Below are 72089 nucleotides of genomic sequence, written 5' to 3' on the forward strand. Positions count from 1 at the left end.
GGAGGAGCCGGAAGAGGGATTACCAGACCCACCATGTATTTTGATTCGACCATCTGTTGCCTTTGTTTCCTTCAGATGCTCGAGGAGGAGGAGAACGCTGTAATCCTTGTGCACCGTAGAGGTCAAGTCCATGTCATCGCAGTGGCTGCAGAAGCCAAACAGCTCATTCACAAAAGCAGCAGCATCCTCAGTGTATCCCTTTGAAATGCGCTGTGCACACGATTGCAAGCTCCAGGGAAACTCACTCCCGGCTCACTGTGAGACCTCGGATTTTGTATTATTTTTTATTAAACGTGTGATATACGTTTGGTTGTGCTGTTGCTGGGACATAAAACACATTAGCTTCTGTGCTCTGCAGCTCTGACTGATTTTTTCATTAAGGGAAACAAATGAGAACTCTGGGCATGCAGTGTCCTCTGAGGTATGCTGTCTGTGGGGCTGGAGGAGAAGTTTTCTTCCCCAGACTCTGCACGCTGAAACCTTTCCTTCACTCAGCATCCCCCCCCCCCCCCCCTTTTTTTTTTTCCCCTTTTTTTAATAGACATCTGCTGGCACTTTAAGCCATAACGTTTTTACCATGTGCCCCTGCAGCACCACTCTGGACCTTACAGAGGTCCAATCTTTTCCCAATGATGAGCCAAGCGAGCTGCTTTGGGATTTTTAAGAGAAAGAAGAAAAAAAAACAACAACGTATGAGCCGCAATGTAAAGGTGACTTGATGATTCCAAAAGCATGTACCTGTAGAAACAGGTATGTGAAAAATGAAACACTGCTATGTTTGCAACCATTTTAAGATTTTTATGATAAAAAAAAAAAAAAGCTGGATCTACTTCGAATGTTTCCTTCTCCTTGGAAAGAGGTGGTTAGCTCATCCAGGCTTCATCCAGGCTTCAGCTGCATCTGACGGAAAAAACCTCAAAGAGAGCAAAGTTGAATTTGTTTTCACCCCCTCCTCTCTCCTTCACCCCACTTCCTAACTCACATAAACTGAGTCACGTTGGAGAAGTGCACTGTTAGCACTGCTCTGGCAATAGGGTTTGGAACTTTTTCCACGGTGTCATTTTACTGCCATTGAGGCCTTTTTGCTTCGCTAATGCGTTGCGGTAACCATCAGGAGTGTGGAAGATGCACTCAACTGTTCTGAAGATGCTTTTACTTTCACGACTTGAATTATAGAGCAGTGATTAATGCCTCGCGCTTAGGTTTTCATCCTTCTGTCAGTCTTAGGTTTCTCAGTGAACCTGGATGATGTCTATTCCTGGTACGTATCATGACGGTGACATCATCCCACAAGCCTGAAACACTAGCCTCCAAGCCATGCGCTGGGTTTAACATCTGGATGTTTTTTTTCTGCTTTTGACAGCCAGAGGTGTATCTGCAATCTGTTAGCATCACTCTGCAGGATGTCATCACGGAGGAACTTAAAGGTTAACAAAGTAGTGTCATTAAGACACTATTAAGACACCTGCCGTTGGGGTTAAAACAGAAGAGGGCGCTTACGATTGTTAAGATTAATGCCAACAACTCCTTCACTTTAACAACCCAACATGTTGATTTGAGCTGTCCAAATGAAATGCTCGCTTCCGAAACATCTGGAACACATTAAAGAGAAAAGCCTGGGTTCACTTGAACATATTGTAATACTTCTTTAGGCGATAGTTTGGCATTTACTATGTCTCAGAGAATCAACTCCACGGGACAGCCTCATTCTTTAAAGAAAACTTTCCATAAAATGTTCATCAGAATGTGTGTAAATGCAAAAGGTTAAGGGGATCCCCACCGTAAGTAGACCTTCAGCAGCTGTTGAATCAAAAGATTCCCCAACCCCAGTTTTTCACATGGTTAGCCAGGATGTTCATACATTTCTTTGAGTCTTATTTATTTTGTTATCATCTCACTGTCTATGTATGTTTACGCAAACTGGAAAATTGGGATAACAGCTCCCGGCAGTGCTTGTTTTGGTTACTTTAGGGGGGAAAACTGTTTGCATGTGTTATAATATCCTGTTATCACCAATATCCTGACGCACAGAGTGGACACAATAAAAAAAGAGCCTATAAAAATATGGAAAAAATCCCAACAATCAAAACACACCCTATGAGCAAGCACTTGGCAACAGTGGGAAAGAAAAACACCCTTTTAACAGGAAGAAGCCTCCAGCAGAACCAGGCTCAGGGAGGGGCGGCCATCCGGTTGGGGGCTGAGAGGAGGAAGACAGGACAAGCAATGCAGGCTTTAGTTATCAGCTTCTTTAAAAAGGAGGTCATTGTGAATAAATAGAAACACAACAGCTAAATAGTGGAGATGAAATACGTGCAGAATAATGTTAATGCAGGGCGTGACTTCTGAATGGACGACAAAAACAAGACAGCAATTACCATCATGACTTTTTATTAAGATTTATACGTCCTCTTCCCCTTAATCAAGTGACACATTCCTTACTGAAAAATCACCATCTGGTATTTCAGAGGAAGAAGCTAAAGCACAGAGCTCCTACAACTCACAAAGTCAAACATCCGTATTAAGAAACAGTCATCTGTGCGAAATGTCTTTCACTTAACTTATCGTGCAGCTTTGGAACATAAAGAGGTCTTCTTTTTTTTTTGCCTTACATGTCTTTGTATTCCCCAAATCCTGCACCAACCTTTTGGTGTCCACGATCATTTCTTTGTGGAATGTTTCTCTTTTGCTTTGTTTTTTTTTTTTTTTGTTTTTTTGGTCTTTCCAAATATTTGAAACAGACTGAATAAGAAAACCAGAGAGCATTTATCATTTCACAACAAAACCGAGTGCCCCAGTAGAAAAATCTAACACATCTTTGGTCTGTCATGAGTGTAGATTCTGACAGAAATTTAAAAAAAAATAATAATAAAGAAGAGAAAATACAATTTACGTATGAAACGCAAAAATTTGTTCAAAATTAGACAACAACAGGCAGTCGAAGGCTGCAGTTGTGGACTGAAAAGTACCGGTATCTGAGTCACACACACACAGACACACACACACACACACACCAGAGCATTCGTTTGCCGGGAAACCTGCATGCCGAGTCAGCATGTTTTTTTGTTTTTGTTACAGGACACTCATAAGATTCTAAAAGACTGAAATTTGCAGCAGATTTTCACGAAAAATGAATTCATTCCACTTGTCACCCAAACACACCACCGCTAGATCGACCCCTGTTCAATCCCAAAGCAGAGTCAGAAAACATTCCCTCGAGGTAATGCTAAAGATAGTCTCGTCTAAACCGCAAGTTGCCATGAAAATGTTCTCTTGTTAAACCAGATGAGTAAGTGGACCTCTAGCCCTCACAGCCACTTGCTGTTGAAGTAACGGTTTTATGTTGGGAAAATAAGAAACACGTATTTGATTTGTAGGTCGAATGAGAGGATCAGTTCCACTCTCTGGTCAAGTCAGTTACGTGAGAAGCTCTAGCTGGCACCTGGTTTAGCTTAGCACAAAGACTGGAAAAGAAGGAAAACAGCTAGCCTAGCTATTACTAAAGAAAAGAAAATCTGCCAGCACTGCAATAATCTATATTCAGCACATTGCATCTGGTTTGCTTAATAAGTACAAAAACAAGGGTTAAGGACAAGTTGGTTTTACAGGAGGCAATTTGATGGGCTACCTGTTCAAGAGGTAACAACAAAACAACTAATAAAATCAGTAACTAGAATGTTTCCACATCAGTTTTTCAACAGTTTTAATTTATGGGAATGTATACATCCATTTTAATCATCAATGGGACAGAACCAGGCTACCAGGCTCCCGATTATTTTATTTATAGCCTAAAGCACATTTAAACAACAGATGTTGACCCGAAAGCGCTTTAGAGACAGGAACATTAACATTTCAGGTCTCAAAAAAAAGTTTCAAAATACATGAAAGGATGAGGGATGTGTTTTGTTGTATCAAGTAATTACTGTGGAAAGTAGTTACAATCACAGTAATCAGAGTAGTGGTAGTGGTAATTAAAATGTATTCAAAATTTGCAAATTCATGCCTTTATGGGTTAAAGGTATTTGGTATCGGAAATATATTGGCCCTGTATTTTGATTGACACCAAAAAAGTATCACACTACTAATCGTCTATGAGTGTAGAAGCCCCGCCCACTTGCTGGTAAAATCTTGTTTATTAGGGACAGCCAATCAGCTGGAAGTTTGCTTAGAAGCTAAAACTGCATATTTCTTAACTGAGGGAGTGCAGTAAGGCCCAGTGTGCTAATAATCTCCTCATCCAACTAATGCCAAGGAAGTGAATTAATGCATTTCTTTGCTATGGCTTTAGGAAAGAGACTAAGTATCATTTTGTGAGCATTCAGTGTTGTAAAATGCTTAATATGAACACAAAACTCGGGTAATACACGGGAGGAATGTGGTCTCGTTTTAACTATATGATTACAAGTTGCTCCACTTAAACTACCTGAACACTTTTCATATGAAACTTACAGATACACCTGCTGCTACATATAAAGAAACATTGTTTTGTCCATCAAGGACCAGGGAATTGATCTGCACAGCGTTACATTCCTTAACCCACACAACACATACACACCCAGGATGACCTAACAGTATAATAAAAAAAAGGAACATGTGCAAACTCGTCTCGTAACTGAGCTCATTCCAACAATTCGCCCCGTAAAACACAAGCCACACTGCAGACGACAGACAACGGTCCCCCTTAAAGGCACAAACGTCACGGAGAAAACAAAAAAAGGACTCACAAAATTACACGTTATCAGTACATTTTTCACATGGTGCAAAGTTTAGACAGCCATTTGTCTTTTTCGTTAAAGTAACTAACGTGAAGTATGAAACGCCTGAGCCACGCGAGCAATCGACAGGGCTAATTCCTCTTGAGCGTACAGTGCACTTCTTTGGCCAGGAAGTACTGATGAGGACATTCTGGATAGTTTAATGAAAGTTGTTGAAAGTTCAGCTAAAAGTTTAAACATTTTACACTGGATGTGACTTCAATCAATCACTGGTGGAGGCCACGCTACACAACACTCAAGAGAAAAGGGACGACTTTAAAAACAGAACCCGTTTCTACTATAGATCCACTATGAATATGAAACCTATACTCTTACTTTAATGTAACCAACACCTTAAATTATGTCAAATAAACAATATGCTGTGTGCTGTGTATTTCAGAAATAAAAGATACAGTAGGTCTTAAAAAGAAAACACACAAAAAATAATAATAAAACATAAACTTTGAATCTATCAAAGTGAAAGAGTGACTGGCTTTGCATGTCTTTCCAGTAAACCCACGCTTCATTCATCTGCAAATGTTTTGTTTTGTTTTTTTTTAACTGAACCATTGATGAAAGAGTCAAGACTTGAATCTCCCTTTCCTTTTTCCACTCTGTGTGTGCGCATTCCCTTTTCTCTCTTGACATCCTGACCCAGAAAGCAGTCCGGTGTCTTTACAGACAGTCGTACATGCGCAGGGTGCGCTCCAGTTGCTGGACAACACGCTGGTAAAAGGCTATCTGCTCCCTGAGGTAGGCCTGCATCATGTCTTTGAAGTCCACCTCTCGTCGCTGATGGAAGTGGCTCATTTCCGCTTGGAGGGCAAAGCCCACAGTCCGGCAGCGTTTCCTAATGCCGTCAGCCTCATCCTGGTCCATTTTCCCTTCATCACTCATCCGCTGGCTCTCCTTCACCTTGGCAAAGGCACCTGTGTCAAGAAAAAAAAAATGCCAATAGGTTCTCATTAACTCGGTGGCATGTGGGGCAATGCACGTTTGTTTTGATTTTACTCTCCGAGCTTCTGAGAACTGCATTTTTTATTCAGACGTAATAGCGAATGACACAAAAACCTCAAAGATGATGCCCTGTGGGCATTTTTTTTGCCAGGCTTGCAACACTTTTTCAAATGTTTTACTCTGTATTTAATAGCGTCTCCAACAAAACTCCATTAAAGAGAGAAATTTTGGTGACCGCCACATAACAAGCTTTCATTACGCTGAACTTGACATTCAATTTAGAGCGATGATCAATATGACTGATCAATCAAAATGGGGATTTATAATAAATCTTATTTTAAATGGAAAAAAAAACCACCACACAAACACACACACAGATATTAATAATTGCTGTATGTGTGACGATGTCTGAAAAAAAGAAAAAAAAAACTGACTTTAACTGAATTAGTTACATGTAAATTTGTAATTTTGTTGCACAAGTACAATGTAAAATGTTACCTTGAGTTGGATAAGCAGAGGAGTTGGATAAAATAAACCTTTTGGCTTTTGTTTTGTTTTTTATTTTAGTTGTGTTCTACTCAAAATGATTGCTTTATGTATATTGAGGGTGAAGAATTACCATTTTTGGTGCACAACATGCAGACATATATACACACATATACACTAAAATCATTATAGTAACTCTGCTCTGGAGAGTCTGCAGAAAACAGCTCAATAGTTTCTTAGGAATCACTTTATTGCTCTGGGTGAAACGTGAAAGTGCTAGCAGAATTATACAGAGTGACTTATTTAAAACAAGAAACATATTTCCCAGTACCTCTATTGTTTTTGGGAGGATGCAGAAATCTAAAATGATAAACCAAGCAAATAAAAGAACACTACTGCATGCTAAACACCATGTTTTTGTCTAATTTGCTAAATCTAATCCTTAAATGCCAACCCCTTTCACCTCCCAATTAAATTGTCTGTGGTCTTTTTTTTTAAACCAAAAAAATCCCCATATGCTGTAATAAAAGATAAATACAGCACAGAAACAGTCACAGACTTTTATTACTCACCATTATAGTACAACATGCTATATCGCTATGCTGATTTTAATATCTCAAGATAAACATTGGAACCTTCTCCCCAGACATTAACTACTGTAAGCTATACACTTTACAGGGTAGCACACCGAGGAAACCACACAATCACTTCTTGTTTCACTGCATACCAAACGTCTACTTTCAGTGTGCCTACTGCTAGTCGGGACCACATTCACCCAGACTGCTATGAAGTAACTTTCCAATTGCCGAACATGGCAGTCGGATGGCACGTCGCCATTGCTGCATTTCCCATCAGACCGTCAGCCTCAAAAAGCCTGAGCTCAAAATCAGGAAGCAGGACTAGTCTGGACAAGCTAGGTGTTCTGCTTTGTAAGTACTTGCCTGACACTCATCCATTAACTGTAAATCTGAGGTCATGCTACACGGCATTTCATTCGAAACTCCTGGCAGAAGTGTGGGAAAGCATGAATAGCAGCTGGAGCCGGTTCCAGCAGAAGAGGCATGTGGACTGCAGTCTGTAGCTCTGACCTACATTTATGTATTCTGTTTTCCACATGAGAGGAAAATGTGCAGCACAAGAAAGCATGTCTGCGGGACATAAAGGAAAGGCACTCATAGCTCTGTGTGTGTGAGTGAGACTGAAATCATAAAGAATCCCACAACAGCTTGACGTGCTCTTCCATGCAGCTAAACGTCCTCTCTGACTTCATGCAAAACTATATAGTAAAATGCTGCTGCTTAGCTTTCCAAAGCAACAAAAAACAATTCCTCTCTTGAAATTCTTGGCACAGCTGATGCACAATCTTGCCACAAAGAGAATCTTGCTTACAGCTAAACACAAGAATATTTAAAGCCACGAAATCCACGAACAAAATGAAGAAGAAGTGCATCAGGCTAGAAGTAAAACTGAATTAGTTTCCAAGTGTCGTACCGTTTCCCTGTTTTACATATGCTCACTGATACACAATCAGTGGTCTGGAAAGTTGCTAGATTTGTTTATCTTGCCTAACCAGACCAGCTACCACAGTGTTTCACATGTGACAGATTAATGGGCATGTGTTGGAGAGATATTAGAGCTCTACAAGAGGTTGGAGAAGGCTTTGGACACAGAGTGAGTGAAAGAAAGGAGGAGGAAACAAAAACGAGAGGCAGCGGACAACAAGAAAACTTAAATTCAGCAGCATAAAAATCATTCTTCCTTAGCAAAAGGACTTGGGTGAATAGAATAACTAGCTGAAGATGGTTGGTTTGTTTGCGTTCATGTAAGCGATTAAATGCTTGTAGTCCATATTGTAGCAGCACTTCCAACAGCTTTGACTGAATCACCACAAGTAAAAAGGATTATGCAACCTCCTGTGATCCACTGCTGCTGCCATCACGCTACTTCTATTGTCTTGGAAAATATTTTATAGCGTGAATGCATGTGCGGTCAGGTCGCACAGTTTTTGATAAATGCAATTATACATTTGAGGTTTAAAATGAAGAGGAAATGAGTGAAGACAGTTGAGATAATAGACATTGCTACATTCCTCATTCCCACAGCCTCTCACTTAGCCTGGGGTCACTGCAGGGCAAATTCGGGAAACGCACGTCTTCACTGAGAGCGGAAAGTCCGTGTTTACAGCATGTTTTGATTGTATACTTCACTATTACTGTGTCCTTATTAAGCACTGTCATTGGTATTTTTCTCCAGAGACTGCAGATTTCTTTATGATCCAGACATTATAACGCAGCACTTTTTAGGCAAGTGTGTCTAATTTTAACTCTGTGTCATCTGGATTCCGGTCACATTAGATTTAAATCAGCCCTACTGTTAAATCCTGAAGTGTAGTCATCTTTAAACTGAAGTGGAGCCTCTTCAGATATGGATAGTGTGTATAAATCTAAAGACAAAGTTTATTGGTTTGCTGCACAGCTGCACTACGTGTTGTCATATATAGAATGAATCAGCTTGTCTGGGTAGCGAGAAATGTAGAACTATACTATGTAAATTGTTGCACATGAATCGTAACTGTGATCTCTAAATACTATGTGAATGGCTTTTATAAAATTCTAACAGATGCATTAAACACATTTTAAAGAAAGCATGAGAAACCAGCGACTTACACCCTCTTTGGTTAGGGTTCGGTTTATGCATCAAAACAACTTGTTTTGATTTGGGAAGAGATTTTGGTTTGGGATAAAATACAAGTAGGGATGCATCAGTCTGATAATGGATCAGATATCGTTCCAATACTGACCCAAAAAGGTCGATCAGACACAATAAGCGATGCAATCGGTGACAATAAGCTGATTCATTCAGTTCAGTTCTATGCTGCTCCGTGTTTACTTAGCCACACCACAGCAACAACCTCAGCACTGGGAGATACTTACCCACAGCCAGGGTAATGGTGTTGGATTGGAAGTGGAAATAGCTGAGTTGGTGTATCCCTAGTTAGGAATGAAGTCATTCTCACTACTGCCACAAACACACATCACAGGACCGACACTAGACCTGAGAATTCGTTATCTTTAGGGTGTAGCTCAGTACCTCAGGTCATGTAGCAATTGAAAGGCTGGTGTTTTGATCACTAGCTGCTCCAGTCTCCATACCAAACTATTCTTGAACTACATACTGAATCCCAAGTTGCTCCCGACGCATTCACCAGAGTGTCAATGCATGTAAATATCAGACAGAAAGAACTTTGACCAGGAAAAAGTGTTTGTGTGAACGTGTGCATGAATGGGTGAATGAGGCTTGTTGTATAAAGCGCTTTGAGTGCTCAAGTTGAGTAGAAAAGCTTTATATAAAAGGTATGTGACTCTTGGAATAGTATAGAAAGCTTTATATTATTAACATTCGACTGCACAATAGTGATGAAAGGGGCCCATCCCTATGTCACAGAGCAAAAGGCAGGGTGCACCCTGGACACGTTGCTATATCACAGGGATAACACATAGAGATAAGCAGCCATTCACATTTATATTCAAACCTATAGCTGGGTAACCTGACATGCATGTCTTTGGACTGTGAGAGGAATCCAGAGTGACACAGAGGTGACACTTGGCCTGTCAAAGCAGTGCACTAACGTGTGACCCATGTTAGGGCTGTGCGATATGACCAAAATCTCACATCCCAATATAAGAATTCTATCGTCCCGATAACGATATAAATCACAAAAATGTAACATCTTCTGTAAATTCTGTGAATCTCGACTTGCAGGAAGTGTTTTCAGCTGCGCATCATAGCTGGAGTCGAGTGTTTTAACCGATGTATGAAACGATACAACTTACTGTATGTCTAAAAATGTAACGGCTGCCGTTTTCTTTGTGAGTATTTATTACACGGCGTGCTGCGGGGAAAAGCCTGTTCTAACGTTTGAGTCTAAGGTTTATTTATTAGCACCTGGCGGCTCTTTTGCACTTCTCATCCGTAAATAATCTGCTCTTTCACGTGATTCAGTTTATTTTGAAAAGTCTCAACAGGATCTTGAGCTTTATTGTGAAAGGTTTATTTGGAACATAAACAAGCGGTCACGCAAGGGTTTTACCGTCGTTGTTGCTAACCACAACGCATAAAAACAGGCGCTTGTCCGTCCGTAGTGTGGTTATATAAAATATAAGAGAAAGAGAGAACTTTTAAGAAATTAATATAACCACTACAGTGACCATCAAAACGATGAAAAAATATTGTCGTAAACAGTTTATTTTGCGACACCACGAAACAAGCGATAGCGTAAACTGAACCGATAGACGTTTTTATATCGTCATCCGATATATATATCATTATATCGAATATATGTTGGATGACCATGATTTTCAAACACTTGAATAGTCACCAAGTAACAAACTGTCAGTCACAGATGTACCACAACTATGCAGTCACTGGAGAGGAATAAGAGGTGGGGTGTGAAAACCAGTGGAATAGCCAGCTTTTGCAGCTAATTGATGGAGTTGTGAACACTTTTCTAAAACAATAATTAGCTTTTTTCCCCCCACCCTACCAGCACTAAGTTGAGCGGCAGTGAGCTGAACAAAAATGACCCTGTTATTACAAAATCAACACTTCCTCAAGAACTATTAAAAGTAAGGTTTAATTTGACCTCGCCTTTTTAAAGAAATTCTTTGCAGTTCTCTAGAGCTGTGTGCATGTGTGCGTGTGTGTTAGTTAAACTGTACTGGGCTAATATGTGAAATGTGCAGTCTCCAGTATGTAATGACATCACTACTGCAATGAAAACCACAAAACACATACCCCCACTTTCCCTTTAGGACTCAGAATTGGCAAATTACTCTCTCTCTCTGAAAAGCAAAAGGAAAAATATCTTGCAGGTGACGACATGACATTTTAAAATCCATAAAAATGTGCTGCAGTCGCTGAACTGACGGACTTGTATAATACTGTATGTGATACTAGAGTAGTCGTCTATAAGCCTTAAAAGTTTAAATACCAACAAGAAAGCCATTCTGAGTCTGCGTAATCAAAATGAATCTTCGGCGAACAGTAAAACAAACAAATCTGGAAATACTGTTTCAAAGATTTCAAACACCGGAAGGACTAACGTGCCTGAATAAGATTAGTCTGTGTTATTCATACTGGACAGAGGTAAACAGAAATATTTCTAAACTGAGGACAAGTGAGGCTTGTCGCCACAAAACACTGACCATTAATAATGGGCTCTGTGTGTGTGTGTGTGTGTGTGTGTGTGTGTGTGTGTGTGTGTGTGTGTGTGTGTGTGTGTGTGTGTGTGTGTGTAAAAGGGCTGACGTCTGTGTCAAGCACCGCAGTGAACTCATGACATATTTGTTCTTTGTTGGCCTCTCAGCTTTGAGAATGTAAACGGCAAAAAAAGAAAAAACAAAGTGCACTGTGGAACTTGTGTAATTACACAAACAGTGTCATCACATGCTTGTGACGAGGAACGGCCACAGATGTTAGAATAGAAGGATGGGGCCTTTCTTTTATATAATCATGCCACCTTTCATTTCTAAAGTTGCGTTGTGGTTGCCACCCATGGGTTTTGAAACCACATGTGACAAGTGACTCTTGGCCTTTTTTTAAAAATATACTCAATAAATCAATAAAGTCATCAGGAGCCGAGGACACCAGAAGTCTCTTTACAAGCGCAAAGATCAGCCCTCTGGTGGCCATTAACTAGAATGCAGATGTTAAGACGTTCCCTCACTGATCTCACTTTTCAGAACTGGAAGCTACACATGTCCGTCTTCATACTGCCTGGAAAAAAAGAAAATATACCAGTAGTACTGTGTACTATGTTTTAGTTTCTTTAATGTTTATGTGTTCTACTAGTTGCTGCGAGCTATACTAGCCTCCACCATCTCTATCAATACAGTTGCTCTTTGTTAGCTTTGTTTGTTAGTTAGTCGTTAGCCTTGAGAGATTAGCATTTTTACCATCGCCATCTTGTTTTAAAAAACAACAACAACAACAAAAACGCAATATAATGCTGTACTGTGAAATCACATATTCATTGGCTAACAAATGCCTTCACCAATCAGCATACCACAGGTAATCCTCCATTTTGAAATATATGACCAAAGTTTATAAAATAAAACTGAACCCATTAAGTGTTTACAAAGTTCAAAACAGAAAGCTATTTCCCCATAGACTTCTATATATGTGGAAGCCTTTTTGTCACCATAGCTATCGCCATCTGGAGGTCAAAAGGCACTTTCACATTAGCTTTTCTTTCTAACCAGGAATCTACGTCCATGTTTTATACCATCTATAGTTACACCTGAAAGTGTCTAGTTGATTAACTGCTCAGCAGCCTAAAACCTAGCGCGCTAGCAAGTCTTCAATATGCTAGGGCCACTTCCTGTATACTGTGCCATTTTCTTTTCCCCCCCTACCCCTAATACTTTGTTATCAGGGCTGTATTTTGTTTCATCATGGATGCATTACAGAAAACTGGATACAGACTCAAATTACTACTAATACTTATGCTCATGTGTTTTACCATAACTCTATATTTCAATGACATCACAAAAAACAACTATTATCTATTCAGCTCCAAGTCTGTTGCTATTAAAAGCCTTTAAGCTGATTCAGTCCAGAACATGCCTGTAGAAGCACTTATGATTTTTATTCAAACAAGGTAATAAAGCACAGAAATCTGAAGACAAAGATAAACACTGACATTTAATCTTAATGGAGGAGAGTACAGGAACAGAGGGGGAGGGGGAAAAAAACAGGAAAGGAAGGGAACATCATGTGCAGAAAAGCTGAAAATAGAGAAGAAAAAGAGAAGAGACATTTCTTCAAGAATGTATGACGGGGTCAAAAGGACTCCGCGATATCTGCCGGCGTTTAAAGTTGGCCTTAAAAGCCTCGAGGATAGACAAACATGAAGAAAAAACCTCTGCTGAGTTAGCAGAAAATGTAATAGTGTTTACAGCAGCCAATCAGATACACAGATAAAACGGAGCTGGAGTTAATGACCTGAGCTGGAATGCGCTCACAACCAACTTTTATCCATCTCAGAAATGTTATCTTTAAAGTCAATGCAATGCATGGACACACACACAAAAAGCAAACGTCTCGAATTTTTCAGTACTTTGAGGATGAGGAACAATTTTAAAATAAAACAGAATGAGTAATAGTCCAAAATTCCTCTGCACCCTGGATAAGTTTTCAACCATGACAACAACGCTTACACTCGCAGAACTACAACAAAAGACTTCCAACAGCTCCAAAGCACAAACTGAATCTCTTAATTGAAGCCATGCCCTGATGTGTTCAACAGCTGTTCTTCTTTTTAATGTTTAGAGAGACTCTAATCTTAAACTACTATATATTTCATATTTACACAGACAGAGTTATAAATTTACCCTCGTGCCAAACATTTATGCTAGCATGATGTACTCATTTATTAAGAAAGATATGTACACTTATGCTTCTCGCTGGGTGGGGGTGGGGTGTTAAGTCACAACGCTCCCCTTCAAAGGGATTTATTTCAATTCTTTTCAAGTCGGGTTTCCGACATCTGTATGTCGACATGAAATCAAAAGTTGGACTGGACGAGGATGAAAATATTTGGCATTTCCAGTTGCCAACTGGAGCAAAATGTCTGGCCTTGTTACAACTTAGCTGTTCAAACTACCTCACAAAAGTTCAGACAACAACAGCATCAGTGCTGTCATCGCATATCATGCAAAACTAATGAGCATTTAGCATTAACTGTGACATCACGGCTCCTTTGTATAACTATTTATTACTAAGATTTGTGAGACAAGAGTCGGGTTGCCTTGAAATCCCTCTGGGTTTTAAGGCATTCTGTTGTGTTTCTGGTTGTGACATCAAATTCATATATAATAGTGTCAGCTCTTCTTCTGTGGAATAAATGGAGTGTTTACTTTTGTCTAATTGGAAGTGTTGCAATGGCTGAAATTTACAAGAAAGAAAGAAAAAGTAAGACATGCAGTTCTGATAAAGAATGTCTGGCCAGTATGACTTTAAGGTTGTTCCCGTGGTCAAAATAAATTCATCCCTGCTTTGTGGACTGCCTACCTTAGTCAGCACCAATTAAAGCTTAGACATAGTAACAAAACAAAAACCTGGAAACCACCACAGTCCATTGTTAACTTTGGAAATGTCTTAAAACTAAATTCTTTTTAAAGGATAGTAGGGGTCAGCTCCTCAGGCTTCAAATGGCCCTCAAACTTTGGCATCTTTGGGACCTTAGTGAACACTTTCTTGATGACTTCAGGGGCTCAGTTGATAGTTTTAGGTCACACTAAGTAAAATATCAACTAGCAGATTATGGTAGTTATTGGGTGAGAATCATCAGACAGCCCACGATACAATGATATTGCAATACTTTTTGTTAATTTTACATTTTGTGACATGTTGAGTATTGTAATATCATATAAATCATATATTGCATTTTATCACCTCAAAAGCAAATTATGTGCTCAAAGTTAAAAGCTGTCAACAGCTGTTCAGTCCTTTTATCCAATAAGACAAAGTTATCTTACTTCAGTTATTTATTCTCCTGCAAAATGAGATAAGATGGAGTCAGTCTGCAATCTGCCATCTGTTTCTTATAATTGAGCAATTAACTGTGATAAATGGTCAAAAATCACATATCTGTTGCTCTTAAACATAAATTCATACTTAATTATCACATTACTGCTCATCAACCCCCCAGCTCTATAGAGTTATAACCAGCATACTGTTCAAGTTGAGTCAAACCCCCTCAGGTTTTGCTCGACATTGATACAGACTCATTCAGACTGACGGCAACATGCTGACAAGCTGTCTGCGCTTTACACCATTCCTCATTCACCCAGTCATACAAGCACTTTTTTCTATGCTTAAGTTTTCTGTGTTTCCGGCTAGGGCTGCCACAAACGATTATCTTGATAGTCGACTAGTCACCGATTATTTTTGCGATTAGTCGACTAATCAGATCACGCATCCATTGGACGTAAAACGTACAGCTTATTGCACCAGCAGCATCTGCTCTTATATAACTATCATTAGCTTACAGCTTTAAGGTGTTTAAGGTCTGTGCTAACTAAAAATAAAGACAAGATGATAGTTTATTAAATTTTAATGAAATTTGCAGATTGCTTCGGTGGAGTTTAATAAACTGAGCCGTCTGCTCCTTGCTATCTAAAATATAACAGGACACTGGAGTATATTCTCAAGCATCTCACACTTCTGATAATCAGTTGTCTGCTTGACGTTTATTCAGTTGTGTAAAAACTATAACTTTAATCTCAGCCAAACCGATTTACTCAGGAACAAATAAAATACTGAAAAAAGCCAAACAATAACATTTTTAAGTTATCTAAGTGACTTATGTATGTTTAACCTGAGTAGCGAAAGACGGCGGTGGGTTTGAAAACGATTTGTCGGGAGTCCGGTGCTCTCACGGGTTCTAGTGAGCCTTGAACCCCGGCTCGCTATTGAGCAAGTTTACACAGCAACATTCTCGCCTGAAAATATGTTAAACGTTTATTTTGTGACCCAGAAAGAATAATAAGAGTAATATTAAAACTAACTAGCTGCCGCCATTGTTGGAAACAGAGCAGAGCTGCGCCATGAATTCTGGGATGGGTTGGGCCACGAAGTATACACCCGACCCATCCTTCAAATCTGGGGAAATGAAGGACGCATTTGTGGGCCGCATTTGTCGGAGTCTACAAATGCGGACACAGGAGGATGCGTTTCCTGAATTTGGACACAGCTACGATACCGGACACTGTTCCTTCTTCTTCGGGGTTTAACGGCAGCTGGCATCCTTGTACATGCAGTGCTGCCATCTTCTGTTTCAGTCCGTTATTACACTCTTAAATCCTGCTACTTATTCCTGTGTGTTTTGGGATCTTACAAAGCTTCAAACGATTTTGATAGTCGACGTAATCGTGACTAGTCGACTAATCGTGGCAGCCCTATTTATGGCAAACATTCACGCATGTTCACACTCTGATAGATGTATCTACATCCACACTAGCCTGGATAGATTTGAAAACGGCATTTTAGTCTGAAAACCCTCTGCGTCCACCACACTAGCGTTTTCAGTCGTTTTCACAGAGTTGTACGTCCACATTGAATCGGCCAAAATTTACTTTATTTACTTTACTCATTGAAACGCGGCGGCAAAAGGTCGAAGAAAAGCACCGAGTTTTTTTAAATGGACTAACAATGAGGTGGAGTTGTTGCTGCGAGTAACACAAAAGTACAAAGTTGCAAAAGCAAGTGAGAATTAAATAATTTGAAGAAAAGCTATCTGGAGCATGTACAAAACTGATATTAATCTGTAATATGGCTGTCAAAATTGAGAGCAAACAAAACAACTGCTGTATAATGCCCCCAGCTATCTTTAATTGGTCACATGACTGCATCACATGACTAAAATGCGTTTTCGAAAGTCTGCGTTTTCGAGTGTCCACACTGCGACGGGAAAGCTCCGTTTTGAAATGTATGCATTTTCGAGAGTGTTTTCAAAACACTGCGTTTTCCCTTGGGAAAAACGCCATCTCAGTGTGGACGGGAGGCCAAAACGGAGAGAAAACGATGCGTTTTCAAACAAAAACGCATTAGTGTGGACATAGGCTGAACCACCAACCTGCTCTACCTCCTGAGCTGCAGCCACCCCAGCACCCGAAGTTGTAATCAGTTGCAGAATGTGAAAAAGAAATCAATATAATAAGCCACAGATTGTATACTTTTGTTGTCATACATGCAGTAGTAGATTTCACACATGAACTTTGGCTGATATTTGGAGAATGAGGTCAAAGCAGGTGTCTGTTGTGAAATGTAACGAACAGCAAGACTGTGCACTCAAGACGTGTTAGCGCCATAGATGTGCGTTGGCCTAGGTGTGTCTCTGCAAACACAACGAGCCACAACAGAGAAATAGACAGACAAAGGGAGTTTATCTCCCACTTGACAGCCTGTAAGAGAATGACCAAATCATCAAAGAATGAAGCCTACTGTCATCCATAATTAGTGCACATAAGTAGAAGGATATCAGGTAAAACAGTATAAAGCTATAACATTTGTCAATCATTTTTCCTTTCGTTTTTCTCCCAAGTGGAGTATACTGAAACAGTAACAATAGGCTAATAAAATACATTGGCAAACCAATACCTAGATCTAGACGAGTTAACTTGGGCTGACGGAATTTCCGATCTCTATTAGTGGAGCAGAAAATTAAGAGACTTATATGAAGAATGACACCTTTGAACTAAAAACTTGTATAAAAGACAGAAAGATAAAGAAGAAAAAGAGGATTACATGTTAGTTAGTGGCACGTCAGCTGTACTTTAGCTGGATTGGATGTAGATATTGTAATGCAGCTTTATAGACGGGGCAAAAACACCATTCTCCAAGCTAACTGATGTATCTTATTCCAAGAACAGCCAAACTATGAACAAATACAGATGGCAATGGCTTTTAGTTTCCATTTATTCATGACAATGCAAGCAAAATAAAGGCAAGAAAGCAGAATGCAACCTACACTGAGTAAGAGTTTGTTGCGAACACATAGAGACCCTAAAACATCACATTTATTATTTCAGATTAATTTTACATACCGAGATAGAGACACAGACAGACCAGAGCTTTTAGAGGGCAAGGTGAGCCACCCAAGCAGCCAGGACAGGCAGGCAGAGGCAGAGCTGGCCATCTAATCCGCATTTCAATCCCCAGCTCCTAAGGTCTCCATGTCAAAGTGACCTTGGGCAAGATACTGAACCCTAAAATGTCTCTGAGACATCCATCATAGTGGAATGTGTTCATAACAGTTAGGAAGTTCACAAAGTCAAAGAATGAAGCACCGTATGAATGTGTGTGTGACTGGGAGAATGACTTTTATTAAAAAGTGCCTTAAGTGCTCGCTTAGAGTAGTGAGCACTCAAGGCTTTGATTAAAGGATCGTTGCTACCAAGTAGCTCTAATTTTCAGGAGTTTTTGGAAAAAAGTTACAATTTGGAAAAAGATACAGTATAATTTAGATTTTTGTACAGTTGCATGTTCCACTCGAGTTGTAGCGTGCTCTCTCCTCTGTAATGTAACCACTGGTTAGGCAGTGGTACAAACAGAATAGCAGTGCTTGATAAATTCATAAATGGGTAACTCTGCAAAAAGAAAGGGAGAGGAAGGAGACACAGAGAGTCATTGGGCACTTCCAGCATGAAGAGAAAGTATTGGTTATATTTGCCAGTGGGAGCACCGAATCATGTTTAGCCTGCTTCAGATACAGCAGTGCAAACAATGACTCAGCCTAACTAGATTTATGGACATAGGTGATATCAGATGAACAGGTAAAAACAGCACCGGGTAGAAGCCTAAAAAAAATATCACAGAAATGTGTGATAATGATATTTCTGACACCCAATATTACACATTAAATATTAAACAATATTACACACAATACTCTATTTGCTCTTCTATTTGGAGAGCAACTAGCTAGTGCTCTAGCTAGTCTTTCAGCCAAGCTTGGTTGTGTGCTTTTGGGTCATATATCATTAGCTGCTAGCAACAGTACTAGCTAGAGTACTAGCTAGTCTTTCAGCCAATGTCGGTTGAGTTACTTGTGTGCTTTTGGGTCATACATCTTAACTGCTAGCAACTCTTCCATCAAAGCCTCATTGTACTTTACAATATGTTTATGACTCAAGCGGTTAAACATGTTTGGAATTTCCACCTTTAGCAGGGACAGTTTTCTTGCATATTTTGGAAAGCATTGCGATGTGCTGGAGATTGTTGAAGTAGTTCCAGTTTTACTAAATCATTATTGGAGGATGACACACAGCTCTCAATGTCAAACATTTCTGGGCTTGCATAATTTTTTGTATTTTTTTAATTAAAAAAAAAAAAGCTATACAGTGACATCACAGTAAAATGTATACCAGTTATCCTTGACAATATGCTATGGAAAAGCCCCAGTATTAAATAAAAACCTTCGTCTTGTTCTTAGTTTATTAAAAATAGTAAATGGGAACAGTAAGCCAATTTCACACTAGCCAACATAACAGTGGGCCACCCCTTCCCATATGGAAAAGATATATATAAATCTTATAAAGTTTGTATCTGTCTTGTGTGAAACTTGAATGAAAAGCATACAAGAGTGAAAACACATATAAGATCCCTTGAAAAATTATATAATGAAACTTTGGATACTTACTAAAACAATATATGAAAGTAATGAGAAAGTGGCCACTTTCATGAGTAAATCATATAAGTTTTTACTATTTCTTTTCCATATGGGTTGTTTCCAGTTTGAAACCCTATAAAGAACACTGTCATCCTATTTTCAAGTTTAAGCTGTTGCAATAATAAAACATTTATTTATCTCTCTCTGATATGGCAGAGCAGCAGTAAGTTATAAACAACACAGGCTAATAGTGAGGCTACCACCAATGTGCACACTCTGGCTAAGCAACGGGAACTAAATTCACTTAACTAAAATTAAGTGAAGTAGACATGAGGAAGTTTTTCTGCCTGTCAGGTCTAAAGGGTGGAAGTTTGACTAAAAGTTGACTCCGCTTGTGGGGTAAATTATTACTCCAGTGAAGTGGAACTGGTCATAAAAAGAGCAATAAGCAAATATTAAAACTTACGACTAAGGAGGGGGGGGAAGTATTGTTACAGTTCCTGTGCAACTTGCCCAGCACCATCAACAGTTTACCAGACTTTAAAATAAATAAATAAATTAAAACAGAAAACACTGCACATATGTTATAGCTCTACAATTCAATCGGCTCTTACCCATGCTTCACAGTGTGACCAGTTGTGTCGTTTTCCATGTGCCACAGCAGGAAAAGTACAGATGCCAATAAAATGGTTGCATCTAGGTGAGCTTTTCAGTGTCTTGGTAGAGTGCACGCTGGGACACTGGCCAGTCTTACTGGGATATTCGACTGGTGCAATTTCTAGATCAGTCGTAATTAACATTTACTCTAAATTTATAACTCTAACACTAGTGTCTGCCTGCCAAGTTGAAACTTGATTATGGCACATTTGCAGTAAACTTATGCTGATCAATGTGCCGAAGCAGAAGACTCAGCCTTTGTAGCTACACACTAACACGCCAAGTTTAAACTTGAGAAGCCAGCCTCGCTAGCACACCCTCTTTGGTATTCTGAATTATGGAATATCTTTAAAGCATAATTATCACTTTTTGACAGAGAGGTCTCAAACTTTATTGCCATTACGCTCACGGTTAGCGGTCACGCTGTGTACTGTTAAACACTGTGCCAATTTTTTCCATATAAGCTCATTTTACTTGTAACTCGTGCCTTTTTTTTTTTTTAGACTAAGGCTACAGAATTTGTGCTTCTCTGAGAGAAGAAAGGAGGCGGCACTGGTAAAAACTGAGGACTCTGAGACATCTGTGATCTCCTTTAGTGTGAAACAACATTGCACTGGGCCAGCACAGACAGGAATGCAGAAGCATGTGGATAAGCTGTGTGTGAAGCCAAGGCGCTAGCCTTTGTCAAGATTTATGAGTGAGCCAACAGCAGCAAAACACCTTTGCTCTCCAGAGTCACTACAGTCAGAAAAGGGAACTATAATCGGCCAAATTACAACTGCCATAACTTGTCCACTCTATGCTAACGAAATGCAAGGCTAATTGCACAGACTGCTGTTTGTGCACCTGCAGAAAACGCTGCCTTTGGCTTTGGACTTTCACCAACATATGGAACGTTAATCCTCGACAGATTTGTCAGATCATATTAACGCCATACGCGCTCCTGGTCAAGTCTTTGGAAATTAACCAAAGAGCTGTGTGGTTGTCTTATAAGTACTAGAACTAAAAGTTAGATGGCTGTGTGTTATCTGCTCAAATCAACAGGGCATTTGGCACACACATTTCCCCGGAGCTGGAAAGCAAAATATCTTTTTATTCAAAAATGTACATGCAAGAGCCTGCATGTGGTTTTGTTATGCGTTGCCATATGGAGGACAACTAACCTCTTGTCCATATTAAAAGTCTGGCCTGCTAAAGGTGTCCCAGGGTAGCTAGTTCATTCTCAAACTGCATAATGATGTGGTGTGGATCACAGGTTTTATCCAACTACAAGCAGCTGCTAAAGTAGCAAAAAGACAAAAAGTCCACTCCTTTAAAAAATAAATAAATAAATAAAAATACAAACTGAACAGCTTAGTTTTACAACTAAACGGTGATCGTGGCCTTACTTTGCTCTACATGTCATTCTCGGATGATGCAGATCCCGATTTCATGCAGAGCCAACACCCCTGATCTCATCTTACACAACATGTGACCAGATCATCTGGTCCGATACCCTCGCTGTGGAGCGCGTTGGTTTCACTCTATTGTGTTTTCTTTTTATACGTATTCAACCCCTGAAGAGCTGGCTTTTGTGTAAGATCAGTGCAGTGATTGTCGCCAGGTACAGAATCTACAGAACATGATCTCTACCCAAATTCTCACAGACACTGGACAAAAAAATAAATAAATAAATCACACATGTAATATTTAAGACCTGATGAACGCTGAGGGAGCGCAATGACTCCAATCATTCAAAGTGAAGGAGCGAAGTGAATTTCAGAGGCCAGGATGACTAACAAACAAGTGATTGTAAAAGGCATCCCAACTGTAGCTGGGAGTGCTTAGATCCGCCTCACACAAAACCCTCAGAAGGTCTTTATTGTCCAACAATGCAATGTTATTTACTCTTCACATCAAGACTTTCAATTGTATTCAAATGAGATCAAGGTCTAACTAAGGGATTTGTTTTGGCAGATGTTCAAAGCACAGCGTATGCACCGTTAGGAGATCAAGCATTTGAAACCAGGATAGATTTACCTTCTCTTGTATCTAAGCCAAGGAAACTTCCCAGTCAAAGAGTTCTGATATGGGCAGATGTGGGACAAGGAGAAAAAGATGTAAAGAGAATAGCGAAACATAGTTGAAGCATGTGCGGCAGCTTTGGCTGCAGACTGATTTCAAGGCAGAAACCAAAAGTGAATGTCTGTTCAATTTGGATGAAAACACAAATGGAGCACACCCTCAGATTTTCCTGACACTGCCCAAAACCTCACACAACCTGCGTGGCTCGCTTGCCCACCACCAGTTAAAATTCCTGGAGTTCACATCCTGACATGGATCACAGTTAAAAATCAGCTCCTGTAGACCTCAGCGAAGGCAGGCAGGGAATAAAGAAAAAGCCATAAGGGATGAAGGAGGAGTGTACCGGAAAAGGTCGACCTCAGATCTCTGTGTTCCGACTGTTGCCACAGCTGTATCTGGTTCAGCAGAACACAAGTCATATCAAGGGGAGTTATGTGGACCGACAGGGAAGACTCAGCAGAGGGGGGGAAAGGGTCTCTGCCTGAACAAAATACAGTTTCCTACAGTATTTATCACCTCCTGGTTGGGGTGAGAACTATTTGTAGACACTGCTGCCAAATCAAATTTTTTATGTAGATTCCAACATCATGCTTTTATTACATCAGTGTTTCCTCACACGCAGACTTTACTGGGGTGGGCAGCCCAGTTATATCAGCAGCAGCAGCCCAAGGATACAAGGCAAATAATTTTAACATATAATTTTGTTTGTCAGCGACACCTACCCACAATCCATTTGCGAGTTGACAGGCTCCTCGCTTTTATTTTGAAAGGTTAGTCGCTGCTGACCAGCTAGCCCCGGCCTACAGGCAAGCTGGTTGCCAGGTTTCTGTTGTAGTGGTCATGTTATAAATTAGCTTCTTCTACAGAGAGGATCCTATCCCCTGAGTGTGCATACTCAGATGTCTGGTAGTCGAAGGTCTGCTGAAAGCTGGAGAGGAACTTTACCCATTAGGGAACTGGCACATGTGCTGCTACACGAGCTCAATGATCCTGCAAAAGAGTAGAGGAACTACTGTACTACTTACTACTGCATCTACAGCTGTAGAACAGGATGGTAACACTGGCATTTGTTCCGCAAGAGTCTCACTAAAGAAGCAGCATTATATTGTTTCATTATTGTCATGTAGCATTTAGTGATATTATTTGCCTTTTCAAAAGGTATTATTTAAAAACTTAGGCAAGCCTTCACCCTGCAGGAGCTGTACATACGTAGATGAACACACATGGGTATGCACGGATGCCACAAACACAAATAAAATCTGAATCTGTTGGAAACAGTGTGGTTTAAATAATCCAGGCTTAATGTTGAGTGCTAAACAAAAACATCTTACCTGAAATGGTCAATCACCCCCATTCAGGTATTACACATGAACTTATAGAATCAAAAGAGCAAATGAACGCCAGGCCTAACAACTTTGATTCTTTGGGGTAAACACTATTTATTCTGTTTACTATAATGTCATATAGTGGAGGTGAATGGATTATACATTTCAATATCAGAGTCCGACCAATCTCGATACATAACACTGAAACCATCTGCATGAGCTGATACTCTGAGGTTGAAAGATTCCCCGTGGTTTTTTTGTTTGTTTGTTTGTTTGTTTGTTTTTGGGGGGGGGGTCTTGGTGGACTGGCCCTTTAATTTCATTCAGATGGCTCACATTTTCTCTTTTGTTCCTGGGTGGAGTGCTTTCGTGTAACTAGCTGTATTGTAACACGAATGACCTCTGCGATAATACGCACCAGCTGTTTGAAGGGAGATAATAACATTTACCAACAGCGTTCCTCCTTCCTCACTGGCAGCAGCCCCTTCCTTCCTCCTGAACAAACTCCAATCGGTTGATGTGTTGTTTATTTGAGAGCTGACACAGAATGCTGATTTATCTGTGCTCTGCTCGAGCGTAAAACTTTACAAGCTCCAAGTTTACCAGAACTCCATGTAGGATTAAGAAAATTGGGCATCTCAAACAGAAAATTGCATATGCAAATAAGGAGCAGCACAGTTACAAAACAATGGTGCGTTTCATGATTTCAGGTCAATAAATGTACTCGTTGCACATTTCTATGCTAATATCCAACTGCATCGTTTTTGAAAACTTGTGCAAAGGGTAATGTGTATTTCACATTTTCAAACAGAAGCAATAATATACTAAAAACTATATACTAGTGCATACAGTACTGTGAAAAAATAGTATGTGCACCAACCATTTTTAAGGAAGGAACACATTGAGAAAAAGCAAAGGTATGCCAAATTAGAACTGAACTGAAAGTCCGTGGGAACAGGTTTTATGGAGGGATGAAACCAGATTTGAAATCTCTGATTAAAGAGAGAGACATAATAGAGAGCCATCTGTAAAACACGGCAGAGGCTCTGTAATGGTTTGTAGCCGTGTTTTAGCCAGTGGTGTTAGGTATCTTGTCAAAACCAAAGGAAATGCAAACACACCAAAGGACCATTAGAGTTTGAGTCGCCATTTAAAAGCATCTAATTAGCAATTAATTCATTTTTCAGCATGTCAACAATCCCAAACACACTAAACACACTTCAGCTATACTGAAGTAGTTTGAGAGCAAAAGGTAGGAAACATGCAAAGAACTGTTTTGAATATGCTTCAAGAAGTCTGGAGAACTATTCCTGAAGACTGGTAAATTACAACGACGGTTGAGGGTTAGGCGTTCATTTTTGATGGTTAGGGTAGGCTAGGGAAAGCGTTATATCAATTCAATGTCTTAACTAAGAGATTAAAAAAAAGTGTGTGTGTGTCAGCACTAATTTGTTAGTTAAAACCTGGAGAACGAACCAAAATACTGTAATACTAGCTTGACAACCTACCATAAACATGCCTCTTATAGTGACTACACTGACTACAAAGACCACTTCTTGTCAATGACAACCAAGTAAACATGGCTGACTGTTGTACCATTAAAGTATTACACGAATCTGTTTTTATTTTTTCACTGATGAAAAAAAAGCAGTAAATCATCTCAATTAAGAAACTCAAACTGAAGAATATCTGGCATTTTTCCACATAAAATTACTAAAATGATTCTTATTACTGCATCCGTCAAAAAAGTGAAAAATATAACAGGCTAACACTATGATTTAATCTTGGGCTCAGGTATTGTGTATCTATGTGTCTGTGTCTGTCATGAGGGGAGGGGAGCTATGGAAGGCCTGCCCTCGTCTGCCATCCATAACAAAATAAACTGCACGGCTTGAGCAACAAAACATGATTGTGAGCTATCAGCTCACCATGTTCCTATTAGCAGACACTTTGTTTATTATTCCTAACAGTTAGCAAAATGAAACGCTTTCTTGTTGCAGCTGATGCAGGCTCTCTGATTACTGATGGATAAGTCACAAAATTTAGGTTAACAAAATGACATCTTGAACCAATTAATCCTTTACCCTTCAGCACAGCTTTCTGATGAATTCAAATTGTAAATGACATGTCAGAAAAGCTGATTATGTGGCCCAGTGTGTGGCTTTGTTTGTTTGAACAACCGTATTAATAATTGCATCCAGCATATGGATGCAATTATCGTTACGATTTCTGACTCCTGTGGCATTTGTTTTGCTTTTTTTTTCGTGCACAGATTCATCAGAAAATTCTCTGACACGTTTAAATTTCTCAGGCTCACCTTTCTGTAGATGAATGATGTCGGGGAAGTTGGCGAGCAGGCCTTGATAGAGCGACAACTTATCCAGCATGTGGAAGAGGTCATACTTAGGTTGCTCTGCAAACAACTCTCCAATGTTCTCATAGGTGCGGCCAGTATGGGAGATGGCATTGTTGAGTCCATCTGACCTATAGGGAGGGTCCAACGTGAATGCGTGGCTGATAGACTGGAAGGCATTTCCAAGACGCTGGAACTCTTTCCTGAATCCACCCAGGTGTTTGCGCACCAGCTCCGAGGCGACGTGTGTCAGCTGCATAACGCTGTCGTCCATCTTCCTGGCAAAGGCCTTGAAGTTGTCGACTCGTTCCTCGACGTCCTGAAGGTCCTGGTGCTCTTTGGGGATTTGAAGGGTTAGCATGAAATGCGCGCCCACCATCTCGTCCTTCTCCGCCCTTCTCTTGCCCAATTTCCACTGCTTGTCATCAGCACACATGAGAAAGTGCTCAAAGCCTTCATATTGGGAAAGGACTGGGTGACTGGTCATGTGGTTCATCCACAGTATCAGTCGCCTCTTGCGCTTCTCAATGAAGTCTTCCTCGAATCGCCCCGTGGCCTGCTTCTCGGGCAGGTGAGGCACAGAGATCACAGTGAACTTGTGAAGCAGGCGGTTGTACAGCCAGTCAAAGTGTTTGTAACGTCTGTAGACGGGACGCCCTGTATGACTTGGTGTCACCCGGTACGAAATGTAGGTCTTGATGCCCTTGAACTTTGTCTGTTTGGTGGGATCCTCAATGGAGCAGGAGAAAGGCTTTGGATTCTCCTTCCACCGGGGCCCTAGGGGACCCATGTCAATGGAGTAAGTCTCAGCTATCTTTGCCATCATTGGGACATCACCCAACACAAATGCCTCTACCCCTGAGCGGACAAAGCTGGAAAATCTGTTCAAGTTCCTGCCCACCATACTGCCCTTCCTAGAACTGGTGATGCTATCTTGTCTGGATGCCGGCTTGGGTCGATAGTGCACATTGGGATTGTTGGTCATCGGGTTCTCAGGGGCATGTCCATTGGCTCCAGGATTCCTGGTGTGATCAGCATCATCCACAACAGTGGACCTGTCATCCCAGTCATCCCAGTCGTCATAATCGTCATCATCATAATCATTCTGCGGATAATGGAGCGAGGTGTTTGGAGTGGAGAAGTCCTTTCCTAAAGAGCCCGCTGGGCTTATGGAGCAGTCGGTAACATTAGAGTTGGAGCGACTGCGTATAATTTCCACATAAGATGCAGGGAAGATACCCCTCTCTCCTCGGCTGTTCTCTCCCTGAAACCAGCCGTCCACTGAGTTCTCGTCAAAGATAATCAGTTCCTCATTCTCCTGGATGCTAATCTCCCCATTGTTTTCGCTTAAAAAAGTATAGAGGGCTTTGGCTTTCACTGACATCTTTGATTACTCCCGTGGCTGCGAAACCAGAGAATTCTACATGCACATAGTGCTTAGATTATATCGATGCTGCTGTCTCGGTGCATGCCACATTGGAAACATTTGACACTAGCTCACTGTAATATTTAAACTCATATCAAATGGCATCGCAGCTGTTCGATCGTGTGTGCCACAGCACAATATGACCTATGTAAATTTAATGATCTGACACTAGATAAACACAGAGCTTGTCAAAAGTTACATAAAACTATTACTTCTATCTGCCAAAAATAAAAAGTCTGAAACAGGCCTAGGGTAACAATTAGTATACTCAGCCCATTGAGGCTGTTGATCTATTATTGCATTATACTAGCAGGTCTAACAAGAACTTTAACCTGCAAAAGATCTGTAACACAATAGGCCTCTCAATACAGAAGGACCCCGTGTCTCCTTTCTCATCACAAACACAACAGGTTCAAAACCAAAAGTGTTTTCACCGAAGAGCTCCTCCAAAAGCGCCGACGGTCGTTTTAAAATCCTCTCAAAGTGGGCTTCAGCCTCGCTGTTAACTTATTGTACAATTGTGTCTCATTACCGAGCTTTAAAACCATCCGTGATGGGACTACTTCCAGGATAAAGTGGCCCGGTGTGAAGGAAAAACAGATGGATGAGTAATGGTATCCCTGTGCATTTTTAAACGCCGCATTCCCTCACACTGAAACTTGCTGCGTGTTCCTTTGTAAACAGGTTCCTGCGCATCTTCAGTCGATCCTTTTTCAGCAAAAGCAGAAAACGGCCAAAAACAATCCGCGCCCACTAAGTATCAGCACACGCCACGAGCCGCTGCTATTTCTTGGAGTTTATTCCTTTGCGAGCGGCAACAAAGTAACTCTTTCCATGACGTGCGGTCAGACAATTGAAGGCAACTTCGCCTTTTTTTTTTCATCAGCTCCTTTATATTGTTTGGAAGAGGCGGAACAGGCTCGATGCCGCCCCCTCCAGGAGGGAAGGAGCATTACATACAGTGAAGATTACAACATCCAAGCACAATTTATGTCGTGGGTTACCAGGCATATTATAGTTTTGTATTTTCGAGTTTAGTTTGTTTGTTTTGTTTATTCTTGTATATTTTGTCTTGAATAATGAAAATAAATACCAGGTTTCTGAAAATAATGAAAGAAAAACTATTAACTCAGAAAGTCAACTTAAATTTTAAAAAGTATAAAAAAGAATAATAAATTATACTTTACACTATAGTTAAGCTTAATGTTGGCGATAATTACGATTTAGTGTATTATTGTTATTGCAGTGATGCTTACTACTATTAAATATAGTCTTTATAATTTAGGAAACCTACTTCCTATTGGCTACCACAATAACGTTGATATGATATATATTTCAAAGCTTCAATAAATTCTTAGACATAAGGTGTTAGACTATCCAACCGAGCAACAATGTAGCCGTAATAGTCTCATTTAAGTGCTGCGTTTAAACTGAATTTATATACAGTACATGTTTATGTGGCCTCCTTTATACTTTTTAACTCCTCTACATTTAAACGTTGTTGTTTTTACCCTACTTTATTTATTTAACACGTTTAGCACCGTCAAATTTGCTAGGATAACTTTGAGAGTGTTTTGTTTTTTGTAATAGTTCCACATAAGTGACCGATATCATTTCTATCGTGTGAAAAAACAAACTCCGGGTTAGGTTGAGCTTTTTTGTCGGCCAACTGAAAAACGCCACCCGGCAAAAATGATGACAGCGTGACGTTTCGGCAGCACCCTCCCTGAATGTCCAAGGTATCTGTTTACGCTAGCTTTGTGAAAACTAACATCTCATAAAGTTTACTGCATTGCGTTTGAGTCCAGTATTTGTGTAGTTTGTACGAAAGCACGTTTTTGTTGCAAAACCCGCTAGGGTCAAAGTTCCTAACTGGTTGCATAGTTAGCAACCAGAGCGTGCTAGCAGGTTTAGCGCGATGCAATGCTAGCAGCTAAGCTATGTGACTGGCCAGTTGTAGTAGTCCGTAATAGGAGGCTTTTCTGGCCTTTTTCCGCGAAGTACAATCTAGACAGATGCCCCACTAGACCAGGGCGTTTGGTGCTTGATTATATTGGTATTACCTGTGCAATATTAAGCTTAAATTAAAAAAACATCCCGTCAATCAGCACATGTTTGTCCTAGTTAAGTGTGTAAATGTTGTACAAGCAAAGTCACTTGTACCCGCACTTTCTATAGACTATATTTGATTTAGAGTACATACAGGATGATCCTAAGCTCTCGGTGATCGTGGGGGGCAAATTGGACTAGATGTTAACATTGCTACTAACGCTGGTTTATGAAGGTCAAATAATCGGCCATGACATACTTAATTTGTAGAAATTAGCTGATGAATTATTAAGGATGTACAGATTATGAAGAAGTATTCATAAGTAGTCACGTCATTATTAAGATCATGAATATGTAAAACGATTACCCATGGGCTTTGGAAAAATAAGAGTTTAATTTAGAAACGAAATCCTCAAACTTTAATTATAAATACGTTAAAAATATAGTGTTATGTGTGAAGTCAACTAAATCTGCCACTGTGTGGTGGGGAGTTGGACTGAGATCTGTGGTCTGGTGATATTTTTAAAAAGCAGCTACAAATTCGTCTTTACAAACTTGCTTATGGGTAACTTTATGTTGTTATATTTTTGGCATTTTGTTATGAAGCACTTTTTGATATTTGCCTTGAAAGGTGCTGTAGAAAAATGTTTTAATTTACTTTAACTTTACTTTTATGTTGAGGCCAAATAATGTGCCAAATGCAAAACAACCATGACCATAAATCGAAAGTGGGACACTAGTCATATTATTTCATATAGTTTTAATAAGTTGCTACAATCCAACATTGTAATTTAAATGAACATTCAGAGATAGGTAGATGTGTCCCTATTTCAAGGGAAATCGAGACATCGAAACTCTTTCCGCTCTTTATTACACTATCTTTGAACACATGCTGATAGGCCTGAATCATTCAATATGGCTTAAATTTAAATGCGCAACCAAACTGTCAGAAGATATCTGCAGTAAATTAAAAGCACATAAACACTGGTGCATCTCAACAAACACTGAGCATTAGAATATAATGACTACGTTGAAGTACATATTGTTAATCTTTCAAGCTAACCTGTACAAGAGCTCTAGCACACAAAAACAGATAAGCCACTGGGTTGCCTGTAGTCTTACTTCTCAGACCTATTAACCACTCTTCCTTGTAATATAAAATAAGTACTGGGGTGTTGATTTTCAGTGCCCTCATGGATGACCTGACCCAAGCCCTCTCGGCCAGCTTTGCTGTGTCCAAGGAGCCCAACAGTACAGCCTGCCCCCACCCTCGGCTGGCCCAGTACAAAAGCAAGTACAGTGTGCTGGAGCAGAGTGAGCGACGGCAGCGTTTTCTTGATTGGCAAAAAAGGTAATCATCCAGCTTATTATTTAACATCTACATAGTCTTACCTGACAGTTTATTAGGTACATATTTCCTGGACCCTCTTTGATATTCCGAACTGCTTTAATTCCTCATGGCACAGATTCAACACGGTACTGCAAACAGTCCTCGGAGATTTTGCTCTACACTAACATGATTTTGTCACACAGTCGCTCCAGATGTGTCGGCTTTGTCCAGGAGACAAATCCTCTTCACCACTGTGAAGGTCATTTGAGTACAGTGAACTCGTCATGCTCAAGAAACCAGTTTGAGATGATTCTTTATGACATGATGTGTTACCTTGCACTGTGTCATCAGAAAATGAGTAAACTGTGGCCATAAAGGGATGAACATATTCATCAAGAACACTCAGACAAGCTGTGGCATTTTACATGCATCAGTTGGCACTAAGGGGGAAGGAGCGTGTCAACAAATATCCCCCATACCATCACAGCCCCAACTCAACTCAGATTTATTTATAAAGCTTGTTTTGGTAAATGTGAAGCGTGGGACACTTCGAAGCATCTGATCAGCTCACCAGAGGGACCTGGAAGCTGAATAGGGTTGTAAGAGGTCAGAGATGTAGGAAAGAGCCAAACCATGAACGGCTTTTCTTGAACTCCATTCAAATCCTCACTGGCAACCAGTGGAGATAAGCTTAAACAGGTGTAAAACACTATATGTTTACACTGCGCCATGCAAAAGCATCTCAGTGACTCTTTTTCCATTTCTTATTTTAGTAAAAGGTTAAACTATGTCAACCATGCACGGCGTCTGGCTGATGGGGATTGGACGGGGGCAGACAGTGATGGGGAGGAAGAAATGGAGAAACAGGAGGAGGGAGAACGAGCACAAGATGGCAACACAGAAGAGGAGGAGATGGAGATCGAGAGGAGGAAGCTGCCAAAACATTATGCAAACCAGGTCAGTGTTTGATGCATGGACATTGCTGTGTGAAGTTTTGTTGAATTCCTGTCTTTTCCAGCAGAGGGCGCTTGAGTCCTAAAGTTACAACTCCGGTCTGGAGAATAGAGCAGGCAGATCCCAACAAACAAAGCATGGAACAAAGAGTTTGTTTGTGTGGGAAAGTTTTTGTTTCTGAGTCTGAAAGAAAAGTGTCTTTTTTGGTGTACTAACTTCTGAATACTAAAGCTAGCTAAAATGTGGCATGACAGTCTGTTATAAAGTGGGGCTCCTGGTCACCAAACATGAAACTCTGTAATAACTCACACTGTTGTGTTCATTGTCATTGTCATTCTTGTAGGCTTAAATAAAGTTTTGATGAAGGTGACATGTCCCTTTTCCTCCTCAGCTCATGCTATCAGAGTGGCTAGTGGATATACCATCAGAGCTGGACACTGATTGGCTGATGGTGGTCTCTCCTGTGGGCAAAAGATCTCTGATTGTTGCCTCTAAGGTAGGAGCCGTTCCTCTTTTCTTTGCCTCCACGTTGATGCCTGTTTCTGAATTTCAGAATCTAGCGAGTAACTTTAAAGTCATCTCTTTAAACATTCCTTTTTTGTAGTCACTATTCACAGCGATGACTGAAACAGAAGGCTTACTGATTTCTGAATTTTTGAATCATCAGATTGTCATCTTGCAGTCCTGATCAAAAGTCGTATCAGTCTTTGAAAAACAGCAGTCAGTATTTCCTGCAGTTTGAGTGCAGTGCTAAAGTGAGTGTGTTTGGAGAGGATTGTTGTACTTTGCATCTGTTGCTTTTTATTTCAACGCTGCCTTCGTGGTATTGCAGAGGACGATGTGGATTGTGTCTGTGTTTGAAATGAGCCACCTTGTCAGAGGTACGCTGCCCAATATCTTAATAATGTGGCAAACAGTTTGAGAGAATTTTCCTCGAGCTGCGATAAAGAGTCACAGTCAATAGATTAGAATCAGTAGATTAAATTAGAAAGATGACTGTGTGCTCCAGAAATGATTAAAAAAAGCAACACGGAGGTTTTTAATATGTGTCATGCTTATACCACTTTTCTCCATTTAGAAAGTGAAAAAATAAAGCGAAGAATTTGGTTTAAAAGCTAAAAAAAAAATACCTACAAAATAATCAGATGGGATCTTCTTGAGCGTTTTTTGGTGGTTTTCCTCTTTAAACTTGTGGCAGCGTGCTGATTTTGAGCTCAAGTAGGTCATCGGCACAGGTCATCCATCCATCATCACCAAATTTCCAAGTTGAGCTGACTGTGTTGTGTTTGCATTGCCATTCATTTAACTTGCCAACTAGGGATGGGAATCGAGAACCAATTCTTGTAGAACCCTTTCCCAGTAGTCCAATTCCTTGGAATTGTTTGTCTGCATATCGATCCTGCTTATCAGTTCTTGCACTCACAGCTGATTTCAGTTCATGTGTCAGAGGGAAATAGCAACGCAGTCCATGGCATGGATATAGACATATTATTTTTATTGCACAAAAGGACAAGATAAAGGTGCACACTGCACCAAGGATAGAAACAGCTGCATTATGCTGCTTACACAACTTCGGTTCTTTGCAAGCATCTGCACAGACAGCATGCTAACGCTAAGCTAGCCAAGAACCCAGAGTGAAAGCTGAGCGAATGCCGACCCCAGCAGCCAGACCCTGAACTTCAACAGTAACGAGCAGATGAGCAGTCAGGCTGCAGCCTCTCTTGCTACCTGTTCCCATTTCTAAAGCAAAGTCACTGTAGCGATGTCTTTTTTCTTCATCTTCACTCTGTGTGGTCAGCTTTGTATTGTGCTAAGAGAAAGATCTTAGAGATGTGTCCTCATTAGGGATTTGTGTTGGTGTGTGTGGTTGTAGCCTCAGGTTTATATTGTTAAATAATGATCATGAAACGGTGTTTCAGCTATTTTACAGAGTAGCATGAAAGTAATGCAACCTGCAGTATAATAAATTAGTTTTTCCTGGGAGTAGTTAAATGATGTACTGGACTACTTTTAAGAAAGACGTTCTGTGTTATATGTTTAATGATGACTTTTTTGAGCAATGACTCCAACACTGATCACACCAAAGAGGGGAAATATCTTTAACAAACATGCACAAACATTTGACCAACAGTATGCAATTAATTTGCATGAATGTAATTTTTTTATGCTGCTTACCGATGGTGGGGACTGCCAGAACCGAGCCAATGAGAAGCGATAAGAGAATTGGAATCACTGAGTTGTTATCAAGTCCAATCCTTATTGCCAATAACAAAAAAGCAGGGCGAGTTTGAAAGCGGGAGCTTCAGAGGTGCAGAGGAGATAAAATACCTGATATTCATTATTAATATCCAAAGTTTTTCTTTCTGTCCCTTCTTTCTTCCCTTGTGTTCTTTTGCTGCTGTGCATATAATCCTGGCTGTACCAAGGCTGTAAAAAATTGGAGAAGGAGAGCAGAAGTCATAAACAATATTAGTGTGGTATATATTGGCATCACCAATATACATTAAAACTATTGCTCAATAAGTTTAGAAAACTTGGTAACTGAACTTTAAAATGTGCCTTTTTAACCCTAAAAAGGAGCAGTGAGAAGAGCAGGTTGCAGGTTCACCTGTGGATGCCTTTTTACACCTCCTTTCTTCCTTTAGATAAGTCTTGTTGACGACCAGCATGATTTAGTCAGAGCTCAAATAAATAGTGAGTTTGAGCTTTAAAGAGGGAGCAGGAGTGCACTGCTGTACCAACAAAGGATTTTAAAACAAAAGAAAAAAATCAGGAGTGTGATTACAGCACACTAAGTGTTTCATCTTTATTATTTTGTTTTGCAAAGATCATCTGAAATAAGATGCAGTTCATTAACCAGCAGTGAGGAAAAGTATGTCGAATAGAAGGTGTTCCGAGAATGAACCGTGCTGTGACAGAACTCCAAATTGACGAGTAAAATTGGAGTCGAGTTGCGTGGAGGCAGGGGGAGCGGTGATCCTCAGGACGACTTCTGTTGATTCATGAGAAACGAGAAAGTCAAAAACCCAACCGCAGACAAACCCTTTAAGATCTTATATCCTCTGTAGAAATTTCAATATCATCACCAAGACATCAATTTAGGGAAGTGAAAGCAGCTATCGTAGCCTCTTGTGAAAAAGTGCACTTGAGGGTTGTTTTTTTTTTCCTCAGCTGTTTATGTGATTTAGCCTTAAATATGCAATTTACCTGATGATGTTGATGTTCATGAGTAATGGCAAGGCTGTCAAATGCTTGGATGAGATTCCTTGAAATTGTAGTCATGTCAAGGAAACTGAACTGCACCCATTTTCCCTCTTACTGCACCCAGAAGCTGGTGTTGTACTAGTGTTACTGAAACCACACACCCTCTGATGCAACCATGGAGGAAATCATAATGACTGTGCATCTACAGTCATCTGGTTCCTTGTTCATTATATCACGGCTCGAGCTCGCTGTCAATGAATTCCCTGAATCAGCACCAAAAACAAACAAAAAAAAAGGTTACGAGATTAAGATGAAGATGTTTTCCATGTCCTGAGGAAGAGTGAATGAGACTAAGTATTCACGCTTGATTAAGACTGTGGTCCTCATACTGTTGGTGAAACTGTGCTGTGAAAACTGAGCTCCTTCTCTATATGATTACCTCTCTGTAGGTTAAATGACTGATTACAACTACATTACAATTAAAAACTGACAACATGAGTCATAAAAGTTCTTGCTCCACTTATGTAAAGAGCTTTGCCTCATTTATTGCACAGAGGCAAGCAGTTAATTTGATCATAGGCATTTTGCAAGGAAATGCAATATTGTGACACATTTAGTGATGATACACTCGCTGCTTTTTTACGTCACCTTGCTACTTCCGCCAGACCTGCCTTTACGCTGTAGTTATAAAGGGTCAACTGTGGTGTCTCAAACAATGCTCAGATGCCACAAATATCCCCCACACTATTACACCACCATCAGCAGCCTGAGCCCTTGATACAAGGCAGGATGGATCTGTGCTTTCGTGCTTACACCATCGACTGAATGTGACAGCACAAATTGAGATTCATCACACTTCTTCTGCTGCTGTAGCCCTTCTGCTTCAAGGCTCAGCGTCATGCTGACCGGAAGAGATGCTCTTCTGCATATTTTGGTTGTAGCGAGTCATAATTTGAGCTATTGTTCCCTTCCAGTCAGATTGAAGCAGTGTAGCTGTGCTCAGTGTAAACCTAATAAAGTGGCCAGTGAATGTAAATTATCTCCTATGATTAGATTTCAATGAGCTGACCTTACATGCGGAGCTCTAAATGCACTGCACTTGTCTGATAGCTGCCTTTGATGTATGGAGAAAATAAGGACAACCATGAGGGGAAAATACATTCTAGTTATTTTTCTCCCTTTTAACAGTTGAACATAAACATTGTTAAAGCCGTTTCTAACTCCTGCTCTTTAATGCTCACATTGACAGAATTGTGGAGACATGTAAATGAAATGATAACACTGGTTTCTTCCCTCCTGTATTGTTTCTGGTTTTCTTCTAAAGGGTTCCACTGCAGCGTACACCAAAAGTGGCTATTGTGTGAACCGTTTCCCCTCCCTGCTGCCTGGTGGGAACAGACACAACTCTGCTATGGGAAAAGGTAGGTGGGCCCGACTGTGTATTTGGATCTCTATAATGGGCCACTTAGGCATTTTAACAACACGAGGAAGTGATCGGCAAACAGCAGGTTCTCCCATTCACCTATGAGTTTATTTCATTTCAGCCACATCGAAACAGCTTCCAGGCGCTTTTTTTATGTGATAATCACAAAGCTTTTTCACATCCTTTTCAACTCCACCTATATTAGTGGGACAATCGGTACAGCTCACTACATGGGATTAGGCAAGTAGTTGACAGGCTGGAGTTTTGTGTATGAAGTACAAGTGCAGATGATTTCCATTTGATTAGACGATGTTATCATTTAAGAAAAGAAAACTATGGAATGTGAGTTTCAGATATTTCCGTTAGTTTAGGCAGCACTGCATTTCTTGTGAAGAGATTTTTACTCAGATTAAAACTACCAAAGCGGAAATTACTGAGAAAACCTGATTTCAAGTGGGCATTTACAGAAAAGAGACAAGTTTAAAAACCTGACAAAGCAGTAACAAAGAGCCAGAGCAAACAGTTCAAAGGAGAAAACCACTGCTGACCAAAACATCTTTGTGATTCCCCCAAGACCTTTGGGAAAACATTCAGTGGGCTGACAGAATGAAAGTTGAAGGTTTGAGTCCTGTTACATCTGGTGTAAAACTAACACTGGATTTCATAAAGAGAACATCAGACCAACACTCAAACATGGTGGTGGTAGTGTGATCTTCTGGGGCTGCTTTGCTGCTTCAGGACCTGAACAACTTGCTGTAGTTAGTGGAGTCTAAAAAATCGTTGGATTATGCAGCTGTACAATGATCCATACACCAGCAAGTCCACCTCTGACTGGCTGAATAACAAACTGAATGAAAGTTTTGGAGTGGCCTAGACAAAGTCTGGAATGGATTTGGCATGACTTTACAGACCATTCATGCTTATGAACCCCCAATGTGACTGAATGAAAACAATTTTGAAGAGTGAGACAAAATTATTATTATGAGTTATTGCAAACAGTTGGCTGCAGTTGTTGCACAAGCTGATAGGATTAGGAGGTAATTACTGGGTCACAGATGGTCAGGTAGGTTGGATAACTTAAATCCCTTAATAAATGAAATCATTATTTAAAAGCTGCATTTTGTATTTATTCAGGTTATCTTTATCTGATATTATATTTAGTTTGATGATCTGAAGCATTTAAGTCTGTCAAATATGCAAAATAATCAACAAGAAATCAAGAAAAGAGTAACTACTTTTTCACAGCAGTGAATATCTGATCCTTTGTAATATGAAGTTATACCTTCTTCTTTGATTTTATTGATTGAGAATGAAGTTGTAATAAGAGTTTAAAGCTTCTTTTTGTAATGTGCTGCATGCAGACTACACAATCTTGGACTGCATTTACAGCGAGGTGGACAGAACTTACTACATTCTGGACGTCATGTGCTGGAGAGGCCACCCGGTCTACGACTGCCCAGTAAGATTGTCTTCTAATCTTCCAGCAATCCAGGAATGCTTGTCTAATTGCATAAGTAGCAGAGTCTGGGACACAGATGTGCCTTATGTTGGGGGGGTTGTGTTGCCATGTTGTCCAGTTCATTGGCTCAGAAGGTGAAAAGCAGTTTTTTGTTCTCACTGCTTGATTTCTCGTCAACAGACCGAGTTCCGTTTCTTTTGGCTCCAGTCCAAAGTCCAGGAGACCGACAGCCTATCAGAGATCACCAAACGCAACCCTGTGTGTACCAGCAACACAAATCAAAGCCTTTTTCCTTGTGCCTCCATTTTTTTAAAGTCCAAGTTTATTGTTTGTTAATTGGGACACTGCAACGTGTTTACACAGTCACACATTGTCTGCATTGTGTTTGTTGTGCCTTGCTCATTATTTCCACATATGGTTTTAATAAAATCCCAAACTTAAATGTGGAACTCCTCAGGCCAAGGAGAAAAAAGAAAATCAGTCCCCCAATTTTTTGTATTAAATGCGCCCTAAAGTGACACATCTTTAAGGTTATGGAAGTTTGTGGAGGCCTGAGAGAGCTTGAGTTCAAGGTCCATCTATTCATTCTTAAGTGTTTGTGTGGAACTGCCAAATCTGCTAAATCGGGTTCAGTGCTTACTGAGTAGATTCGTCACTGGAAGGCAAATTCTCACATGTGACAAGAGGGCAAATTGTGTTTTGAGCTAGCAGTGTGGTTCTCTGATTTTTGTTTGGTCCCACAGTTCCGGTTTGTGGGGCTCCAGAGCACAGACTGCACAGCAGAATCAATAAAGGCAGCCCTGGCAGCAGAGTACAGCTTCAGTGTAAGAGCAGACTGTGAATTATTTATCTCCAGTTATTCTTTAAATGCAAACAGTGTTTCATGTTTGCCTTAATTCTGGTTTTCCGGTTGCAGGTGGATGGTCTCCTCTTCTACCATCGGCAGACCCACTACACCCCTGGCAGCACCCCTCTGGTCGGCTGGCTTCGCCCTTACATGGTCACTGACATCCTGGGTATAGAAGTTCCTGCAGGACCTCTCACCAAGAAGCCAGAATATGCCAGCCATCAGCTACAGCAGATCCTGGAACATAAGAAAACATCAAGTGAAGTCCGCCCGGTCAACAGAAGCGGAGGGTATGAGTTAGAGTACCTGTCCACTCCAAACCAGGGCAGTGAGGACACTCTGAACTCTTTGAAACAGACGCCAATACGAGAAGCATATATGGAGATCTGAGTGGGAGGCTTAACGAGATGCAAATTCTAAATGGTGGTGAAAGCCCATATATGGTTCTTTAGAATTTCTTCTGAATGGTTCTGCAGATCTGACCAATTGCAAAGCTTGAAAAGACTTTCCTCACACAGTATTTCACCACATGCATATGCCTAACATCATACGTCTGCAGGTGCAGTTAGAATAGAATGAGAAACGTGTTGGCATAAATGGCCAAAGTGCAGCACAGTGAAGGTTGTGATCTACCCTTTTTTTCACTTGAGCAGGGTCTTGCAAAAGAAGCATCTCATCATTACTGTTGTCAGTTTATGCAGGTTTATTGCAGAAATTTTTTGGAGCAGTTCGCTCATTAGCTGAGCAAACGCTACAGAGTCTGCAGAATGAACACTCAGCAATTTGGAAGGCGCAGTAATGCTGACTGGTCACATCCTGTTAGTTAGTGCTTATCAGCAACAGGGACATGGGTTTTTACGATGTAATGTTGAATTTGAAATTGCTTAGGAAATGTTTTAAACTGTGTGTATTCTAAATAAATGTTTTTTTATTGGCCTTTGCTTTGCTATTCACTTTGTTACCACAGACTGCTGGATTTTTGCAGTTTTGTTAAAAGACTAAATCAGTTTGATTTGAGACATTTTGTCAAAATATTAGTGCAAGTTAAACATGACATATTTCATTGTAATATAAGTCCTTCACTGAAAAGCTGGCAACATTGATAACCTTAAAAAATATACATACATGTTAATGTGGATACATAAAATGTGTTGTGTTTAAAAGCCCTAGGTAGACAGTTCAGACTTGATTGCTCTGTCAGTATAGGTGTTGAGTAGGTGATGTTTCAGTGTATGACTCGTAATAATGAGAGAGCACTCAATAGCAGCATTCATGAGCATCTCCTGTGAGCTGAGCCACATTTGGCTTACTGAGCCATTTGCATAACCGTGAAGAGGAGGGTGGAAACTGTCAACAGGAAAAGACGTGAAAGTGTCTGTTGGGGTTATGTTTCAGCAACCTGTGCCAGCACATCCTCTGAGCAGGCACGCCACAGACGATTGCCTGAGGTTACCACATCTAGGCTGTCTGATGTTGATAGTGTCTTTCTAAGAAAGAATACCTTTCACCCTTTGCTCCCATAGTATTTTTTTTTAAGTACCTCGATTCTGTTTTCAATTATTCGTCTATAATTTCTCTATAAATTAAATTTAAGGTTGCTTAATTAGTAGTCATCCACAGTCATGATTCAGTGAGGGTGGGGCATGTATACTTTAGTAATGCCCTGACCTTTTCTCTGTTTCCACCAGCAAAAAAAAGACTTAGCCCATGAAATACTGCTACACTTCCTTGATGGGCAGATCATTTTTCATAGACTGTAACCATCTCCAAGTTGTGGTTTCTAAACACACAGCCGTTCTGCTGACTGTTACTATAGGTCTACATTAATGTTCATATTTTGGGTCAAATGTTTAAACGAAAATGTAAACTCTACTATTATCTAATCTTTTTTTTGGCTGCTTCTTTTAGAGGTTGCCACAGCAGATCTCTCCCTATCTCCAGCCTCCTTTTCTGACATACCAACCCTTCGCATGTCCTCCTTTACTACCTACATGAATCGTCTCTGTGGTCAACTCTTCAACTCAGCTCGGCCTTCTGTTTTTTCTTTTTTTTTTGTCAGTTTGTGTCCAAACCACACATCATAACAAGTTTCGTTACCCCTTTGTAAACCTTTCCTTTCACTGTATCCTCCTGTCAAAAATCACCCCTGACACTCGTCTACACCCACCACATCCTGCCTGCACTCTCTCCCTCATGTCTTCACTTCACCACTTCATCCTCTTTGTAGCTGCCCTCACGTTTTCATTCACTAATCCTCTGCACTTCATGATCTACTAACTGTCCTCCATCCATCTTTCTCAGACTCCCATTTTCTACACTTATCGGTTCCTCAAAGTACTCCATCTTCCCAACACAGTAACTTCACTTGTTAGTGAATTTCAGTTTCTGTCCTTAAACTACTCTAGCCTTCTTGCACGTCCTTTTCAACTCGATCTCTCGGCCCGGCCTTTTGTGTCCAGCCTCACGTTCAGTGCTGTGAAAAATCTATTTGCCTCACTTACCGCTTTCTTTTTTCCCATATTTGTCACACTTACATGCTTCGGATCAAAGAACATCAAGGAAATGTTAATATTAGACAAAGATAACCTGGCAAGCCATCCAGGTCCTGAAGCAGCAAAGCAGACCCAAATCATCACACTACCACTTGACCCTTGGTTTGATGTTCTTTTTATCAAATGCTATTAATTATATGTCAATTGTAAACAGGACTCAAGCCTCCAAAAATGTCTTCGTTTTTGATTTTGGCCAAGTTTTTTCATTGGATGCCCTTCCTGATGCAACACTGAGACATGAAAAATGGTCCTGTGCCATATGTTTCTACCCAGAGTTCTTTGCGCCCCAGCTCTTACTTTTCAAGGTCCTGTGTTACTATAGATGTTCTAAAAGTTCTACCATCCTGTGTTACCCAGCCTGAAAAACAACCTGAAAAAGATGTCCTGCAGCTCTGTATTGGCATAGTGATGTGGGTTGACCCAAATAATAGGAGAGATGATGCATGAGCGTTAAACTGGAGGGGGACAGGATACTGGGGCATAAAACTTTGGTAACAAAAATAGACTTTGAAACAGGGCATGCTAATCCTTTTTTTTTTAAACAGCATGTTATAGTTTTGTTTTTTTGAATTATCTTATAAAAATGGCACTTTTATATCCACCCTTTGATGCCTCCATAGACCAGCATAACTGTCATGTATTTGTATCAACACTCACATTTTCTATACCTGGAAAAAGAACATAATTTTCTCCTTGTCTTGCTCTTACAGCAGTATCACTATTGTTCTCGCCACCTACGTGGAACATTGACAGGTGAAAACAACACGTTTCAACACTTCTCTGGGGTAGACTGATTCTGGGAAACGTAGATCACTAAGTGTACAATGCAGCTGAAAGAAGTTCAGCATACCACATTTACACACGATAAGTCCTGGAAAGCATGATGTGGTTTGTGACGATGAATCAGTTAATTTTTTTTTTTCTTTAATGAACCATAATTTGGAAAAACTGCAAAAAAGCAACGTTTCTGCAAGTGTTTGCAGAGTTAATCCCCCAGTTTTCTTGCATCTGCGGTTAAAGGTTTCTGCAAAAATCTAAAGAATACGCCTTGTGTAATCCAGAGCAAATTGACAAATGCAGTTCATCGAGTACAGTCAGATACTTCCTCTTTCACCTCTGTACTGAGAGACATGTCAAACAGAGCAAAGCGAGATGTGTGGTTACTGCAAGAATTCCGATATGACTCAGCAGTACTTTCCAGGAACCGAGCACCTGCCAATTCACAGATACACTTTTCATCGTGCTGTCAGTCCCCCCCCCCCCCTCCACTCACACACACACACAAATGCTCTGATCTTTACGAAAACCTTGTTACAAGACGTTTAAGGAGTGAAGCAGATTTGTGTTTCTTCTGTACAGCTCTCTCTCTGTGCACGTCTGACAGTAATATCAGTGAGAGCAAACTTCATCTGTGTGCCACGTTAGTAAAAGAGTGTAAACTGCTCTTCAGGTCATTAAATCTCCTCAGTTAGCACGCATAGCACTAACATCATACAGCTTCATGCAGCACTGAGTTCACAGAGTTTGGCTAAGTGTGTTTGTGTGTTTGCGAAATCCATTTAGCACCCATTTTAGACTTGATGTATAAAGCCTGAAGTGTCATTAACCCGCATTATGTAAAACAACTTCCATCTTGTAGCGAACTGATTTTTTTTTTTTCAACAACTGTAGAGAACCTCATCTTCCTCTCTAGCTTTTATTGATTTGAGTTGATTTTTATCAACTATAGAAATCTTAATTTGTCACAGGTTTACTGCGTCCTTTTTTTTTCTTCCTTTTAGTCAGATTGACACTATGAGGGGGAAGGGCTAAAGGTTTACCAATCACATTTTCCCAAAGGATGATGTCAGCTGGTTTCACAGGAAGTCTATTGTTGTCCACTCCCTTTTCCCTTTGGTTTTCAAGTCAGACTTTCTCACGCTTCAATATTTAAGGTTTGCTTATTGTGGGGGGGAATAATCGTGCATTTCAGTGTTCCTATATTTGATGGCCTACAGAAGCACGTTGACAAACACTGCCATCTTCCCTTCCTTCTCTATCTACCTATGTTGAGATAAGCCCGGCCTCTCACTTTGTTTTGCATCATTTTACCTTTGCGGTCTCGTTAAAACACCCAAAGGCGTGAAATGATTGCCTTCAATAGCTTTGTGGTATATGCAATCTCCTGGCTGCGCTCGAAATAACCTCCCTGCTGAACTATATGAGCAGCCCATAATATTCCAAGGGAGACCTGTATTGTGTCTGTGGCTCATGTTACAGTGACTTTATCGTGCTCTTGGGTATTTTCTAATTCTTATGATGTCATGCATTTCCTGTAAACTCTACTAGATTATAATGTAGCAAGGAGGAAGCAAGAGTTGAGAGTTTGACTAATTAAACTGCTATAAGTGCAACCAACTATTATGGATGGGCCAGCTCATATTATTATTTGTGTCTTCCCACTTTATGTAATGCATTAATAATGCGAACTGCTGGTTTGGGGAGTGCAGCTGTGATGTAGACTCATAGCTGATGAAAAATGTGCACAAAGCTGCACACTATGAATGCAGATTACAGTGGCTGAAAATTACAATAACATTATGCTTCAGATTGCATGTACCTTTAAGAAAGTTGCAATGCACAGCTTGACAACCTCAACAAACACCATGACATTGCTGTTAGTCCTACCTATGGCGCTTACTGGCTAATGGTGATTCTGGTGTTCATTGGATTAATTTTGTTTTTAACTGAGAAAAAGCTGTTTGAGGCCGCAGTGCCAGCTCAATGGCGGAAAGAATAAAAGGAATGTTAACCCTTCATTAATAGGATTTAAAGTTCTTGAATCAGGAATAAAGCTTGGAGTCCAACAAACAAATTAGCTGCAGCACTGTGCAAAAGTCTTGAGCCACCCCTTATTTCTTTATATTTTGCAAGAAAAATGGGGAATAGGTGGAGCAGTTTATTGAATTATGTGAGAACATCCATGGAATATGAGGAATTTATAAGGTATATAAAGTAAGTACAATTCTAACACGCTTGAGGGTCAATATTTGGTATGGCCACCTTTATCCTCAACACAGCTTAAACTCTCTGAGGCAGCTTTCTTGTCATTTCTTTAAGTATCTTCAGGAATAGTTCTCCAGGCTCCTTGACGGAAATTCAAAGCTCTTCTTTGGATATTGGCTGTCTGTTGTTCTGTTTTCTGTTAAGATGATCATTATTGCTTCAATAATGTTGTGGTCGAGGCTCTGGGGAGGCCAATCCATGACTGATGGCATTCCATTCTTTTGTGCATTTGTTTTTTAATATCCAGATATGTTTTTACAGTGTGTTTGGGATCGTTTTCATGTTGAAAAATGAAGCTGATGCCAATCATATGGTTTCCAGATGGTACTGCAATCTGACAGTACTGTTCTGAGTTTATAATTCTATCAGTTTTGACAAGATGTCCAACACCACTGGCTAAAATGCAGCATCAAACTAAGAGAGCGCCTCCACCGTGTTTCACAAATGTCTATAGAAAGTCACTGTTGTACCTCTACATGACCTCTTCTGTGCTTATTGATGACCATTTTTAATGTTCAAATCTGGAATCATCTCTTCATAAGACATGATGCCACTAATTTTCAGTATTTACCTCAGAGTTTTCTTCACATTTTCTCTCTTTAAGAATGGCTTCTTGGCAGCCACCGCTCCACTGAGACCATTTCTGACAAGGTTTCGATGAACAGTGGATGGATCAACTACAGAGCCAGATCCTGTCTCGGGTCTTTGCTGCTGTGGATAGGTTTTTTTGTTTATTTGTTTGTTTGGGGTTTTGTTTAGTTTTTTTTTTTTTTTGGGGGGGGGGGGGGGGGGGGGTGAACTATTTCTTTTTATGTCCTCTGGTACCACAACTGGTATGGTTTTGCAACAGGATGCTTGTAACTACGGAGCCCCGCAGGGGACATGGGAGAAAAAAAAATTAGGGAGAAGAAAAAATTAAGACGGACTTTTGCGAGATCTCGCAAAAGTATTGCGAGATCCCGAGTTTGTTTTGCGAGATCCCGAGTTTGTTTTGCGAGATCTCGCAAAAGTCCGTCTTAATTTTTTTTTTCTCCCTAATTTTTTTTTTCTCCCTAATTTTTTTTTCTCCCATGTCCCCTGCGGGGCTCCGTAAAAAGAAAATGTGCACCCTTGGAAGCAAAATATAAAGAAATGAGCAGTGCCTCCAGACTTTCAAATTATTGTTTTTTCTTACCATAGGAGAGAAGGTGGGCTAACAAATCTCTACCTTGTACGCTAAAATATGCTAAGCTAACAATTTAATTGCACTAGCTCTTACATAAAATAGCCATCAGTTTTAGCTAACTCCTCACACTCAACAAGGTGTGTTACTAAGATTCTATTTTTTAGTTAACATGTTTAAAAATAGCCCTACATCCTCACCTGAAAATATAGCTAGCATGCAAAGATATATTTTCAGTCAGCTAGTGCCTTGCTGCTAGACGTTTACACCTGTGTACGTTTACAAAGTTACAAACGTTACAAAGTGTACGTTTCTTTACCTACATTACCTTAGAAATATTAGAAAGTAAGTAAATACAGGGCCAGACTCGCTGATACCAAAACACATTTAACCTAAAAACGCAGCTTATTTACGGGTTGTGATTACTTTCCACGATATTTAGTTAATACAACAAAACACACATTCAACCTGTTCATGCATGTTCATAACTGTGACAGAGATAGGTCTCTCTCTTATGCACTTTGGGTAAACTTATGTGGTTTAAATGTACCATAGTGTATGTTTGAGGTTTATTTTTTTCCATTTCCAAAAGAATAATTTACCAGTGGGCTCCATACCCAACTTAGAGGATAGAAAAAGTAATGCCAGCATTGCTATTGATACTATAAATATTTGGATTGATCCGCCCAACTCTAGTAAACATTAAATGTTCATTCAAACTTGCTAGAATTAGTAGTAGTAATATAAAAATAAAACGTTCCAGGTGCTTTAGGATAAATGCTGAAAAACTATAAATTTCACTTGAAATATAGCCTCCCTAGTCAAAACTACTCACTTAATTAGCTAAATTGAGATTAACAGAGTTCAAATTTTGTACTTACAGGAAACATATTATAATAATGCATATCACTGAACGCACTTTTCACGTGTTCTTTTTCAAGCAAAGCATCCTTTTATGTTTAACCGATGCTAAGAGTGACGTTTTTTCCCCTGTTAGTTTTCTATTTTTATGAATGAAGGCGGAGGTCAGTGTGCTTTCGTCATGTTCTCGACTTATCCACTAGGGGGGGGCGCAGCAATACGCAGAGAGAAAAGCCTGCTGTCTCTCGCGGTGCTCAGGGTCGTGCGCGTGTCACCGTCTCACAGCATAAAGGCGAGGTTCACAGCTTCAAAACTTGCGATACATGGCTTGGAGGAGGCAGCGGGCAGCCGCAGTCCGACGTGTGCTGAACACGGTCTGAACCCGAGCTGAATGAAGCGAGTCCTCGTCTAGGCTGTTCCGAGCGCCGTGCTTTTCCCCCCTCCTTCCCTTTTCCATTTCTAATTTCCTTCTCGGTGAAATCTGACACATCAGCGGCTCGCTCGAGTTTGTAGACTGGTAGATTTATGCTAATTGGCCCGCGTGCTTCGCGATCGCAGGCGGTATCAGAAGCAAACACACTCGGCTGAAAACTGTGGCGTTTTTAAATGCCTTCAAGTTTGTGAGCGAGAGGGACAACCCTCCCCCCCCTCTTCCACCTCCTCCACCACCTCCTCCTCCAAACCCCGTTTTTTCACACGAGGGACAGACACACCGACATCACCGCCATCCTCTGCTGTATGAAACGGATCAGTGTCGGGAAGGAAACAAAAAAACAAGTGGTCAAAGATTTGACGGGAATCATGGCAGCTACTTTATCAGCGGAGGAAGAGCAGGTAGGCCCTGAGAGTCCGTGTCTTTTACACTTCTTCGTTTCTGGGTTATGTTGGCTAACAATAAATAAATAAATAAAAATCTTTCAGTCTCGAGACTCTACCTGGAGGCTTTTTTGCCCTGTGTACTGCGAGTGCGCAAATGGTGGCTGTGCTCCGAAACGGTCCTGAATGCCGAGCGGAAATATTGTATCGATTTCTGGCGCATTACTGCTCTCTTTGCATCACTGTCAGCGGCTGAGCTGATGGGCTGCAGCACAGGCCGAGCTTGTCTTTATCGCCCCCCTAGAAAATGGAAGGGAAGGGGGGCATGTTTGTTTCGTGTGTCGTAGTTAAACACGGTGTATTGACGGGAAACTGCTTGGCCGCGAGAGTCGGAAACGCTGGCCGGTCTTTGACAAAATGTACACAGTAGAAACTTGGCTCAGCGTAAAGAGTCATGCCGTGCCATCCGAGCACATTTTAACGCACATATCGCCGCACTTTCCAAGTTAAGGATGGAGGAAGTGCGTTTCTCTCAAATATTTCAGTACTTTGTTGTTTGCTTTAAGTAAAAATAGCCGTGCAAACTCTGTCCCCACACTTTTAAACACCAGCTTTAAGTTATCATATCGTTTTCGACATTATTGGCCTGTTTTTCTACTTCGAGGCTTGGAAGTAGTGAGAAGTGGGAGAATTCTGAGAAAACTATTCCAAGAACAGGAATTGGCCTATTGGCTCATTCTAGGCTTCAAGAACTCTGAGCCCGAAGAACGGAGCGTTTATTCTAGGAATGATGAGACTCTTGATTATTGGAGCAGAAGGATTTTCTTGATAAGTCCCTTAGATGATGGACAGATAAGCAGCCAGCCTTTGTTTTTGTTTGTTTGCGATAATGTCTGAACAGGTCCTCAAGTGTAAAGATTTACTTGTTTGCTCTTTTTTGACTTGTGATTTTTGAGTTGAATATTCCTGCGATTTCAAGTATTTAATCATATGAGGATGGAAATCTTTTACAGACCTAGCTATAAAACAGAGTGTAGTAGTAGAGTTATGCATGAATGGTAGAGGTGGGCAGATCGAAATATCGATGGTATCGATGCCGATGCTGGTATCGGTATCTTACATAGGCGAGTTCAGACTCTTTTTAGGGGTGCTCAAGTGTCCCTCAATTTCATCACACCACCCCTAAAGAAAACTGCCCAGTGTTCTTGGTGTTATGATGATTCAGTCTCTCACAGAGGAGTTGCTTCTTCAGCAGTGTGGTTTGTCATTAATACTCTAGATAAGACTTGAGTTGCTGCACCAGAAAGAATATGCAGGGGTAATTTCATGACACAAATCAGTGATTAGCTTAGCTAATGTAGCCTAAATCACCAGAGATTATTTGCTAATTTTAGCTTTTCAAGCCACTAGTCTGCTGGCAACTAGTGATATACCAGCAAAGGAGCTGATGTACTTTATTTGCGCACTTTTTAGTTTGTTAAAGATTTCTATTCCGGTTCTGCGCTTCATTGTTTGTCTGCAGTACAGCTCCTGATCCAGGTGAGAGCAAGTCGAAAGGAAGTTTACGTCCAGTAGCAGCCTGTAGTCAGTCTGAATATTGTTATAAATGAGGAGCAGTTTATGCCTTTCATTGGTTTGTAAGTTCTGCTTCGCTGTTACAGTTGAACTTTTGGGTAACAGCACAAAGTCGGAGAGAACAGAAGTGAGCACAATGAAGACGGCAGAGAGAGGAAAACAAACGGGCAAGAGTGAACCTGTAGTCAAGGTCAACAAAATTATAAAGGAAGTGTTGCTTCCGTTTTGCCCATATTCTTTGATAATGATTTTTTTTTTCTCACTCAGTGTCTAGGTGGGTTCTCTCCAGGTACTCTGGCTTCCTCCCACACTGTAAACACATGCAGTCAGTGGGGTTATGTTAAGTGGTGATTCTTAACTGCTCATAGGTCTGAATGGTTGTCTGTCTGTGTTAGTCATGTGACCGTCTCGCAACCTGTCCAAAGTGTAGCCCACCTCTCGCCCTATGGCAGTTGGGATAGACTCCAGCCTCCCCACAACCCTAATAAGTATAAGTGAAAGAGAATGGATGGATAATTTTACATGCATTTAATGGAAGCTTTGTGTGCATACTTTATATTGTAAGGTAGCCCCTACAACAGTCATGACTCCCTATGAGCAAGCCCTTTGGTAACAGTGGGAAGGAAGAAACCTCGAGCAGAACCAGGCTCTGAGAAGGGAGGCTATCTGCCGCGACCAGCTGGGGTGAGGGGAGGAAGATGGGACAAAATACATGCTGTGGAAGGGAGCCAGAGATTAATAACAGTAATGATTCAATGCAGAGAGGTTTATTAACACACGGTGTGGGAGAAAGGTGACTGAAGAAGAAATACTCAATGCATCATGGGAATCCCCCAGCAGCCTACACCTATTGCAGCATAACAAAGGGAGGATTCAGGGTCACATGATCCAGTCCTGACTATATGCTCTAGCTTGCAGAATGGATTTTCCACTTTCTGTATTGAAAAATGTTGCTTTAAGTGCTTGAGGATTTGGTTGACTTCCTCTATGTGGTTAAGAGACTGAACCAGTGTCGTGCATGTTTCTTCTTTCTCCTCGCAAACTGTTATTTAACTTATTTTGAAACGTTTGCTCAACATGAGTGAGCCTCTGACTCAGATTTGATAACTAAAGTGTTTGTGATGTGCTATTCGGTATTGGCTGTTTTCAGGAAAAATAGCATGTGTGCAAAAATGTAAATAGAAATGTAATTGAAAATAGCACCGAGATGAATGATCAGATAAACTGAGACTGGGGCCACGAAAGACTGTAAAGTCTGTGTACTGTGGGGGGAGGAAGGGAGGTTTCTGGCAGAACATCTCAGAAATAATTAGGTTAGTTTGTAATATGATTGGGTATAAAAAGAACATCCCTGTGAGGCTTTTCAGTCAGAAGATGGGAAGAGGCTCAGCGCTCTGCAAAAGACCGCATGGGCAACAGTTTAACTAGGATGTTTCTCAAAGTAAAAGTTTAGGCTTCTCATTATCTGTAGTACATGGTATCATTAACAGATTCAGAGAATCCAGAGAAATCCCTGCACACGAGGCCAAAAACCAATATTTATCGGCCCTGATTTTTCTTTTTTGGGCCCTGGGGCGGCTCTGCATTTAAAATCAAATGCTCTTCTGAGTTAAAAAAAAAAAAAAATCTGCGTGGGCTATGGGAGACGTACCAAAAACTGCATTTACAAATGTGAGTTAAAACACAATGTGAGAGATCCAGAAATGCTATCAGCTTCTCAGGATCCCAGCTCATAAAAGATGGACTGAAGTCAAAGTGGAAAAACTGTGGTGGATGAATGAAAACTTGGAATTTTGATTTGGAAGTCATGGATGCTGCAATGCTGCTATCTGGATAATTTGTCAACATACAGCCTGCAATGACCACTGACATTGGTAACTTGGAGATCAGTGAAGGCGACATGAATGTTATAAACAGGTTTTTAAGCATTTACTGCCACACAGGTTTTCCCTTCTTTCTGGGACGGCTTTGTTTACTCAAGAACTGTAATGTCATTCACATTCTGCACATATTGTAGCAGTACGGTTGAGTAGTAAGACCAGCTGCTAAGGTGGCCTGCCTGCAGTCCAGATAGGTCATGCATCATGAAATGCAAAGACCCAAAACTGCCTTTGTGTTTTTTCTCAATTACATACAGAGTAGAGCAGGGCGATATGACCAAAAATATTTATCACGATATACATTTGAAAATTTACGATAACGATATAACTGACGATATAATTGACACTAGACAAAATACTTTACAACTCCACAACTTTATTAGTGCAACAAACCCATCAATGTATTTTCACTTAAACAAGCAGCCGTTTTTTATGTGCATTAGTTATATAAAAACGTAACAGTGCAAATGCAAATTCCTTGCTGACAGTTTAACCAAAAGGCATTTCCAGTGGAAACTGGCCGACATATCCTCAGCATAACCATGTATAATATCCACAAAACTTAAAAATAGCTTATACACACAATACGGTAATATTATGTTGAAGCACAGTACATATGACTCCGCGAGGCGCCTGGCTACAATAGCCGTAATGCTCCGACAATCCATCAAGCGGTGCGGGTTCGTAGCTTAGCAAAGTCGTACTGAAACATTTGACAGATTTTCATTTCGAGGTCAGTAAACACAACCAGAATTCATACATAAGGCACACGGGATTATAAGGGGCACTGTCGATTTTCAGAAAAATCAAAGGATTGATTTTAAGTGTGCCGTATTTTCCAAACAACACGGTAATAACGACGGCCTGCTAGCATGCTCTACCAAAAATAGTGCTTTGTTGTGTATCTGACGGATGAAAGCCAGACCAGTTCCACACCACTGAAGTTGCAGCATTTTTACAAACCAGTTCTGGTTCATCCGTTTCATTCAACGATCCACTTTCGCTCTTCTCATTCTGTGTCGCCGCCATGTGCGTATGTAAACATAGGGCTGCGCATTCGCGTTTTACCCATATTCTATCGCGATATTTCATTTTCTTATCGTTGCCCAAAATTACACCGGTATTACCGTGAACGGTATGATATAGCCCAGCCCTAATACAGAGTTTATATGATTTGCAAACAAATGCATTCCACATTTATTTACATTTAAAGATTAGTTGTGCTTCTTTTGTTTTTTGTTTTTTTTTGGGGGGGTGTTAAATGTAAAGTTAGCATAACCATCTGTTCTCAGAAATCAGTGTTTGATCCTCTATGGGTTGTCGTACAGTTTCTGGTATTTTTTCCACCTCATTGATGTCACTGATGATACTCGAGATAGTAGAGGACGTTTCTCAATATAATTCAGTTTAAAAAATAATAATAATAATAATAAAAGCACCACAGACTGCTGCCTCTAAAAATAAATTCAAGTTGAATCAACAGCAGTCTAACTCATTCATGAAGGTAGGGGTTTATGTATGGCTGTCGTATTAGATTATGTAAGATTTCATCAGCTTCTGGTTTAGACATAACCAGTTGAAGTTCTCGCTGTTAAGCTTACCCAATTATTTCGAAATCCAGCGTCAGCAGAGCAGTGCAGTTACTGTGGTGGAATAACTATGACTTTGCAGAAGCTCGATTTCTCATATATACTACTTCTCGGTGCCAGTCATGCTCGTGCTTTCTCTTTCCACCGAGTCCTCATCATCTGGCCAGCAGAAAGCTCCTTATCTGCCTGCTCCATTTCCTGTGTGAGCCAGCAGGGCCCCTGCTAGGGTACCGGACGCCCTCATTACATCTGCAGCCGTGTGTGTGTGTGTGTGTGTGTGTGTGTGTTCTCTTGGGAGTATACACTGGTGTAGTGGTACTTCATTCTAAAGGCAGCTGTTAAAAGTATTTCCACTAGACTCTGGGTGGGGGGACTTTATGAGTTACAGAGTGTGTGTGTTGAGTAGAGTCTACTCCCCGGAAGCAGCAGAGTGAGGGAAAGTGGGAATAGGGAGATAGTGACGTTATTGACTTCCTGTTTTGGTATTGACTCGTGCCAAATGGGACTCAGTGAAGTGAATCGAAGGCGCTTGGCAACAGCAGTCCTACATTTGTAAATAGATTAGCATGGCATCTGTAATCAAATAAATGCTGGAAAAACCATGTGACGGGCAGCCATGAATCCCGGGCGGGCGGGGGGGGGGAATGATGAAGAAATGCATCAGCCTTCTTCCTAAGATCAAAGTGTAAGCATGACACTGCAGACACCCCTGCAGCACTGTTTTCAGTAATCCTTCCATAAAATATAAGCTGACACACTGATACAGTCACCACGAATCCTTCTCGGATTATAAATACAGTGGACTGATTATTGATGTCAGTACTGAGACATTCAGGACCAGTTCTTATAACCAAGCATTGTGGTACATGTGAAAATTCCAGTTTGCACATTAATCAGGTGCTTCATTATGTACCATTCAACTGCTGGTTAATGAGAGTTTCTAATCAGCCATATAGCAGCAACTCGGTGCATTTTAGGCATGAAGAACTGATCAATAAGAACCTGTTGCAGTTCAAAGTGAGCATCAGGATGCGGAAGAGAAGTTGGGGGGGGATACAGAGACTGGTATGAAAAAAATTAAGCTGATGGGAAGGCGACAGTGACTCAATATCCACTTGTTACAACAAGAGGTGTGCAGAAGAGCATCTCCGAAGCCACAACATATTGAACGTTGGAGCAGATGGCCTACAGTGGCAGGGGACCACGTGGGTGTCACAACTGTCAGTTAAGAAAGGGGAAATTGAGGCTAATTGGACAACAGAAGAAATTTGAGGTGAGGGTGAGTTGGCTTGTCTGATAACCACTTGTTACATCCATGGTGTGCAGAACAGCATCTCTGAACCCACAACATGTTAAACTTTGAAGTAGATGATACTTGTTCACCAAAATCAGAAAATAAAAAAAAAAATTGGAAAAATTTTGCATAAAGAATATGAAAAAATGGAGCCATCTCCCTTGTATTATCGTTTCAGGCTGGTTGTATAATAGTGTGAGGGATATTTTCCTGACACACTTAGGTCTCCTAATGGCAACTGAGCATCCTTTAGACACCTGAAGTTACTTAGATTTTGTTGCTGACCATGTCCATCCCCGTCTCCTGATGGCTGCTTTCAGCAGGATAACAGAGCATGTCACAAAACTTGGATCTTGAATGTGAGACTGAACTCAGGTGACCTCCACAATCACCAGATCTCAATCCAATAGAGCACCTTCACATAATGGTCGTGCAGTCGACAAATCTGCAGCAACTTTCTGATGCCATTATATCAATATGGAGCAAATATTATTGTTTACTGTAAGCTTATTTGAAGTAAACATGCACAGAAAGAATTGACTTGTTTTACTTATAACATGTTGGGCCTCAGACCCTCATCAGGCAAAGTTTATGCAAACAGTGCTTTGTTTTTCTGTCCAGTTAAGAGTTTTTGATCCTGGTTTACTAAATACAGTTTTTCTACTGATGACTGGACAGAACAAAACCTTTGCACATGGATCTTAACTCAGACACAAGGAAGATGTGACTGGGATGTTTTATTCACAAAAATGAATAGAAAGTAATCACGATAACTGATTGGCAACATTGTTGCTCAAAATAGTCACCCTGGAGTTACCTTGACATAAAAAGTATAGCAGTATTGGATGGTAATTGCAGCTTACCACGACGTTGTTCCTTGGAGACAAATTGCAAGATTATTTAGTCATTATTGATGAACTACTTTTTCAACATGCATGCTCGTAGCATGGTGGGCAGTTGTGGCAGGAGCCTTAGTCTTAGAAGAACGTGGGTTGAAGCAGCATAGAATAAAGGTTGTCAATGAATGTAGGGGAATGTACTATAATAATAGTCGTGTGGCATGACATTTGGATCACACAGAAAATAGGAGTGTAGAGGATAATGTGTGTTAATCAACTTTCAGTTGTCAAAGTGGAAATGCTGACTAAATGAATGCATTGCCAGTATGCTGCTATCAGTAATGATTTCCACAATGCAAAGTGCAGCATTATAAAGGTGTGAAAGTGATATCATGGTTCATTAGTTTCTTGAATCTGTTAACTCCTGACTGCTGCTGATTATAGCCCCTTTCTCCCTATAGCAGACATCTTCCTGTAGCAGTGACCCCTTTAGGGTGGGGTGTTGTAACACGTTTGTACAACTGGATCTTTGCTTTTAGCGCTAATAATCAATCACAACTTCATCAGTTAACTCCCAACACAGGAGGTCGCAACCACAGCAAATCTGATCAATTAGTTATTGTCTGTCATCGTCCGCCACAACCAGCGAACAACACTCACAACAAAAACAGGATTATGTAACGTCAGGCCAGAAAATGTTTCTCTCTGCAGTCAGGATGACTTGTGACTAGATACAAACTCATTCTGTGCTCACAGAAATCCCTCTGGCTATGGCAGGACACATAAGCTCGAATCAAGTGGTGTTGTTTTTTTTGTTTTGTTTTGTTTTTTGTTTTGTTTTAAGTAATTGAACTTCAAGGAAAAAAGAAAATCTCCAGTTATTTCAAAAGTGGGGCAAGTCAGCCAAATATTTATGCATCCTCCAGGAATTGAATAAGTCACTCCTCTGCAGTGAGTCTTCCACAGCAATCCGGTGTGCTATCATGAAAACAAACTGGTTCATCCTCACATTCCACTCTTGGCAGATATGGCCCCAGTGTAGAAAAGCCAAACAAGACTGGCTTCTACTGGAACACAGGATCACCACCTGGAGTTGGCAGGCTGTCCATAAAAGGCTATGAGCAGCTGTCAGACCGCTGAAGTTTTTGGAAACCTGAGTGTACCTGAAGGTAACCTGACAGGAAGCGGTCTTTGGCCAACAAAAGAGCGCAAACGCTTAACGTTGCAGCAACAACAAAGAGCACAAGGCCCATATTAAATACCTGTTGTGCTTTTAGATTTGTAGACTAGAATTTTGTAATATTAGGAAATAGCTGTACTCGGAGCCAAAGCAAAGGAAACATCCCACGTTGAATGTCATGAAATGTGCTGGAGAGGTGGCGGCCAGAGGAAGAAGCCAATAAATGTTATGAATCTGGATCATTTTCTTTAAAGTTGCGAGTTGCGTCAAATGCGTTTGCTTTGACTGAGGACTTCGCTTGTCAAGCCCACTTGCGGATCGCATGTATGTTAGATTTTTTTTTTTTTTTTTTTCTTGTTATCGCTGAGTAGATTTATCACAGTTTTCCCTGCAAATATTTCCAATATATTTTAATGGAGGTATATCTAACAAAACAAACTAGTCCGAAGTCCACTGCTTGTGTATCGCACAGATCTGCAAAGGGCGCTGGGTAAACTGGACCTAGCTCCGTGGTCCAAAACAGGACCTTATTGGTTTCGCTTGTTTCTGGTTGTTGGACCAATAATGGACAGATTTCTTTTGTTTGTTTGTTTGTTTGTTTGTTTTCCATCTCTCTAAACCCTGTTGTTTGGAATCTGGCATACTGGATTCACAAGAGAAATCTGCAGACACGGTTGTCACTTTTCCGTGGCAGGAATTCCAGGCAGGCATGTGGCGGGGCAAACATTTAGAGGAATGGACCCTTAATGGCCCCTTTTTGTTTGCATGTCTGTGTAGGACACATTAATGAGTTTGCAGTAATTTTGTGTCGGCAGCTTTTCCCCAGCTGCTCAGAAGAAAGTACCATGAAGTACATACATTCAGAAGTATCGCAGCAGGTGTATCTTAATGGCTCATTCCAGGATTTTTATTTTCCTTGCTCTTCTCTGTTGGCCATTCCCACATTTTATGACACATTGTATCTTCTCTACAGTGAAAACCTCATAACTCATTACACCCTCCCCCGCTTCCCTTCCACATTTTTTTCCCATGAGAATCGGATGTCAACAGGCCTCAGCCCTGTCAGGTGCAATCATCCCTCATCCCTTGCATGCTAAGGCCTCTTGAACAGAGCAAAAGCTGCAGGCCCTCCTGCTTTTGAAAGCACTAGCTCTGCCGAGGGGAGACAGTGGCATCCTGTCTTCAGGCTCGGCGCTCATCAGGGATCGTTCTGTATTCCTGAAGAGCTGCGGATTCCCTGAACTTGACTTCCTGTCTCCCGAGCGTGCCCCACTGCTGCCGTGCCTGAGCAGAAAAGCGGAACCCTGTGTTTTCTGAAAGCGTGAGCTTTCATTGCCTCCTCCTGTCGTCTTTTTGAAGGATTCACTTGGTGCTGACTCGCTAATGCAGAGATTGGAAGGGGGGGGCTGAGGGAGTGTATATAATAAGAGGGGAGAGGCAGGAAGCCCCTGAATGACTGCAGGCTAAATGCAGAAGTTACTTCCAAGATGAGCTGAAGGCCTCGAAGTTAAACACATTTTTCTAAATTACAAGTGCAGCATGAAGCCAGCAAGACATTAAAGGTATCACAATGCTGAAAGCACACTTTTTAAAAGGGAGAGAACTTTGTTACTTAAGGAAGTTATAAAAACATATTTATAGGCATCACATGTGACGATCCCACAGAGGAGTGCCGTGAGTTTGCAGTTCCCTGCAGCTGTGCAGAGCTTTATGGAGTTGGCGCATGCAGCGTTCGTGTTTTGGCTCATTTTCATCACTCATGGTGTCATTTTTGGCTGCAGCAGTTTTCAGCTGGCTGTACCTGCTCAGCACCATGTGGCACATAGACAAAGTTAACAAAAGGCTAGTGAAAATATGGAGTGTTTGGGAGCTAAAGAGCCAGATGTTTCCCTTACTGTTAGCAGAGACCACAAAAGGGGAGCAAATATTGGGCATTAATGCCAGATAACCCCCAGTAATCATAACATCAGTTGCTGTTTTCACGCTTCTTGCCATTCTGTTTCGGTCCATTAGAGTTTCTTTCCTGTAGTTGCAGCCAGATTTCCTAAGAAACCAATTATCATCTTCACCTCAGATGCAGAGTTTGATGGCCAATTAATCATCTTCTCTTGAAAGAATAATGCTGACACGCAGTTCCATTTCTTGGAACAAGGCACACACACCTTTCAGTTCGAGCAAGCTCAGGACACACGACTTTACCCGTGTTGTGTGGGCTTTTTTGTTTTGTTTTGTTTTTTTATAAAAAAAAAAAAAAAGCTGGTGCTCCACAGCTAGACAAGTAATTTCACTGCCAAGTACTATTAAAAGTCTGTGCAGCCTTGTCATTAAAGCAGCTTCATGTCATAAACACCAGTTTGCAGGATTCGGTTATCTTCCCCAGCTCATGCTTCAGGCTGCGAGTTTTATTTCGAGCAACAAATGTCTCCCCGTAATGTACACGTGTCCATTTGCATGTGTCACTCCACTTTTGTGTTCATTTTGGTGTAAATGTTTACTTCATCTTCTTTCTGCTTGTTGCTACATTCTTTACTTCATTCTCAAGGATATACAGCAGCATATCCCCCACTGCAGCAGGCCATAACATTGCATCAAATAATCTCTGGGGCCGTAGATAGCACTTCCTTTGAGGATGTATCAAGTTCAAACCCCCAGTTTCACTTCCTTCCTGCTTGACCCTCAGATTTTGGGACAGCAGAGTTTTCTGACAACATCTGTGTGTGTTTCAGGCTACCAGGCAGTTTCTGGAGGAAATCAACAAGTGGACCAGTCAGCATGGAGTGTCTCCGCTGTCCAGGGAATTGGCCGTCAAGTTCCTCATGGCTCGCAAGTTTGACGTCCTCCGAGCCATCGAGCTGTTCCACAGTTACAGGGTAAGGGCATCAGTCATTATCAGCCCTTTCCTCTGTCCTCCCTCTGCTGCTGTGGATTCATCCCCTTCAGTTGAAGGAGTCTACTGTAATTTCAGCCTACAGCTAAGTTTACAAGTCCCCATTAAATCTGAGGATACACTGAATATGAAGCTGGAAGTTTTGGAGGGTTTTTTGTTTGTTTTTTAGTACATAGTATTTAAACAGGTCCTACATACAGTTCAGTATCAACAGTGCTACGGTTGTGTAAAACATACCTGCCATGTATGTTTAAGCTTGTTAAACGGGTGCATTGATACAAGGCTGTTCTTGGCTTTGTCCTGGCAAGGTTTTGATTTCATTTACATAACCGAACAATGTTATCTTTCATTTCACCTGGGTTTGCTGTGTCACACACACGGGAGTGGCTAGAGCTCGAAACACTTAAACGCAATAGATAACATTCAGTATAAGTGGGGGGTTTTTTTTCTTTTCCCATTTTTCTCTCCCTCCCAGCAATATTAAAAATCAAAACAAACAAAAAAAACTTCCCCAGATCTCACCTGAAATTTTATAAATAAATTTCAGATTCAGTTTTTTTTCAGGTTTAGAACAAAATAGTTTTCAATCTAAGAGAAACTGAAAACGCCGGGCAAACTAAACACAATTTAAGTGGTTGGCAAGTTTTAATTCGCACTTTGACTACTCCAAAATCTCAAAGTGTGGGTATATTTAAAAAAAAAAATAAAGAAAAATCCTGAAACTAATTTATCCCACATTTGAAGGGGGGGCACACATCCTTATGGTACAATGGTGAGATCAGCTAAAGGCAGAGATTGGATTAGTGTTGTCACTGTGGGCTGTGCAGATGGGTGCTGTTTTTATAAGGCCGCTCCTCTGCTTTGCTTAAGGTCACAAGCAGGTGAAAGAACACCTTAGTGACAATGATGTGATATGTGACGCTGCGCCTCCGTCAGCCAGGGTCAAACTGCACCCAAACAAGCCCCCTGCGTTAGGTTAGGTTTAGCTCCTTTAAAGGAGGGAAAAAAATTGAAGCCCTGACTCATCTCAAGCTTATAGCAGTTGTTTTGGTGAAAAGATGGTTTCCAGTTAATAGCTGCTCTAAATTTAGATTTCTAACTGAGAGCAGCAGACTGTTATGAATCTGTAACACGTTGCTTCTGACGTATAACTACAGTTTACTGACTTGTTCCAAAGAAAATGTACACTTAGTGCTATATTCTGGGTTTCTGTGTAGTTTTTATAAAATCTGCTGCAGTTGACAACAAGCGTCCCTCTTGGTTGACGAGTGTGGGGTGTCTTCACTGTGCCCAGAAATGGCAGCACAAGGCCCTTTTTCATTGAGCATATTTCCTCAGAGGCTGTTGCCAAGCAAGAGATGGCCTGAGCAGATGCATCACAAACCTCGGGGCCTGACACACACACCAACTCGCGCACTTATTTTATTTTTTAATTTTACATCGGGGGATATTTCAAGAAGCGGTATTCAGGCTTTTCAAGCTTTCCAGAAAGCTTGTTGCGAATCAAAATAGGGGCTGGTTTGGTCAGCTGAGGTTATGAAGTCTGTCTAAAGGAGGAACATGAAGTTTCACATGTTGGGCGTGCATGCTAAACCATGTTAACACAAAAATAGTGCTGGATGTAACTACTTTGTGTTAGAGGTCAAGTGAACTAGATGGCACGTGACTTTTTTTCAGTTTACTTTGTGGGGGTGGGGTGGGGGTGATCTTGTCTTTTGTATTTTGGAGCCTTTTTGAAGCATAACAGGCAAATGACAGCTATTCATGTCAAATAGACATGGCTGATCTTCTCTTTTTTTGCTTCCTGTTTGCTTGTTGTGCTCTTAGCCACCTCCCTGGGGAGAAATGCAGTGAAAAAAGTTTAAAAACATACTGTATATCTGTAGCATGCTGGCTGTATAATCTTCTTGTGCGGGGATATCGAGAGATCACCAAAGAGTCAAAATGAAAAAAGGATTAGGTGAATCTGAGGACTCACCTGACACTACGTGTCACAGAAAGGACATCTGGTGAAATGACTATCAAGTCAGAAACTGATAAAGGTGAAACTTTCAGGGCATCAGGTCCTACTGCAGGTTTTGTTTTTTGGGGGGTTTACCCTCTAAATGTCAATACTGCTCAAAATATGAACATGCAGAATGGCATTTATCAAATCGACAAACAAAAAGTTGCCAGGCAAGTTTCACACAAATTCTACCTTCTTAATGATTGTACTTGTGGCACCGTCCTTTTCTTGTAAAGTCATTTCAGTCATCAAGGTAGCATTCACCAGTGAGTAGCTGGCTCGCTCATGACCGCCTTCGGTGTGACTTTAAGAAGGATTAGTCTCCCCTACCACGCTGCAGCTCATTTAACACAGCTTAATGCTGCGTCAGCACCAGGACGAGGCTGGGGACAAGTCATTCGTTAGGAGAATGGGGGAAGGGAGGGGGCTTGGAGGGAAAGTTTCCAGTGCGCTGTTTGTTTGGAGGGTTAGGGAAATGAGAGGTCGGCTTTAAGTGTTGCCATAAAATGAAGAATCGAACCTGGTTTAGTGCCGCGAATGTGGCAAATGATAAACCTCAAGGATCAATTTGCCACTTGTTCATTTCCTATTGTACAATGAGATGCTACTGTGAGGTTTTAAAATGCACAAAAACATGTTTTTCCCTGTGATGATGTTAAATAATAAACAGGAAATGCATTGCAGTATGCAGGGGGTTATTAGTCGGGGTTTAATTATGGGGACACGACAAATTTTCTGAAGTCTTTTTGCTGTCAGGGTTACTATCTATAAACTTTAATAGTTGTGGGTCATAGAAAATGTAGCATCTTGCAAATATCCAGTTTTAAAAAACAAATCGCCTCGCAGATCACCCCCTGTGTTTACGGTCTGAGGCCACAGATTGTTATATGACGGAGTGCAAAATTGGTACGATATTCTCTTAAAGACATTGTAGCGCCATATCACCCCGATAGAGCACTTCATTCTCACCCTGCAGGTTTACTTGTGGTCCCTGGAATATTTAAAAGTAGACTGGGATGCAGAGCCTGCAGATTTCAGACCCATTTGGGGAAGAGACTCTCTCTACTTTTAAGATTAGGCTTTAAAACGTTCCCTTTTGATAAATTATATAGTTGGAGCTGGATCAAGTCGTGGCAGATGGCCGCCCCTCCCTGAGTCTGTCTCTGTTGGAGGTTTCTTCTGTTAAAAGGGAGTTTTTCCTTCCCACTGTTGCCAAGTGCTTGCTCATAGGGGTTTGTCTGATTGTTGGGATTTTCTCTGTATAATTAAAGTGTTTACCTTAAAGTATAAAGACCATGAAGCAACTGTTGTTGTTGGTGCTATATAAATAATTATAAATAAATAAATCTTCAATCATCTTTAGAGTGGCAAGTAAGCACTTCAGGAAAGCTGTACGGTTTAACCAAGAATGCTTTTTGTGGAAAGGGAGTGTTCTAATATGTAACTCTACAGTTTCCTTCTGACGTATTTCATGGAGTAATGGCAGTCTAGTGAAGTCTGAATCTGTACATCCGTTACCATTAAGACCCGAGTGCTTACAGTCTTAAAAGGAATAAAAGGGTTGCAGAGAAATCGTGAGCTGCAGCAGTTCCCGTCAATCTGTAGAAAAGCTTCATTTAAAACTAAAGGAGGCGTTTTAATTTGGCCAATTTCAACAGCGGGAACTCAAAGTATCTCTAGTTTAATATTGTTCACAATAAGTCTGTAAGATCAACTATAATTGAAAAGACACGCCTAAGCTGAAGTTTAAGACTTTCCACAGAAAGTGGAAGGGGGGGCTAGCAGAGAGGAATCCTCCCGGCAGGAAAGCCAGGCAGGTGATTCACTATTGTTCAGAAAGGAATTCACCTCAAAGTGACGGCCTGTTAGAGCTGCCCCACAGCTTGCCTTCACCTGCTGTGATCTGTTTTCTTCAGGAAACGCGTCTTAAAGAAGGAATTGTCAGACTTCAGCCTCAGGAGGAGCCTCTGCGGTCCGAGCTGCTCAGTGGAAAGTTCACTGTGTTGGTAAGTGCGTTCCTGAAATATCCTCCACATTTTTAGATTCATTCAAGGTGTAATGTGTAACGTGCCCACGTGGAAATGTTGTGTATTAATATTGTGCGTGTATATGTTTAGTCAATTTCTACAACGTACCTCATCCCAGTGATTCCAGTGACGTTTAGTGTTTGTGTGTCTTTTCATCCGGCTTCTAATGCTGCTGCGTTAACAACAATAACAATGACTTTACTTCATTCCTTAGATTGAATGTTCAAAAACTAAGCCCTCATCCTGATGTGCTTTTTGGAGTGCAGGCTATTTGTTGACGTTCCAAGTGTGTTTCCTGGCCTTTTGTCAGCCAAATTGTGACCGTTAAAGATGCCGACTTCCACCGCACACACATGCAATCACACGCGCACACACACATTCCCATTTTCCCGCATTTCCCTTTTTTCCTTCCCCGCTGACGTGCCACAGCAGCATTGATGCTACACATCCTCTCGCCTGACGTCGGAGTTCTCCAGCCTCGGCAGCGGGCTTCACATCCTGTCTGGTGTATTTTTAGCCCTCGTGCCAGAGAATACAGGCTTATTTACTTACAAAGGAGCTTTTTCCAGAGGATCTCTGGTCACCAGCTCCACTCGAGTGAAGAGCCTCGGTTCCCCGGGCACCCCCATTCTCAGCACAGTTCAGCTTTGGCTCAGAAAATGCATTCTGTCTTTACCCCAGGAAGAAAATGAAGAGATCCAAGACCCGCGGCATCAGTAATGACAACAATTGTTCATTCTGTTGAACTGTTGACAGCCCTTTCTCTGAGCTGGCAACCAGCCAGCATGTGAACCAAAGTGCCCCCCTGTGGTCATTTTTCTTTTTCCATTCTTTCTTTTTGCACTTCTGTTTGGGTGTTGTTGTCACACTTAGCTCTAGTAAACTCCTTCGGAAACCACACAGTTTCTAAGAATGGCATCATAATTCATGCATTTGAGACACTTGAATGCTAGATATAAAGATATTCAGAATAAGGCTGGTATTTCTATGTGTGTGTGTCCATCTTGCTTATTTTCTGCCGCCTTGCTCATAACTCCACAATAAACAATACAGAATGAACCCAGTACTAATAAACAATCCCCAATTCAGTACAGGGTGGGGGTGGGGGGGGCAGCAGTTGCCTGGAAAATTGTGACAAACTGCTTTTGCTCTGCTGAATGATAACCTGCCAGTATTGTGTGCTTGTGTATTTTCAGAGTGTACGAGACCCTTCAGGGGCCTCCATCGCCTTGTACACAGCCAAACTGCATCACCCCAACAAGACAGGCAACCATGTGGTGCTTCAGGCCCTCTTCTACCTCCTGGATCGGGCTGTGGAAAGGTGAGGAACATGGATTTCAGTGAATGAAGCTGCAACAAAACGGTCACATTTTGTTTTTAATTTTTGGTGAGAGTGTCAGGTAAAGTACTGGGTATTTGTTTTTCCTTGAAATACTGCATAGTGTGGCATTGTAGCCTTTAAACGTCTTACTTAAACACATCACTCGCTTTATTTCAGTGAAAGTTTCTTTTCTTTGAAGGAATCCTATGACTCAAATTTTGTACATGAAAAGACAGTCTTACTGGAACTTGTTTAAGTCTTCCCCAAAATGACGTTTATCTGCCGTGTGGGGAATAAGTTCCACTTGACAGCACGGGTAGTAGTTAACTCATTCACTGCCAGCCATTGGCAATGAATGAGTTAAACCCATTGACTCATGCACTGCAATTGACGGCTATAGACGTCAATGGCAGTGAATGAGTTAAATGACCTAATGAAGATATCAAAAACCGGATTATTTTCCTTTTTGTTTTTGTGTCACAGCTTCGAGACTCAGAGGAATGGCTTAGTGTTCATCTATGACATGGCAGGCTCCAACTACACAAACTTTGAGCTGGATCTCAGCAAGAAGATTCTCAACTTGCTCAAGGTTTGGGATTTCAGTGCAGTATAGTGAATAGGTGCTGTAAACATCAAAAATGAGATGCACATGCTCGGATTATTCACAGGACCAGATGTAAACAGTACTTTCATTGATCTAAAGGAGCTGAAAGTCTTCATTCCTTTCCAGGGCTAGAGTAACGGCTAACTGCACATTTATTTCCATCTTAGAAAGTAGTAATCTGATTTATTTATGGATGTTTTGTCTTCCAGGATTTAAGTAACTGTCCAAAAAGGCAAATGAGTGGCTCACTGTGTGAGTTGATAGCCTTTAAAGTATTACTTAATCCATATGCAGTGGCAGTGGTACTTATTTTTGCAATTGCCTGCATTTAAGTGAGTTACACTTTAAACATGTAGCAGTATGTCCGCTGGAGTCAATAACACGGACTATTATGTGGTCACATCAGCAGCAGCGGGATGTATTCTGTGCCCACATATTGATCTCTGTGGAGCAGCTGTTGTCCTCAGTCACATACAGTACACATACTGTGTACTTAATACCTAGTGCCAAGTTTATCTTATGGTACTTGTGCATCTATCTCCTGTGTTTACACTCTAAACACAGGAGAGGTTGCCCCTTAATTTACAATATATTAATAAATATAATCATGAAGTTTAAAATGTGAGTTCTAAACAAAGAATTTGGTTTACTGTAATTTACCATCTTTGTCCACCAGGGGGCATTCCCTGCCAGGCTGAAGAAGGTGCTGATCGTAGGTGCCCCGGTGTGGTTTCGAGTGCCCTACAATCTGCTCAGCCTGCTTCTCAAGGAGAAACTGAGGGAGAGGGTAAATGTTTTGACTACTTCTCAAAGTAGCTCTTCAGCTTCATTTTTATGATAATTTATTAAGTAAGGGAAGGCAAAAGCTTCATTTTTTTGGTTGTTTTTTTATTTTTGTTGTTTTTTTTGTTTCTTTTTTTTCCCCTCAAATGGCAGGCAGTGAGTGATTCGGTGTACCAACTGTGCTCTGTGATTATGAGATTCTTTAACTGCTTATCCTCCTGCCTCACACATGCTTTAGATGTTGAATCACTGGAGTCAGGATACCTCCTACATTATTACCAGTCATTATTTTATTAGCATGGATTTCTTAAGAGCCACTGTGCACGGGATGTATTTATTTTTATGCTAAGAGTAGGAGAAAAACTGATATTTAGGATAAAGCAGGCTTAAAACAAATGGTATCCTGTTGCTTTTTTTTTAATTGGTTCCATATCATGAAGTCAATTTTACATACGCAGGTAGGGGTGGGTTTTAATAATCGATTCATCGATTAAAATCGATTCTGGCTTGGATAACGTGATATAGATTCATTAAAATCCTGAATCGTTTTTTTTATATAAATGTATTTTGCCCAAAATGCCAGAATCTCTGGTGAAACATCACAAAATTTTGACAACCACCAAACATTTAAAACAGTAAATGAGAGCAGGTACACGGCTTCGGCACAAAGACGTAAACACACTGCGCGGACCCGCGGATCAGAATCGGTGAGATGTCTCCTTTCTCACCTGACGGCACGGACACGGTCGGGGCTGAAAGCCGACAGCTCGCTGATTCTGTTTCGTCAGTCCGTGCTTTGTGTTCACGCCCTTTTTGCACTGATTCTAAAGCTGTTAGTTTGATCTCTGTCCAAACAATATTGACCGAACCAGCAGCAAAAGAAGATCCAAACTAAGCTTCACATAAACATCATCATGGACTCCCTCTGACTCTTGCTGTTTTGCTTCCACCACAATAAAATCACACTTCATGCACAGCTCTCTCTCTCTTTCTCAGTGTACTTCAAGAACAGTTTCCCGTCTATCCCCGAAATCTGTTTTCTGCATTATTCACTTGTTTGTTACGCACAAGACAACCGTTATTTACAGCGCTGTCGGCCGATGTTTTTGTTTGGGTTTTTTTTTCCCCTTTTACTTATTTCCGAAAAGAGAACCTAATTTCTGCCGTTCAACAGGCTTCTGAACAAATTAAAACTTTTTAAAATTATACAAAATGCAAAACGCTCAGCTGTGTCTCTAATAAAACCGCTGTAACTTCAGAGGTAATGTTCATAAGTTGATTAATGGTTTTCTTTCGTTTTTGATGTACTGCAGAATATTTTAATAAAATCCCAGGCCAGGAAAATCACCTTCATGTTTTTTCTGTGTTTTATCTTCAGCTACTTTGACACAAAGGCATCTGCTGTGACGCTCACACCTTTGATAAAGTCTTGCGAGTGTCAGCTTCCTTTTTATAGATACAAAAATATGTAAATGTACTGATCTGAATTCTAATATTTCTGACTGTCTGAGGCAAAATTTCCCAGATTCAAATTGAATTGAATCGAATCGATTCAGGACCTTGTGAATCGGAATCGAATCGATTCTAGAAATCGGTGACGATACCCAGCCCTATACGCAGGTTCCTAACTGAGTGAGATGACACAAGTATTTGCATGCCAGCTGTAGAAAGACTGCAGCATTTTCACATTTATGTAAAGTGCACAAAAGAGAGATCCAGTTATTGTAGTCTGCCTTCAAGATATGGTAGTGCTAACAGGTTAAACTCACGGGCAGAGTGCCTTTGACCTTTTATGCCGTTTTCTTTGCGGGTAAAAACAAATCCATCTCAGTCTATGTCTCTCCTAACTCCAGGTTCAGATGGTAAAAATGGCCGAGCTGCGCCAGCACCTCCCCAGAGACTGTCTGCCTCAGCACCTTGGTGGCCTGCTACCTCTGGACGCGTACAGCTGGAACCAGCAGCTACTGGCGGGCCAGAATGGCAGAATAGACCCTGTGGATGAATTGGTGGGCATCCCCTTTGAAGATGCCTCCATTCACGTCCCCGGACCAGAGTCCATGCGCCCGCAGGAGCTGCTGACGCACCTCGGCAGGCTACAGCGCTCGGGCATCCATCAGGAGTACGAGGAGCTACGCAAAGAAGCACCACCCGGAACCTTCCACTGTGCACAGTGAGTTTAGAGCAGCAGGCGCACATTCAGTGCTCACTTTAAAATCTGATTCTGTCTGGCTGAGCAGAGCTGCCAGAAAGATTAGTTTATTAATACCTGTAATCTTTTTATGCTGTAGGTGCAGCGTGCATTCTGGGAAGGACAAAAATTAGTAGCATTGTAATGTAATCTATTCCACAGCATGTCCTTTAACCCCGACTTCAATAGATGACCTTTCTAATATTTTCAGAATGTTTTGTTTTGTTCCTTATTGGCATTTATAAAGTGGAATGTATAGCTGTGCTTGGTGACTGCATCTTTTTCCTCATTTTGCATACTTAGCCTCTAGTTTTCTATAAATTCTTCAAGTCTTCTATAAATTATAGACCTCACTTCAATGTCACATGTAACTAAGTAGCACATGACCAGAAAAGCAAAACTTTAGTTCAGTGTGTGTCGACTGTTATTGTAATTGTAAACCGCATTGGGCGGCAGCATTAAACTTTTGTTTTGTCTACAGAGCAGCCTACAATCAGGAGAAGAATCGCTACGGCGACGTGTTGTGCCTTGATCAGACGAGAGTTCGTTTGAAACCCAGAAAGAATGAGGTAAATGCTGTTTTAAAAAATGTGCATTTCATTTGATCAGTTCCATACGTGGTCACTCTTAGCTGTCAAGCTTAAAACTTCTAACTGGCTACTGCACTCCCAGTACTCAGCGGGACACCTACCAACTAGCTTATAAAGCAAACGTGTAACCAAACTGTTGGATTTTCTCCTCTAAAGTCTCTAATGCTCCGACAATTGAACTGACATGATGTGTTTGGCATTCTGTTGACCTTTTGTGACTGAGTTTTGTTGCTCTCACAGAGATCAGACTACATCAATGCGAGTTTCATGGACGGCTACAAACAGAAGAATGCCTACATTGGTACTCAAGGTACGACAAGTTAATTTATTTAAAAGGACTGTTTTGCAGTGTTATGCCAGTGGCATAACACTGCAGTCCTGTTAATGAGCCAAACTGATATCATCAGTAATGTTAAGTGGACCCTACAGCCAAATTAGTGTGTGACTACAAAGGAACCTTTTTAAATGAGGACATTTGGTCATCAGTCTAAGTGGGCACTGTTACTACCACTGCTGTGTCATAAATGGCAATAAATGTAACTGAAGCATATAGGTGGACAGTGGCAGTAAGCTGAGGTGGACAGTTTGTTGCCCAATAAAATAAATATTATAATAACAGAAGTTAATACTTTCAAAGGTGTATTTCTAATTACTCTACAGTAAGTTACTGCAGATTTCTGATTAATTGAACTCTTCTGGAGTAAGGTTTTATATAAACACTTACAAGTACAAGGAGAAAAATGTTACTAGGAGGTATGTACACTGCTCAAAGCATTGTCAGTGTCTCTGCTGGTAACATGAGGTGATACCTGAACCCTACAGAGGCTGCACAGGTAGTCCAGCTCCTCCAGGATTCCACATCAATGTGTGCCATTGCCAGAAGGTTTGTGTCCCCCAGCACAGTCTCAATAGCACGGAGATGATTCCAGGAGACGGCTAGATACTCTAGGAGAGCTGGACAGGGCTGAAGAACGCCTTTAACCCATCAGAACTGGTATCTGCCCCTTGGTGATTAAAAAATGACCTCACGTAGGCCACTGGTGTGAACATGTCTGACCAAACAATCAGAAACAGACATCATGAGGGCGCTATAAGAGCCTGACAGGTGCATAGCACCGTTGAACCCGATTGGCATTTACCACAGAATACCAGAATTGGCAGGTCCATCACACTCCATGCTTTTTACAGATCAAGGCATGTTCACCCTGAACACATGTGACAAACATGAAAGGGTGTGGAGAATGGGAGAATGTTGTGCTGCCTGTAATATCGTTCACCGTGACTGGTTTGGTGATGAGTACCTGATGTCATCAGGCATGCATAGAATCACATGGAGGCCATACAAACTACTGAGTACTCTTGAGCTGCTGTATCAACACTGTATCACTTTTTTCGTTTGGGGTTTTTTGTTTTCTTTTTTTCTCTCCAGGGTTTCTTAAAATTCAGCCCTCTGTAGATTATCATTTCCAGCCAATGATGTAGCACCCTTTCATTCCTAACACAGTACAGAGTTGTTGTTGTTTTTTTTCCCACATTAAGATCTCATGTGTTTTCAGTGTGTTCCTCCTTTCTTAATTTCTTTTTAACACTATAGTTCAGGTAGAATTGTATTTGAACAGCTGGGAGTGAGAATAATCACTCATGCACTGATACGACCAGTTTCTGATGGTTTTGCAACATGTACCAAAACGCGCTCAACACCCAACCTTGCACAAAACTTTACTTGCAGTGCAACATTTCTTCTCTCACTACAGGAATCCCTAGGCTTCCAGGAACATTTGTAAGATCAGTGGGAAGAACAGTAACACTAATGACCGTGCACCTGAAGACCTCTGTAGTATTTTACTTAAGCTTGTGTCCATAAATACGCCGTCACCTCTGAGAATGCTGGGAAAACCTTTGCTCACTTCTGGGACTAACAGTTGCTGACTGTATGAAGACCAGTTCTTGTGTAAATGCCCAAAGTTAATCTGTTTATTTTCAGAAATGATCATGTCATCCTGATTTCTGAAGACATTTCACTGCTGTAATTCAATGATTCAGAAACGACTGCTAAGACCATCAAAATTATTTGGCAGTCTTACACAATGAGCTGAATGTTTGTCTTTATTGTGGGTTAATGTATCTCATTAAGGAGCTACTCCATGCAGTTAAATGAGTATGACTCATTACGCTGGGATCAGATTTTAATTTTATTTATTTTTACTCACTGTAATTTTGATTGTCTTCGACTTTGGTGTTTGTATTGTGCAGGACCACTAGACAGGACCTACGGTGATTTCTGGAGGATGGTTTGGGAACAAAATGTCCTTGTTATTGTCATGACAACCAGGTAATGGAGTTGATGAACTAAAAGTATCTGTTTTGATTTTTAGAAGTTGAATCTGTGTTAATTTTGTCAAATACGTCCTGACCCTCTGTCGCAGGACCGACGAAGGCAGTCGGAGAAAGTGTGGGCAGTACTGGCCTCTGGAGGAAGGTGGACAGGAGGTCTATGGCCACATAGCAGTAGTGAACCAGAGGGTGGACCGCCACAGCCACTACAACCACACCACTCTTGAACTGCACAACACTGAGGTGAGAAAAAACATTTTGCTTAATGTTGCAGCCAAAAAATATCTGGCATTGCCTGAAAAGCACCAGTAACAGAGTGGGATTGATATCCTCATCATATTCTTTGCGTTCCCTAAAATGTTCAAAGTACTCCACTCCCTGGTTCAGTTGAACAAGCAGAATGCATTTTCTGTCGTACATATTTTCTATCATAAAGCGTATAACCTGTAAAATTTTATTTGTGTATTCAGACATGTGAACAGAGACAAGTGAGTCATTTCCAGTACCTCAGCTGGCCCGACTATGGCGTCCCCACCTCAGCAGTGACTCTGATTGACTTCCTGGGAGCTGTGAAGAGACAACAGAGAAAAATGGTCAAGGCTCTGGGATCTCAGTGGACAGGCCACCCGCTGGGACCGCCAATGGTGGTCCACTGTAGTGCAGGGATTGGGAGAACAGGTGAGATGCAGGGATAAAAACCTTCTTCTAGGGCTTCGGGCCGTTTTATACCCACCGTGCAGTGCCTCACAAACTGCACCCAACAGCAAAGTTGTCTGCTGTCGCTGCAGCTGGGATGAACACAAGTGTTGTTCCTGTCAGTTTTTACCACTATTTTAATGATCTAGTCATCCAGAAGCTCACGTTCACAGATTATACAGAGCTAGATGGAGCAACAAATCTTGCATCTTTTCATTTGAAAAGATGCAAGATTGCTTTAGTGGTGAGAATACTGTAGCAGGTACCTGCATCTTCATGGCTTGCATGTAAAGTGACCAACACGATGGGTGTGCTTGTGCTTTAAGGCCTCAGTCACACAGTCTTAGCAACCCATCACCAACCACAGGTTGCGCAAACAAAATCTATATTCCCTGAGTGGTTGGAGACTGGTTGCTGGCTGTTAGTATGTGAACTAGCCACACAGCGAGTACTGCACCAAAAATTCTCCTTACTTTGGTAACTAGCAGATTGTTGCGGTTGGCCCTGATTTGACTACCTGTCTGCAGACCCTCATACAGAGAGGGTTTGTCTCCAAAATAAGTCATGCCTTTTGAAAGGTGTTGACTCCAATGCTAAACCACAACTTTTACTCTGATGGGAAACCTTCTGTTTCTAGTTTGCGTTGCATGGCTTCAAAATTTCTTACCACTGAGCAAGCAGTTGCAAAGTATTTTCAGAGAAGTTTGCATGATGATGCAGACTGTGAGTCGCTGCAGCAATCTGCTAGCAGCCAAAAGAATCGCAAGGAGGTTTTTTGGTACAGCAACATCCTGCAAAGAGTAACCTGAATATTCTGTTTTCCTGAATGAGTATGTTTATCAGACTGTATGAGAATAAGGCTTTTAACCAACATGATAGCGTTTCATTGTCTGTAATCTTAAAGTGTTGCCACTAACCCGCTGTTGTTGGCAGGTACCTTCTGTGCCCTGGACATCTGTCTGTCCCAGCTACAGGACGTAGGCTCACTTAACGTGTGCCAGACAGTGCACCGCATGAGAACACAGAGGGCCTTCAGCATTCAAACCCCAGACCAGTACTACTTCTGCTACAATGCCATTTTGGAACACGCCCAAAGACAGGGCCTCATCCCAGCCAATCAGTGAGCTTCAGCCATGACCTTCCAAACCAGTCCATGAGCCCTGTGATTCCTGCAGTCAAGTCTGTTAGCTCCAAGCCATGTTTTGTGATCAGTTAGCCCAGGAACTGTAACTTCCTCACAGATGCTGTCCTTACAAAAGATAAAAATAAAAACTAGGCCATAGCTTTTTGGCAGACCAAGACTGTGATGATAAAAGGCTTGATTGTTGACATAGTGTTTTTAATGATGACGTTTCTGGCAATGTGACATTTTTGTTTATTTGCTGAACATGTCTCCAAAAATGCA

The 72089-nt window shown here is 41.0% G+C and overlaps 3 protein-coding genes across 3 annotated transcripts in view; 2 read left to right on the forward strand and 1 right to left on the reverse strand.

The window, feature by feature from the left end:
- Positions 1-2374: 2374 nt before the first annotated feature.
- Positions 2375-28075, reverse strand: snx33 (sorting nexin 33). Its single transcript, XM_086299347.1, has 2 exons — positions 25729-28075; positions 2375-5683 (listed from the first exon to the last, which is right to left on the reverse strand). The coding sequence occupies exons 1-2, from the start codon at positions 27146-27148 to the stop codon at positions 5430-5432; spliced, it is 1674 nt and encodes a 557-aa protein (XP_086155473.1). The 5' UTR covers positions 27149-28075; the 3' UTR covers positions 2375-5429.
- Positions 28076-28813: 738 nt separating this feature from the next.
- Positions 28814-39392, forward strand: snupn (snurportin 1). The gene is made up of 9 exons (XM_086299348.1): positions 28814-28929; positions 30426-30590; positions 31343-31526; positions 31915-32019; positions 36052-36148; positions 37512-37609; positions 37790-37867; positions 38353-38433; positions 38526-39392. Exons 2-9 carry the CDS (start codon positions 30433-30435, stop codon positions 38844-38846), a joined length of 1122 nt encoding a protein of 373 aa, XP_086155474.1. The 5' UTR covers positions 28814-28929; positions 30426-30432; the 3' UTR covers positions 38847-39392.
- A 6890-nt stretch (positions 39393-46282) lies between these two features.
- The window catches only part of ptpn9a (protein tyrosine phosphatase non-receptor type 9a), a 26043-nt gene continuing 236 nt past the window's right edge, over positions 46283-72089 (forward strand). The window contains exons 1-13 of the mRNA XM_086299349.1: positions 46283-46910; positions 57976-58119; positions 62058-62147; positions 63365-63489; positions 63973-64078; positions 64770-64880; positions 66730-67046; positions 67546-67633; positions 67895-67964; positions 69908-69986; positions 70081-70231; positions 70459-70666; positions 71618-72089. The exon at positions 71618-72089 is cut by the window's right edge and continues 236 nt beyond it. Of these exons, the coding sequence (XP_086155475.1) occupies positions 46815-46910; positions 57976-58119; positions 62058-62147; positions 63365-63489; positions 63973-64078; positions 64770-64880; positions 66730-67046; positions 67546-67633; positions 67895-67964; positions 69908-69986; positions 70081-70231; positions 70459-70666; positions 71618-71808 (1776 nt within the window). The 5' untranslated portion in view covers positions 46283-46814 and the 3' untranslated portion in view covers positions 71809-72089. The remainder of the gene's footprint in view (positions 46911-57975; positions 58120-62057; positions 62148-63364; positions 63490-63972; positions 64079-64769; positions 64881-66729; positions 67047-67545; positions 67634-67894; positions 67965-69907; positions 69987-70080; positions 70232-70458; positions 70667-71617) is intronic.

Source organism: Aulonocara sp. 'chitande type north' Nkhata Bay, linkage group LG7, assembly GCF_057382095.1.
Source record: "Aulonocara sp. 'chitande type north' Nkhata Bay isolate Kocher_YH1m ecotype deep benthic linkage group LG7, A_spYH_male_GT1.1, whole genome shotgun sequence".
NCBI lineage: Eukaryota > Metazoa > Chordata > Actinopteri > Cichliformes > Cichlidae > Aulonocara > Aulonocara sp. 'chitande type north' Nkhata Bay.

Coding starts and splice junctions, on each gene's coding strand:
- snx33 (XM_086299347.1), bottom strand. CDS start 27,148: ATGTCAGTGAAAGCCAAAGCCCTCTATACTTTTTTAAGCGAAAACAAT. Junction 5,684..25,728: donor CATCATTCATCTACAGAAAG/GTGAGCCTGAGA, acceptor TTCTTGACACAG/GTGCCTTTGCCAAGGTGAAG.
- snupn (XM_086299348.1), top strand. CDS start 30,433: ATGGATGACCTGACCCAAGCCCTCTCGGCCAGCTTTGCTGTGTCCAAG. Junction 32,020..36,051: donor CTCTGATTGTTGCCTCTAAG/GTAGGAGCCGTT, acceptor TTTCTTCTAAAG/GGTTCCACTGCAGCGTACAC. Junction 37,610..37,789: donor ACCCGGTCTACGACTGCCCA/GTAAGATTGTCT, acceptor TCTCGTCAACAG/ACCGAGTTCCGTTTCTTTTG.